General features: G+C 48.8%; 1 protein-coding gene across 1 annotated transcript; it reads right to left on the bottom strand.

Moving 5' to 3' along the window:
* Positions 1–14,500: 14,500 nt before the first annotated feature.
* On the bottom strand, positions 14,501–36,329 carry Lmna (lamin A/C). Its single transcript, XM_013015275.1, has 12 exons — positions 35,732–36,329; positions 21,681–21,837; positions 20,062–20,187; positions 19,618–19,788; positions 19,317–19,442; positions 18,607–18,827; positions 18,294–18,516; positions 17,503–17,610; positions 17,269–17,388; positions 16,794–16,883; positions 15,803–16,069; positions 14,501–15,495 (listed from the first exon to the last, which is right to left on the bottom strand). Exons 1-12 carry the CDS (start codon positions 36,085–36,087, stop codon positions 15,469–15,471), a joined length of 1,992 nt encoding a protein of 663 aa, XP_012870729.1. The 5' UTR covers positions 36,088–36,329; the 3' UTR covers positions 14,501–15,468.
* Between the last annotated feature and the right edge of the window lie 16,323 nt (positions 36,330–52,652).

The following is a 52,652-nucleotide window of genomic DNA, read 5'->3' as shown; positions in this document are numbered from 1 at the left end:
GGCTGTAGTGAGAAACTCACTGGGGTGGTCTGGACATTGTGGTCACTTGTTCTTGGGGAAGTCAAGGAGAGAGCCCTCCCCCAGCCTACGCTCCAGCTTCCCTGCTGCAGTGTGTGTCAGTTCCATTGCTTCTAGTTTGTCTAGCCTCAGTTTCCCTACAGGTGAGAAGATGGCATGTCAGCTCTACGTCTTTGATTGTGAGAGGAGCAGAGAAGGGCTGAAGGAGTTTAGCAAATGTTAGTCCCAGGGGGAAATGAGATGGGGGGGGGAGTGAGGAGACACGGGCATCCTGCCCCTCAGTATTTGCCCCTCCAGGTCCCTGGAGCTGCCCCTCCCCCACTCTGAGTCCAGAAGACCACCCCTTGCCATTATCATTTGAAACTGGTACACAGACACTCCATGTATATGGCCCCAGAATTGGGGCCATACATACCCCTCCAAACCCCACCCCAGGGACCATGGCCCCCTTCCCCACCACTTTCAAGCCTTACCCCTGGGCCCGGCAGTGGAGACCCTAACCCCGGCTTCAAGACTTCCAACAGAGTCTGTTCGGAGCAGGGGTGGAGCTGGAGCTGGGTTGAGCATGGGAGGGGTGGGGGTGCCTGCCAGCCCCCTCCAGTGTCCCAGTTCCCAGGCGGCTCTTAAAGAGACCAAGAAGAATTAGTCAGGGCAGCTTAAGGGGTGAGGGTAGAGGAAAGGAGGTGGTGGGGAGAGGATTGGATTTGCCAGGGATGGGAGCAGCCAGGGGGCTGGCACCTCCCCACCTCCACTGGAAGACCGGAGACTGTGCTGCCTAGTTTTTGCCTGGCGCATGGCACTGCCATGCCAGCCACCCAGCTCTGACCACCCAGCTCTGACTACCACCTCTCACATCCTTGGGTCCCTGCCCACTTCCTCCCCCTCCCCCATATTCTTGCCACCTCAGTCTCCGGTGAAGCCTGCCAGCTGGCACCGCCTGGTACGAGACACAATCGACACAAGAAGTGGAAGGGCCTGAGGCCTGGCCCCAGTTGGGAGGAGGTCCAACCACTCAGAGTCAAAGAGGAGGGCTAGGAGCAAGAGGCACCTGCTTCTCAGTGGCCGCCCTAAGAGGGAGGTAGAGTCAGGGGATACTGAGGCTCTGGAGAAGCTGAGAGGTAGAGGACCCTGGTTCATTTCCTCCCTCTTTCTTGTGGGCTACTGGACCACATGGAAAAGAAAGTGACCTGGACTAGTCATGGCGTACTAGTCATGGAGGGGCTTAGTACAGCTAAAACACACAGACAAGGAGAAAACAGAGCCAAATGTGGTAGTATATACCTGTAATCCCAGCTACTCAAAAGACAGAAGAGGAGCTCATTTTAACTCAGACCAGGGCAAAAGGTAGTGTCTTTTTTTTTCTTCTTCACATAATATGTTTATTTGAAGGTCAAATCTTTGTTACAATTTTTGAGAGTATTATATGTAGATTATTATCTAGAAATGATATATTCTAATTAAGTTTCAAAGTTCATAATGATATATTCCAACACTGAAAGTGTGAATCACACTGAGCATTTTATTAGCTAATTAAATTTGTATTGATCTGATTTGTGTATTTATCTGTTTGCCACCCTATTTTAAATATTTTTAGTGTTTTCTTTTTAACTATTATTATTATTATTATCTTTAAATAGTTGCAAAGAAGTTCCATTCTACAAAACAGTATATGAATACAAGGTGTCTGACAACATTATTACCCATAGCTCCTAACCCATCCCTTCTCTCACTTTTCTTTTCTTTTTTAAAATTGAGATTAGGTGGTTACATAAATTTCACATATTTCACAGTATTGTGGAATAGTGATAGTTAAAGTCACAAACAGCTGGGCACCGGTGGCTCAAGCCTGTAATCCTAGCTATTCAGGAGGCTGAAATTTGAGGATTGCAGTTCAAAGCCAGCAGGAAAGTCTGTGAGACTCTTATCTCCAATAAACCACTAGAAAACCAGAAGTGGCACTGTGGCTCAAGTTGTAGAGTGCCAGCCTTGAGCTGAAGAGCACGGGGACAGCACCCAGCCCAGAGTTCAAGTCCCATGACCAACATGGGAGGGAGGGGGGGAGGGAAGGAGGGAGGGAGGGAGGGAGGGAGGGAAGGAAGGAAGGGAAGGAAAGAAGGAAGGAAGGAAGGAAGGAAGGAAGGAAGGAAGGAAGGAAGGAAGGAAGGAAGGAAGGAAGGAAGGAAGGAAGGAAGGAAACAACATAACAAAAACACTAAAGCAAAAATAGCTGGGGGTTACTGAATTGTTCGAGCACTCACCTAAGTGAATGAAATGCCTTGAGTTTAAACTCAAAGAAAGAAAGGGAAGGAAGGGAAAAAAATGACAGAAAGGAGGTGAAAGCAAAAACTTCAAACTTTACATTCTGTTCTCGCTCCTCTGCTGCTCAAGGAGCTAATTTCCACAAAACTTGCTTCAAACTCCCTGCCGGGCACCAGAGGCCACGTGAGCCAATAGCACAGGAAGGCCCTATGCAGACCCACCTGGACCCTGCCTTTCTCCAAGTGTCTGTTCCATTTGTCTCCCACCTGGAATGATTCTCTTCCTACATCAAGCCCTTTAGGAGGCCTCCCCCAAAGGACTTGAGTTGCCACCGTGTTTTCTGGGGGCCAAGGTCTTGAGGGATTTCCATAAACCTCTCCCTTTACTAGGTTCAGTTGCCTCACTTAAAATGGGACCATAACTACTGCTCCTCTAGTGTTAACAGCGCAAATTGGTTCCATCCTTTTAGAAATAATTTAACAATCAGTTACTGCAAAAGCACTGGCATTGAGCAAGTCCATTTTTGTGACTCTATGCAATTTTCCTTAAATATTTACAAAGGGCCTACTATGTAGTCAAGCTCTTCACTACGCACTGAGGGGAAATCTGCCCCTTGGCTACATATATTTTGGAAGACAGAAAATGAATAAATGCACAAGTAGAATGTGTCCACTAGTAGGAAGTACCTTGGAGAATGACTTGGATATGCTAAGATCTCAGATATGGGGGACAGTGTTACTTTATAATATTTAATTAAGGAAAGTTTTACTGGCCGGTATCATTTGAATAGAGGCTTGAAGAAAGCAAGGGAATGAAGCATGTAAATATGTGATATGAGCCGAGCGCTGGTGGCTCAGGCCTGTAATCCTAGTTGCTCAGGAGGCTGAGATCTGAGGATCACAGTTCAAAGCCAGCCCGGGCAGGAAAGTCCATGATACTCTTATCTCCAATAAACCACTAGAAAACCAGAAGTGGCCCAGAGGCTCAAGTGGCAGAGCACTTGCCTTGAGCGGAAGAGCATAGGGACAGTACCCAGACCCAGAGTTCAAGCCCCATGACCGACAAAAAAAAAAGTGAGATACAGAAGACCTTGGGGGGATGAGGGGAGTTGGAAGGGGGGCTGATGCAAGAATCCTGTGGCAAACATGTGCATGATAAGAATGAGGGGGATGGTGACCACTGGTAGTGGGTTTCTCATGTCTGGCTTTGCATGCCATTATGAAGACTTCGGCTCTGAGGTTATTGAGCAGAGCAACAGCCAAACTTAGAGGATCATTTTGCTGCTGTGTGGAGGGTGAACTGGGCAGGTGAGGCATAGGAGATCAGTGAGGAAATTCATACCTGGATTGTGGGATCCAGGACCCCACATGATGGGGGCAGAGTGGTGGTGAGAATAGACTAGATTCCACACGTACTTTAAAGATTTAAATAAATCTTTGGAACTGGGCATAGGGGTGTGAGTCTGTAGTTCCTGCTAATCAAATGATTGAGATGAAAGGATCTATTGAATCCTGGACTTTTGATTCCATCTTGGACAATATAGAGAGACAAAATCTCAAAAAGTAAAAAGTTGAGAAGAATAATGCAGAAGATAGCACTGATCAAGATGAACTGTATTCATAAATGTACATGTTGAGCTGGAATCCTTTTGTACAACTACTTGAAGATAATTTTTTTAAGGTAAGTTTTGTGGGTTGGGAATGTGGCTTAGTGATAGAGTCTTGCCTAGCATGTATGAAGCCCTTGGTTTGATTCCTCAGTACCACATGGTGCTGTGGCTCAAGTGGTAGAGTGTTAGCCTTGAGCAAAAGAAGCTCAGGGACAGTGCCCAGGCCCTGAGTACAAGCCCCAGGACTGGCACACACACACACACACACACACACAAAAAAAAGATGTTTTGTTTTGTGCCAGTCCTGAGAGTTGAACTCAGGGCCTGGGCTCTGTCTCTGAGCTGTTTTCTCAAGGCTAGTACTCTACCACTTGAGCTATAACTCTACTTGTACCTTTTTGGTTGTTAAGTGGAGATTAAAGTCCCAAGGACTTTCTTGTCCTGGCTGGCTTCAAACTATGACCCCCAGATCTCAGCCTCCTGACTAGCTAGTATTACAGGCATGAGCCACCAACACCCACCTACTTCTGGCAATTTTTTAAAATAAAAATAAATAAAAATGATGTGTTTGCTTCGGCAACACATACACTAAAATAAATAAAAATGAGGAAAGAGTTTTAAAAAGTATAAATAAATAAGTCATTTTTGATGCAATTAATGCGCAGTTAAAAAAAAACAAAGAATGACTAGAAAACAAAACAGACTTACAATGGAGAGTGGACTTCAGTGTGGGGGAGGGCTAACAAAGAGAGTAGATGAGGATCAGTGAAACCTGTTGAAATTGTTTTTAGAAGAGAGAATAGGAGAGAATAATATAGTGGTAAGTTTCATAAGAATACATTCGTATACATCTGTGGACTAATTACAATTAAACACCCCACCCCACTCCAAACTGGGTTCCAGTGGCTCATGCCTGTAATCTTAGCTACTCAGGCAGCTGAGATCTGAGGATTATAGTTCGAAGCCAGCCCAAGCAGGAAAGTCCGTAAGAGACACATCTCCAATTAATCACAGAAAAAGCTCAAAGTGGTAGAGTACTAGACCCGAGCAAAAGGAATGCAGGGACAGTAACCAGACCCAGAGTTCAAGCCCCAGGACTGGTTAAAAACAAAATAAAACAACAGAAAACATGTATACCCTGACAGAATGCAATGTATAAAAGATTTGATTTACAAAAGATTTTTTCAGCTGGGCACTGGTGATTCATGCCTGTAATCCTACTGTAAAGCTACTTGGGAAGCTGAGATCTGAGGACCACAATTCAGACCAGAAAGGAAACTCTGTGAGATTCTTATCTCCAATTAACCTCCAGAAAACCAGGAGTCGAGCTATGGCTCAAAGTGGTTGAGCCTTCAGCAAAAGAGCTCAGCAACAGCATCCAGGCCCTGCATTCAAGTCCTACAACAATTTTTTTTAAAAATATTCAAATCATTCTTTATTTTTTTATATAGCACTGGGATTTGAACTCAGTAGTTCCTGCTTGCTAAGAGATGCTGTACAACTTGAGTCACGCTTGGGTTTTTTTTTTTTTTTTTTTTGTCTGTTGTGGGCTTGAACTCTGGGCCTGGGCACTGTCCCTGAGCTCTTCAACTCAAGGTAAAGTGCTCTACCACTTGAGCTACAGCACCACTTCTGGGTTTTTTTCTGGTGGTTAATTGGAGATGAAGTCTCATGGACTTTCCTCCCTGAACTGGCTGTGAACTGTGATGCTTAGATCTCAGCCTCCGGAGTAGCTAGGATTACAGGCATAAGCCATCAGCACCAGCTTTTTTTTTGTTTTGAGAACCTGTCTCCCTATATATCCTAAGATGGCCTGAAACTCCAGCTCTTCCTGCCTTAGCCTCCAGAGTGCTGAGATTATAGATAAATATCACCATGCCAAACCCTAACAATAATCTATATAAACTTATATAAAAATTATAAAATTGAAATCCAGACAGGATTTGTGAATGGATTGAATGAGAGGATGGGCAAAGTTGCCTCCAGGATTCAGGACTAAGCACCTTGGAGAAAGGATAATGTCATCAGCTGGGATGGGAAGATTATAAGCAGAGAAGGAGGCCATTAAATCTGTAGGTCTGACATTCAGGGCAGAGGAACTAGCTGAAGGTATAAAGTCACCACCAAAGCACTCATAGTATTTAAAGCCAGGAGACCAGAGGAAGCTTCTTAGGACTCAAGTGTCCTGTCCACAGAGAACTGAGCCTGGAGTGTTACTTCAATCTTGGACAGAGGGAGAAGAAGAATCAGCAATATTGGCTGAGAAGAACTAGTCATCTGTGAGAAAGAGGTCAAGTGAGTTGAGGACTGGGAAGTGGCCAATGGGTTAGAAATGTGCAGGGCAGTGGGCTCTTGTGGCTCAGGTCTGTAATCCTAGCTGCTCAGGAGGCTGAGATCTGCAGATTAGGGTTTGAAGCCAGTTCAGGCAAGAAAGTACGTGAGACTCTTATATCCAATAATCTCCTGAAAAGCCAGAGGTGTAGCTATGGCTCAAGTGGTAGAGTTCCATGAGCAAAAAAGCCCAGGCCCTGGGTTCAAGCAAGCCCCAGTGAGCAGAGTCTGTGGGAGGTAGGAAATACTTCCACAGCTCGAAGAAGGGGAGGCTGGAAGACAGAAAGGTGTGCAGTCATCCTCTGGGGACAGGAATGACCAGATCAGGGACAACAGTTAACACTGCAAAATATACAATCAGTCAGTCAGCAGGGGAATAGTCAGAATTTCATCCCAAAAATTGCCTGGAAAAAAATGTATTTTTATTAGCTTTCATTAGTTATACAGAGGGGTATTTTATTATAAAATATTTTAACTACTTACTGTAGTATTATTTACCAAAAAAATAGCCTGAAAAATAATCTGAATGCTCAGAGAAAATTGGCTACATGAGTTGTTTATACACTCAGCCATTAAAAGTATATTGAAGGCCAGGTGCTCGTAGCTCATACCTGTAATCCTACCTACACAGGAAACTGAGATCTGAGGATCAGGGTTTGAAGCCAGCCCTGGCAGAAAAGTCTGAGATTTTTATCTCAAACTAACCACCAAAAAACCAGACGAGGAGCTGTGGCTCAAAGTGGCAGAGCACTAGCTTTGAACACAAAAGCTCAGGGACAGAGCCCAGGCCAGGGCTCTTAAACCCCATGACTGACAAAAAAAAAATTAAAAAAAAAGAATTTGAAGCCTGGTGCCAGCGGCTCATACCTATAATCCTAGCTACTCAGGAGGTTGAGATCTGAGGATCAAGGTTTGAAGTCAGCCCAGCCAGGAAAGCTCATGAGAATCTTATCTCCAAAAGACCAGAAGTGGAACACAATACCTGCCCAGTCCCTGAGAGTATAAGCCATAGCAGCATATTCACACGTGCACCTGCAGGTGCATGCACACACACAGAGTATATTGGAAGGAACTAGATGTGGAGGAGGTTAGTTAGTTAAAACCGGGAAGTATAGTTCAAGTATTAGGGTGCCAGCTCAGCAAGTGCCAGGCCCTGGGTTAATCTTTCTCTCTGTCTCTCTCTGTCTCTCTATCTGTCTCTGTCTCTCTGTCTGTCTCTGTCTCTCTGTCTGTCTCTGTCTCTCTCTTGCTTACTCTCTCGCTCTCACACACACACATACACGAATATATTGGGGGACTGCATATGGTGGCACACATCTTTGACTCAGGAAAGAGTCAGGTCTTCTTTTGGGAGAAAGTTTTTTTTATAACTTTTGGGCAAAAGTTAGAAAGACACTAAACAAAGAACTAGGTGTGGCAAGTGATAGGCACTTGCCTAGTGAACCCCAAAGTCTGGAGGATGGTGTGGTCCTTAGTCCCAGGAACACTGGAGACAAGAGGATGGCGTGTGCCCAGGAATTCCAGGTTAACCCTGACAACACAATGACAGAAAAAGTAAGTTGTTGGGAGGGTAAAGGATATAATTCTCAGTCTACAGCAGGTGACTGCAATTAATAGTGATGTATATTGGAAAATTGTGTGTGGGGGGGGGAAACGGTTGTTGGTTTGTTTGTTTTGGTCAGTCGTGGAGCTTGAACTCTGGGCCTGGGCACTGTCTCTGAACTCTTCAGCTCAAGGCTAGCACTGTACAACTTGAGTCATAGGGCCACTTCCAGTTTGCTGGTGGTTAGTTGGAGATAAGAGTCTCAGGGACTTTCCTGCCCAGGCTGGCTTTAAACTGTGATCTTCAAATCTCAGCCTCCTGAGTAGCTAGGCTTATAGGGTGAGCCACCAGTGCCCAGCTTGTGTATTTTTTTAATTATAGAATCCTAAATGGGGGCCAGGAAGGTAGCTCAGTGGTAGAGTGTTTGCCTTGCATACATGAGGCCCTGAGTTTGATTCCTCAGCACCACATAAGCAGAAAAAGCCGGAAGTGGCACTGTGGCTCAAGTGGTAGAGTGCTAGCCTTGAGCTGAAGAGCTGAGGGACAACACTCAGGCCCAAAGTTCAGGCCCCACGACTGAAAAAAAAAAAAGAATCCTAAATGTTTTCCATAAAAAATGTGCTAGGTACATTAATTAGCTGATGAACAACATATATAAATATCAAAACATCACATTATACACTCTAAATGTATATGCCATTATTATGTTTGTCAGCTATACTTTAATGAAACTGGGGGGAGTATACTAAACATCTTTTATCAAATATTCATAAAACATATGGTTTAATAGCTACAAATAGAAATTTTAAATTAAAAAATTTAAAAACTATAAATAAAACATAAATTAATAAGTAAGGAAAAGATAGCCTTTCCCTCCTCAAGAGAAAACAAAGCCAGGCACCCATGGCTCACGCCTATAATCCTAACTACTCAGGAAGCTGAGATGTGAGAATCACAGTTCAAAGCTAGCTTGGGCAGAAATGTCCCTGTGAGATTCTTATGTCCAACTAACCACTTAAGAACCAGAAATGGAAGTGTGGCTCAAAGCAGTAGAGCACTAGCCTTAAGCTCAGGGACAGCACTCAGGACCTGAGTTCAAGCCCCATGACCACCACCACCAACAACAACAAAATTAAAAAGAATAGAAATGGGGGCTAGGAATGTGACTTAGTGGTAAAGTGCTTGCCTAGCATGCATGAAGCCCTGGGTTTGATTCCTTAGTACCACATACACAGAAAAGCCAGAAATGGTGCTGTGACTCAGGCAGAGTGCTAGCCTTGACCATCAAAGAGCTCAGGGACAGTGGTCAGGCCCACAGTTCAAGCCCCAGGACTGGCAAAAAAAAAAAGGGGGGTCCTATAGAATATACCTGTAGAATAACACTCTATATACATGAACTTTTTTTTAACAAAAACACTTTCAAAATTCTCTTTTAAAAATGTAGATTAAGGGGCTGGGAAGGTGGCTCAGTGGTAGAGCGCTTGCCTTGCATGCATGAGGCCCTGGGTTCGATGCCTCAGCACCACATAAGCAAAAAAAAGCTGGAAGTGGCGCTGTGGCTCAAGTGGTAGAGCACTAGCCTTGAGCTGAAGAGCTGAGGGACAGCGCCCAGGCTCAGAGTTCAGGCCCCATGACCGGACCCAAAAAATAAAATAAAATAAAAATAAAATAAATAAAAATAAAAATGTAGATTAAAACATTAAAAATAGGGGCTGGGAAGGTGGCTCAGTGGTAGAGTGCTTGCCTTGCATGCATGAGGCCCTGGGTTCGATTCCTCAGCACCACATAAGCAAAAAGAAAAAAGCCGGAAGTGACGCTGTGGCTCAAGTGGTAGAGTGCTTGAAGAGCTGAGGGATAGCGCCCAGGCCCAGAGTTCAGGCCCCACTACCGGACCCCCCCCCAAAAAAACATTAAAAATAATAATTTGGTGGGGCTGGGAAGGTGGCTCAGTGGTAGAGCGCTTGCCTCACATGCATGAGGCCCTGGGTTCAATTCCTCAGCACCACATAAACAGAAAAAGCTGGAAGTGGCACTGTGGCTCAAGTGGTAGAGTGCTAGCCTTGAGAGCTGAAGAGCTGAGGGACAGCGCAGGCCCAGAGTGGACAGCCCAGGCCTAGAGTTCAAGCCCCATGACTGGCTAAAATAAATAAGAAGAATAAGAATTTGGTGTTGAGGAATTAAGGGAATATGTGACCCCTGCTGGTGAAAATGATAAGGGTCTAGTTTCTGCAGAACACTGGCAATGTTATCAACATCCTTTTTGATGTGTATATCTTCCACTCTGTTCTTTCTTTTCTTGGAACTCACTCTGTTCTTTCTTTTCTTGGAACTCTCTTCCTCTTCTTCCTCCTCCTCTTCTTCCTCCTCCTCCTCCTTCTCTTCCTCCTTCTTCTCCTTCTTCCTTCTCTTCCTCCTCTTTTGCCAGTCCTGGGGCTTGAACCTGGGCACTGTCTCTGAGCTTGTTTTGTTCAAGGCTAGCACTCTACCACTTGAGCTACAGCCCCACTTCTGGCTTTTTCTGTTTATATGGTACTGAGGAATTGAACCCAGAGCTTTATGGATGCTAGGCAATTATTCTACCACTAAGCCACATTCTTAGCCCCTTTTCTTGGAATTCATTTCATGGAAATACTCAAGAGATGTGTACAAAGAAATATATTCCAGGAAGCATTATTTTTTATTCATTTTTGTAGTACTGGAGATTGAACCCAACTACTCATAAATGCTAGGCAAATGCTCTGTGTCCTAACCCACAAAACATTATATATAACAGCCAGCAGAAATATGCTTATTTGAATACATACATATGTATCATTTACATATACATGTATGAGGTATTTGAAAATTGAAAAATAATTTATAGCTTGATTGATTGCTGAGGGTCCAGGTACAGTGGTTCACACATGTAATCCCAGCCACAGGGGAGACAGAGACTAGAAGAATTATGGTTCAAGACCAGCCTGGGCAAAAAACTTAGCAAGGCCAGAATTGTAACCAGCAGGCCAGATGTAGTATTTCAACCTTGTAATCCCAGCTATAAGGGAGGGATGGGTAAGATGATCTTGTCTGGGACTGGCCCTGGAAATAGGACCTTATCTGAAAATAATCAAAGGAAAAAAAAAAGGAGTGAGGCTGGGAGTGTAGTTCAAGTAGTAGAAAGCTCTGAGTTCAAAGCCTCAACCTGGGAATATGAGGCTGAGCACTGGTGGCTTATGCTTGTAAGACTAGCTACTCCGGAGGCTGAGATAGAACAGGTTTAGAGCCAGGCCAGGCAGGAAAGTCCCTGATTCTATCTTTAAAACAGCCCTCAAAAACTCAGGTTGAAAGCATGACTCAAGTAGTAAAGCACCAGTTGAGTAAGTAAGCCGAGTGAGCACAAGGCCCAGAGTTCATACCCCAATCTCACCATAAAAGAAAAAGTGAGAGGGGCTGGGAAGATGGCTCAGTGGTAGAGTGCTTGCCTTGCATGCATGAGGCCCTGGGTTCAATTCCTCAGTACCACTTAAGCAGAAAAAGCTGTAAGTGGTACTGTGGCTCAAGTGCTAGAGCACTAGCATTGAGCTAAAGAGCTGAGAGACAGCATCCAGGCCCAGAGTTCAGGCCCCACAACCAACAACAACAACAAAAGGGGGGGGGCAATCATTGTGAAGTTTGTGGAATTTTATTTTCTTTTTTTCTACACTCTGTAATGGCCAAATATTACAAAAACAGAAAAAATAATGTTATTTTTAAATAACATTAACAAACTTTGAAGTGACATTGGAAAATGCTTTATAAGTGTTAACTGAGAAAATCAGACTCAAATTTAAACCACAGTGAAATTAGGCTTGTTGGTACATACCTATAATGTCTGCATTTGAGATTTCAACTTGAAGGCCAGTCTGTGTTACATAGGAGACCCTGCCCAACAAAAATAACAGGGAAGCCGGGCACCAGTGGCTCACTACTCAAGAGGCTGAGATCTAAGGATCAAGGTTCAAAGCCAGCCGAGACAGGAAAGTCCATGACACTCTTATCTCCAAAAAACCACCAGAAAACCGAATGTGGCACTGTGGCTCAAGTGGTAGAGTGCTAGCCTTGAACTGAAGAGATCAGAGACAGCGGCAAGGCCCAGAGTCCAAGCCCCATAAGCAACAAAATAATAACAACAACAGGGAAGGGAAGAAAGAAAGGGCAGAAGAGGAGAAAGGGAGGAAGAGAAGAAAATAGGGGAAAAAAGAGAAAGAACAGAGGGAGAGAGGGAGAGCAAGAGAAAGAAGGAAGGGAAAGAAAAGAGGAAGGGAGATAGGAAGGGAAGGACAGAGGGAAAGAGGGAGGGAGGCCCGCCATGAGATCTTAACTAAGTAAACTACAAGCTGAGTTGGAAAATCTGATTGAAAAGTCATTTTGAAAGGTCGTATCTGGGCTTTCAGCTTTTCCTACAGAGGATGGGCTACATTGTAACAATTAAAAAATAGATTCAAAGTAATCCCAGGAGGACGGCTGATTAGAGTGGGGGCCGAGCACCCCCTGGGAGAGCCACGTGCGCCTATGTAACTGCAGCTTCTCCCGCGGGGTGGGATTTCGGCAATGTTTGCTGACTTGCCTTTCTGGCCCTAGGCATTCCTTGCCAAGGGGCCACGGGCTCCCCAGCCCCAGCGCCCCACGCAGCCTCGCGGTTCTCAGCCTGCGCTCGGGCTCAGGGCTCTGCAGTGCCGCAGCAGATCCTTGCCCGCGGTGCGCCGGGGGCCTCTCCAGTCGCAAGGGGAGTTCTGGCGCCCCCAGGTGTTGGTCTTAGACGGTGTGTGTGCACATCCTCAAATGACCCAGTGCCTACTGGGATTTCTGTTCTTAAAGCTGCCCATCCAGTCAACTTTTTATTTTATTCTTTTTGTCAGTTGTGGGGTTTGAACTTAGGGCCTGAACACTGTCCCTGAGCCTGTTTGTGCTCAAGGCTAGCACTTTACCACTTGAGCCAAATCTCACAAGGACTTCTGCTAGGGCTGGCTTCGAACTGTGATGCTCAGATCTCAGCCTCCTGAGTAGCTAGGATTACTGGCGTGAGTCATGGGCTCCGGGCCCTGTCAACTTTTTAGATCTCTTTTGATCCCTTCACTCCCTTCCTTAGTACCCATGGGTTCTCAGCTTAGAGGACACCAGAGTTTCCAGCATGACTTCAAAGGCTTTTCTCTTTTCATTAATTTTAATTTTCCCCATTATCCTAGCTAGAAATGCCCCACCTGTGTTCTCTGGACCAAAGTCCTGGCATGTTAGGAAAGGCTCACCACCAGTGAGCTACAATCCTGGCTTTGACTACAGCCTCATTTCATCTGCCCAGAGGACATAAACTTACAGTTTACACCCATTTTCTTTTTCTTTTTTTTTTTTTTTTGGGGGGGGGGTCCGGTCATGGGGCCTGAACTCTGGGCCTGGGCGCTGTCCCTCAGCTCTTCAGCTCAAGGCTAGCACTTTACCACTTGAGTCACAGCACCACTTCTGGCTTTTTTCTTTTTATTGCTTATGTGGTGCTGAGGAATCGAACCCAGGGCCTCAGGCATGCAAGGCAAGTGCTCTACCACTAAGCCAACTTCCCAGCCCTTTATTTTTTCTTTTTTAAGACAGCCTTGTTATGCATGTAACCTAGGCTAGGCTTTCAATCAAGATCCTCCTACCTCTGCCTCCAGAGTGCTAGGATTACTGGTATACACCATGATGCCTGGCATCAGCTACCTTTTTGTTCAGAAGGGAGTATGTCACAAGAGCATAATGTCACAATGCTGCCAGACCCTAGGATCTCTGCCACCTGCTATGTGACCTTAGGTACATTTACTGAGACTCCATTTTCTGGGTCAAAGGGGACAATTAACTACCTCTCAAGACAGTATAAGGGTTAAATAAGATAGTGTCCAAACCTGGACAAGAAAGTCCTTGAGATTCTTATCTCCAATTAACCACCAAAAAAGCTGGAAGTGGAGCTATGGCTCAAGTGGCAGAGCACTCGCCTTGAGCAAAAAAGCTCAGGGATAGCACTCAGGTCCTGAGTTCAAGCCTCAGGACACACACACACACACACACACACACACACACAAACGTGTAACTAGAAAGGATGAAGAAAAGTGACTAATACAGCTCATTTTCCCTGTTGGGGGCTAGTAGGAAGCTTCCCTTGGGTCGGTTCCTCATACCAGGAGGCCATAAGCCATCTGCTCCAGAGGCTTCTACTTTTCCTGGCTCATCCCTTTGTCCCAGCAGTGAGTCTTCCGACTCCCACTGGAACTTCCCTGAGGACACGCAATGTGTTGTCTTGCTCATTTCCCTTTCCCTCAAGCCAAGCATAAGTTGGTGCAAAGGGACATTAACTGCCTTTGCAAAGTAAGCTCTACTTTCTGCCTGCCCCCTTTGCTGTCTTCTTCATCCATCCTTGCCTAGGTTCTGAATGACGCCATTCTCAGATTGGGTCCATATCATGTCTTTATATTCATGCTCAGGCAGGGACTCCCATTTTGAAAGTGCTCCCTGGTTGGAGGTTAGGAAGGACATGTTCTCCTCAACTCTGCCTCCAGTGTATGGGAAATTCACATGGCAGTCCTCCCCCTGTCAGCCCAGAGAGTATCAAACATGCATTGTGAAGCAGGGGAGCAGCTAGTCAGCAATGAGCATGAAGATGAGGTGACCATGCGGCACTTGTGTATGTGTGTCTACCCCCCCCCTCGGGACACATGGAGACGCCCATCAACAAACAGACACCACAGAGCCGGGAATAGAAACAACTAGTGTATTGATTTGGGGAGGGGAAAAGGAGTGCAGATGGGAAGCGGGGAGGCAGGAGGCTCCTTAGTGTTTGCCAGGTTAACTACTGCCATAGCCCTCTACTTCTCTCACCTTCCTCCTCTTCCTTCAGTGGGGCTCTAGCATGGTCTCGCACTTTCCAATAGTCTTCCTCTTTCTCCTCTCCGCACCCCACTTGACTTTGACCTCCAGTGCCTGGACAGAGCCACTGGGACTCTAAAGCTGGGAGAAGGCAGGCTTCCCTCCTTCTTTCATTCCCCTTTTTTTCTACCTCCCATCTCAATTCCCATCTCTTGTCTAAATAAAATACAGAAAAAGCAAGTGCAGCTTGTACCTGGGAGAATGGACTTGCCCCGGGGGTCAGGGGAAAGGGTGGGGACTGGGGACAGGGCAGGGGGAGGAGCCTCAGCCTGGTAAAGCAGAACCTGGAGGAGACCAGGCCCTTGGGCCTAGCTCAGCGGTTCTTCCTTTGGAGGCTGGTCTGGCAGTGAGCCAGCTGTCTGCAGGAGGCTGGTGGAGACAATTCCATCCTGCCTCTTAGGCACCATGTCTCAGGGTCCCCGGGGCGGGGGGCAGCAGCCAGGGCAATAAAGCAGAAACTAAGCTCTGTAAAAGCACCCCTTTCCCTTGGCTCCTAGAGGAAGCCCTCTTTGGTTTTAAGGCAGATGTAGTAGAGTTTCCCCAGAATCAGGGAAAGGAAGGGGGAGAAATTAGCATTGAGATAAAGGCGCTTTTTTTGTTTTGCTGTGTTTTTCCTTCAGTATAAAACCACTGTAGAAAATAACTTCTCTTAGAAAAAAAAAATATATAGAAGAAAACCAAAGGGGATATTTTTCTTTGGCTTCAAGCCTGCTCCCATGAGGCGTTGGGCAGGGGGTAGGCATGAGGTAAAGAGGAAACAAGTAGCTTCCATCCCTACCCCTGCCTAGCAGGTCCCAGATTACATGATGCTGCAGTTCTGGGGGTTCTAAGAGAGAAAAGAGGGGAGAGGCATGAGCTTCAGCACCTGGGTCCATCCTCTCCCTCCCTCATCCCAGGAGGGGGGGTGTCCTCTCCTCATCCCTCACACTCTAGCCCTGCGCTCCAGTCTGGGGGCTCAGACAGGAGAGACAGGACTCAAGAGTGAGATGCCCCGGACTCTGGCTGCAGGGGTGGGGGCTCCTACTCCTCCGGGCTGCGGAAGAGAAGGCACTCCCCACCAGAGGGCCACTTGTCCTAATGTTCAATGACCAAGATTCTGCCTAGAGGAGGTGGAGGCAACTGAGATGACTCACCTGGGTTCGGGGGCTGGAGTTGCCCAGGAGGTAGGAGCGGGTGACCAAGTTGTCCCCGAAGCTGCCACCCCCACTGCCCCCCACACTGCGGTAGCTGCGAGTGACTGTGACACTGGAGGCTGAAGAGCCAGAGGAGATGGATCCGCCCACCTGGGCTCCTGAGCCGCTGGCAGATGCCTTGTCGGCTGGCTGCCCACAAGTCCCGCACAGCACGGTGCGTGAGCGCAGGTTGTACTCGGCAGGATCCCCCGAGCTGCAGTGAGAGCCCTGGGGAGGAAGACAAGGCTCAGGCGGAACAACTGACTCCCAGGGACTAGGCTGTGGAGGCTCCCAGCCACTGGGCAGGAAGTTGGGGTTCTGCACCCAGGGAAACCATTGGGCAATGGAGACTGGGGGGAGGGAGGGTGGGCAGAGGCTGGGAGGAAGGACATGGAAGGCAAGAATGGTCAGGAAGACTTAGGGACAAAAAGATGTCGCTTTGATTCAATTTTAAATCCTCTAAGCTTAAGAGGAAAGTGGGGGAGAGCAAGCTTACAGGACAGCAGACATGCAAAATTAACTTGAGAAGGGAAAGGGAATGAAAGAAGACATTGTCCCAGGTGCAAGGAGTGAAATGAAGAGATTGGCATGCAACAGGACTCTGGGAGGGGCCAAGGAAATGCATGCAACAGGACTGGGGGAGAGAGGCGGGGCTTGGGTGCCCCACCTCTGTCCTCCCGTCCGCCCCTTCCCAGGAGACAAATCTAAACCCTTGTTCATTGCTCCTGTGGGAATAGTTCCACTCCCCTCCTTACCAGAGAAGGGAACCCAGACACCTGGGTTCCCTGTTCAAGGTATAGGGAGGAGAGAGAAGAAAGGCCAAGGCAGCAAGTGAAGTTCCAAAACATTCTTTAATAATGAAAAGACTTTGGCATGGAAGGCAGGGAAGGCTAGCTCAGGCCTGGCTGGGTTTCCCGCTGCAGGCTGAGCCTCAGCGGCGGCTGCCACTCACATGGTGATGATGGAGCAGGTCATCTCCATCCTCATCCTCGTCATCCTCAACCACAGTCACTGAGCGCACCAGCTTGCGCATGGCCACCTCCTGCAGGGACAATGGACAATTAGGCCTGAGGGTTGGGGGTGAGGTCTGGGAAGGGATGTGCCGCATGTTCCTCCATCTTGTTCACCTGGTACCTTTCTGTGTGGCCTGTCTTGGGGAGCCTGCTGCTCATTCTGTCCTCTGTGGTACTAAAGCTATGAAACTTGCTTGCATGGCTCTATCTCTTAACAACCCTCACTGGCTAACTTACTCCTGGGAGAGTTTGGGGGGGGACGGATTTTGGTTTTGGTTTTGGTTAGCTCACTGGAGATGAATCCCACCTACACAGAGAGCTCAGGGAAAATGACACTTGCGTTGGTAGCTTGCTCCAGTTTTTGGCCACGAAAGGGAGCTTTGCCCAACAAGAGGCCAGGGACAACATACTCACTTCCCCAGTGGAGTTGATGAGAGCTGTGCGTAGACTGTTCCCACAGCCCCAGGTATTCTGCGCCTTCCATACCAGGTCAGAAGGAGGGCTATGAGTGGCCCCAGCTCCTGAAGCCCAGACCTGAAGAAAGACGATTAGAGAAGGTTGCTCATTTCAGTGTCTCTGTCCTAACCCAATCCATCCCTAAGTCCACTCCAAAGGTCACCCCAGAATCCTGAGCATCCTACCACTCACCGTCACCACCTGCCCAGCTTTCAGAATGAACTTTGGTGGAAAGCGGTAAGTCAGCAAAGGATCATCTCCATTCTGGCGCTTTATCTGCCAGCTGCCCATAGACTGGTCCTGCCAGGAAGTTGGAGGAAAGAAAAAGAGGGTGGATCAAATCAGCTCTTAAGTTCATCTCAATTGCCAAGGTAGGCTGAGTATTGTGATTTACGCCTGTAGTCCCAGATGCTTGGAAAGCTGAGGAGTTCAGAATCAGCCTGGGCCTCTTGGTGCTACCCCCATCACAAAGTAATAATAATAGTGGACTAGGAAGGTGGCTCAGTGGTAAAGCGCTTGCCTTGCATGCTTGAGGCCCTGGGTTCGATTCCTCAGCACCACATAAGCAAAAAAAAGCTGGAAGTGGCGCTGTAGCTCAAGTGGTAGAGCGCTCGCCTTGAGCTGAAGAGCTGAGGGACAGCGCCCAGGCCCAGAGTTCAAGCCCCACAACCGACAAAAAAAAAAAAGAATCTTACAGACTTTGCTATCCTGGCTAGATTTCAACCATGATGCTCAGACCTCAGTCTCTTGAGTAGCTAGGATTACAGGTGTGAGCCACCAGCACCCCACTACCCTGATACTTTCGTATTTCATCTTCCTAACATCTCAGATACTTAGGGACGGCTAGTCATCCTCATTTTACAGATGAGGAGAATAATGCTCGCTGAGGCTAAATTACTTGGCCGATGTCTCACAGCCAACCAGTTCAGGAGCTAGAAGTGAAACTCAGCTGTGTTCCATTAGACCCTGACCTAGGAGCCTACCTCATTGGACTTGTTGCGCAGCCGCACGAACTTGCCCTCTTCATCCACCTCCTCCACAGCCACACGCCCACTGGTACGAGCATGCTGGGAGAAGCTGCTGCGGCTCTCGGTGGACTCCAGTTTGCGTTTTTTGGTGACGCTGCCCCCACCCTGAGTCTGGGATGAGTGGGAGGAGGTGCGGCCACGGCTGCGCTGCGAAGTAGGGCTGGGGGACAGGCGTAGCCTGGGGAGGGGAGACAGGACAGGGGGCTTAGTCAAGGTCAGTCAGAGGCCAAAGGCCACTGTCAGAACCTCCTAGCTCCTCCAGGCTCACCTTTCCTCCTCGCCCTCCAGGAGCTTGCGGTAAGCATGGATCTCCATGTCCAGAGCCAGCTTGATGTCTAGCAACTCCTGGTACTCATCCAGCTGCTGCTGCATTCTGGCCCGCATTTCAGCCATCTCCCGCTCCTTCTCCGCCAACAGCCGTCGGCTAGTGTCCCGCTCCCGGGCCAGGGAGTCCTCCAGGTCTCGAAGCTTAGCCTCCTTGGCTGCCAGCTGGGTGGGGGGAAGAGGGAAGTGAAGGTCTAATGAGCACCCAAGGGCCCAGAGTATGGAGGATTGTGGGTAAGGTATAGGAGCACCTGGACCCCTCCAAGATCTTCGTGCCCATAGCAGGTTCTAATGTGGCTGTGGCCAGTGAACAGGAAGCCCTTGCCAATATCTAACTGAAATCTCATTCTGCGGCTAGACCCCATCTCCTGTCACACAAGACACAGCCAGCTAGAATAATAAAATAGGAATAACACAAAGCTCTTAATACCTCACAGTGCACAGTGTTATGGTAGGTCTGTGAGTTAGGGAGGATGTGAATAATCTCCATTTCAAACAAAATCAAAGCTCTAAATCCCCGGCCCTCTCTCCCATCTGTGGTCCTTTGAGCCTGTTCTGTCCCTCCATTTCCCCTTTCCTCTTCAGGAGGCTTCCATGTCCATCCATATCCACCCAGAGGAGCGGCCCTTGGTGGGAGGAGTGAGCTGGGCTTACCTGCTTCTGCAGCTGGCTGAGCTGGGCCGAAAGGCTGTCGATGCGAATGCGGGACTGCTGCAGCTCCTCATGGGCAGCTCCGACGAGATTACTGTTCCTCTCTGCAGACTGCCTGGCATTATCCAGCTGCAGGGAGCACACAAAGTTAAGACTACATGGAAAGAAAGGGGGTCTGTCTGAGGACAGCATCAGTGCTGCACCTCAGAGCCTCAGCCACGATGAGCTCACTGCCTGGTACCATCTGACTGGTAGTAAGGCATATTCCAGTGTGGCAGGGAGGAAAATGGGGACGAGCAAACACCTTGGCAGAATAAGTCTTCTCCAACTCCTTCTTGTACTGTTCCACCTGGTCCTCATGCTGGGCCCGCAGCTCCTGCAGGGCATCTGCCAGCCGGCTCTCAAACTCACGCTGCTTCCCATTATCAATCTCCACCAGCCGGGTCTCATGGCGGCGCTTGGTCTCCCGCAGCTCCTGGAAGTGGAGAAGCAAGGAACACAAAGACCAAAGTCAGAACTGGTTCCTTAACAGCTGAGATCCAGAAAGCCAAGCTTCCTCCCCTGACCTTACCCATAAGACCCTGTCAGCCCTACTTTAACCTGGGTGATGGCCATTCCTCACTCCATTCACACAGGTTCAGGGGTTCAGGCAGATGAGTTCTGATCCCCAGCTAGCTGATCCCTACCCCTACAACAGATGTCAATCACCACCTATCCCAGCCTTTGGCCTACACAGCACACTCCTCACCTCACTGTAGATGTTCTTCTGGAAGTCTAGTTCCTCCTTCAGGGTCTGCAATCTGTTCTCAGCATCTACCCGCCGCAGCATCTCATCCTGAAGTTGCTTCTTGGCCTCACCAAGGGCTGCCTCAAGCTGAGAGGAAGTAGATAGAGGTTAAGGAGAGGGTTTCCAAGAATGAGCTGGAAGGAAGCTGAGCAGGGGCTGTTCCCAGGAATCCTTTCTACCTGACTAACAGGTCCAGGGGTAGTGATGGCTATGGGTGCCCATGGAAATAAGGCTATCCACTCATTCACATTAAGTAGTCTGGGGCAGTACTGTGCTGCAGAACCAAAAATAAACCCTCACCATCATAAGGCTTCCCTGCCCTGGCATAATACAATAGTTTCCATAGAGCCAGTGCCGGTGGCTCACGCCTGTAATCCTACTACTCAGGAGGCTGAGATCTGAGGATCACGGTTCAAAGCCAGCCCAGGCAAGGAAAGTCCATGAGACTCTTATCTCCAATAAACCACTAGAAAACCGGAAGTGGCGCTGTGGCTCAAGCGGTAGAGCGCGCTCACCTTGAGCTGAAGAGCTGAGGGATAGCACCCAAGCCCACAGTTCAAGCCCCATGACCTACCAAAAAAAAAAAAAGTTGCCATGAAGAAAATCTGCACAAATGGGAACATGAGGAAAGGAACCAAAATGTACCTGTTGGGGTAGGGGATCTGGGAAGACCTTCAATAGGCTGAGGTTTCAGGGACCAGGGGAGGGGCCCTGTCCTGACTGCAGGGACAGAGACATGTGCAAAAGAAAAGTAAGAGCTATGAAAAAAAGGCACATGTGTGGTCTGGGACTTCAGGAAGATTGGCACTGCTAAAGCCTAAAGTACAGGTGACTGGAAGATGGAGCTATACCATCAGGTGTGGCTGGGGCCAAACCATGAAGAGATGGCCTATCTTCACTGACAAGAAGCTCTGAAGAAGTCTGAGTAGGGGAGCATCCGTTGAAATTGACGTTCACTTTGGAAAGTGCAGGCTGGTCAGTATAGCCAGGAGGGCTAGGAAGGGCAGAACTGGAGAAGGATCCAGCCTTGGTTGAAGGATCAGCCTGATGGGTTTTTCTGGGATCTTCATGATATACTATGGGAGCAGGGCATGGGAGGTAGAGGCTTAGCTTGCCAGTTCCCTCTAAGCAGACCAGAAACTGGGAATAAGCCAACTTCTTCAGCTGCCCTCGCTTGCAGCATGAGGAATGAGAGAACAGTGTTTTGAAAGTGAAGGCTGTCATACATATGCAAAGCATTATTAACATACACCCCATCCGTAGCCATTATCTCCCTTCATAGCCAGACTTCCCCGCTGTGGACTTGTACTGCACTCTTCCTTTCCTTTCAGAGGTGAAAACTGTCATAGGAAGGCCCGGAGGGGAGGGGAAGCCAGGCACAGTTCACTGCAAGGTTAAATGGAAATTACTCTGTACTAGATTCTGTAAGTGGCCCAAGAGGGAGAGATGGTCAGGATGAGCAAAGTGATATAGTATGGTTCTGGGACTATGTGACAGGTTCAGACCAGGTACGTCCACCGGAGGCTGTCGGGGTAATTCATCAGGTTGGGACCATGGGAATGCCGGACAGGATAGCCTACCTTGGCCACCTGTCCCCGCAGATCATGCAGCTCGCCCTCCAATGTGCGTTTCTCACTGAGAGCAGTGCTCAGTGCTGCCTCCTTGGAGTTGAGCAGAGCTTCCAGATCCTTGAGCCGGGCCTGGGCCGCCAGCAAGTCACCTTCCTTCTTGGTGTTGCTAAGGAAAAGAGGGAAGAATGGGTTTCAGAGATGTGCATGTTCCCGAGGTTCAATGGAGGATGACTGCCGTTCTCCTAACTGCCAGGAGAGGGCATCCATGCACTACATTCTTCGCATCTGCTTGACTGGGGTTTAGCTCCCAGGATCCCCCAAAAGCCCCTTCTTAGCTTTCCACCCTTCCCATGACTCAGAACTCAGGAACGTGCCTGGGGCCAAGGGCAAAGCTAGATCCCATGATAAGAATGTCTCCCTCTCTGGCCTCCCATTCCCTCCAAAAGAGACAGGGGCACCTTTGTCTCCAGTCCCCTTCCCACACAGGGCCTTAACTTTCTCCTCCCTGGACTCCACCCATTTTCCATTCAGCTAAGCTTCCCACCCTCTCAGAAGACGGACAACAGAGTACTAGGTTCTCAGTCCTGAGAGCCACGAAGTCCCTAACATTTGAGTCCCAAAGGTACTGGTCCCTGTCCTTGTCCTATAGAAAGGGGATTGGAGCGTAGGAAGACCTAGGACATGAGGTATGGTACTGAACTTTCTTTCTTAGGACCCAGTCTGGATCCTATGATCAGGGCAGAGCAGAGAGGTTCCAGCCTCCATTAGGGCCCTGAGAAAAGTCTAAACTTGAGCCATCACCCTTAAGCCTTGCAACTGGCTCCAGGTGTGGCTATTGGGCCTCCAGATCCTGCCTTAGGCCTCCTCAGACCTCCAGGTCCGTGGGCCTCCTTGTTCCTCTAAGTAGGCAAAACTTTAGCGGGACCCCACCACAAAGACTGCCTTTGCCTCCCTCGCCTTCTGGATTGTTTTTGCTGGTGAACTGAAAAAGAAAAATAGAGAGAGAGAGAGAGAAGGAGACACTCTATTCTCTAAAAAACAAAAACCTCAGAGGACCCCAGGAACTTCCCCAACATTACAATCGCTTCACAAATATATAGTGAACGAGTCCGTAGACACAGAGAAAGATCCAAGGGCCGGGTTCCAGCTGCCATCTCTAGCACATCCAGTCCTCCTCAAGTACAAGCCCCCCAGGGCAGGCAGGAAAAAGGAAAACCCAATGTGGGCAGGCCGGAAAGATCCACGCCTAGAAAGAGAAGCCTGGTCCTACCAATGTTTTGCTATCACAAAAGCCTTAAGCTCCACGAGGTCCTGCTGTTCACCGTGAAGCTAGAGAGAGAAGGTTAGACTCTTACACAGCGATTTTACACAGAGCCAACTGGACTGCACTGGTTTGGAGAGGTGTAGAGGGACACCCAGAGGAACAGGGGAAGGGAGCTCCCCAGCCTATGTGCCTGTCCACCCCTCCGGACAATTTGCTTAAGGTGACTGTGTCTGTCACTGTGGCTTCTCCTGCAGAAAAAGAAGCCCTTCCAGAACCAGATGTCTCCCCTCCTCCGTCTCAGCCTGAAAAGCTAAAAATAAAGTCAAAAACCCAGCTCAGGTTTTGGCTGCCATCCGGCCCAGCCCCTGGCTGGGAGCACAGCCCCAACTTTCCATGACTTCAGAACTTTTCCGAAGCTCAGGCAGCAGCAGGGGGAGGAGGCAAAATGAAGAAAAACTGCTGGTAAAGTGAAGCGACCCTGCAGACACAGACTCTTAGCTTCCTGGACTGACTCCAAGACTGGCTTCCCAAAACAGGCCTCTCCACCCTCAAGGCCAATGGACTGCAGATGGCTGTGTGTAGACTCAGAATTTAGAGATCTAGAGTCCCTTCTCTAGACCTCCTCCATTTACAGATAAGGAAACCGAAGCACAGAGGGTAGATGGCCCTGTGTCAAGGGCTGCAAACCCATGCAGGCAGTGTTCCCAGTCTATTCTGGTCACTGATCTAGGACTCCTCTGCATTTACCTCACTACCTTCCTAAGTCACAATGTCTACACAGAATGCAGAAGTCAGGAGGTTGAAGAGAACAGACCCTGTGCAGCACATTCCCTGGCCCAGCCAGACATAGAGGCAGGAAGGAAGAACCAAGTCTTATGGGGATCTCCTCCCTAACCTGCCTTCCCATCCACCAGTGAAGGAAATTCTAGGATTCTCTTTGGTGATAGTTTCCTCAATAAAATCCAGTAGATCCTAAAATGTACAGTATCTGTCCTCTGGGATCTTATGGTCCAGCATATGTACATATATTTTTTATATTTTTTTGCTGGTATCAGGATTTGAACTTGGAGCCTCAAATTCTCTTGGTTCAGCTCTCCCACTATCACTTGAGCCATGCCTCCAACCTGGCTCTTTGATGGTTATTTTTGGAGCTAATCTATTTAGAGACTTCTCTGGCTTTGAACTGTGATCCTCCAGATCTCAGCCTCCTAAGTAGCTAGGATTACATGTGTAAGACACAAGCACTTGGCTACAGGGTTGTCTCATTACATTCTGCCACTCCCAAAGTTGGTGGTATTTGTAATTGTAATAATATACAGTTGTGTGTTGCTTAACAATGAAGTTATCTTCTAAGAGGTGTCATTAGTTGATTGTGTCATCATGTGATCATAGTGTGCTTACACAAACAGACAGCTGTCACTAGACAACAGATAGAATCTATGGGACAATGCAGAACCACTCTTTATAATCTATATGGTGAGTTGTTAACTAAAACACCATTATGTGGTGCATGATTGTCAGAACAAACACTTATTAGAGCTTATCATGTACCAGGTATTGCTCTAAATATTATAGCGCCAACTCAGTTAATCTTTACAGCCACCCTCGGAGGGTATAATTACTATGTAACTGTGGAAACTAAGGCAGAAAATGAGCTTCACCCAAGGACTGCAGCAGGTCGATAACAGAACTGGAGTTCCATGCTGTGTCAGTGCCACACATGCTATATTAGTCGCCAACTAAATTAAGGGGTCTGTTTCTCTTTCCATCTTGGACGTTTGGTTAGCTTTGGAGAGAGACTAAGAGGACTAAGATACAGCCTGCAGATGAGAGCCATCATGTGCAAAGGGAGGTGAGCAAGAGCTTTTGTGGTTTCCTTAGTCAGAAATGGGGAGCTCCCCCCCCACACAATCTGTGGGGAAGAAGCCACTATCACCCATGGGCTCATGACTCAGACTTCTGAAACTGTGGCAAGGGAGCCACTGGGCTAAGCAGAACCTAGCCTCTCCTATCTCCTCCCTAGTCCTGCCACTACCAAACACCATTTCCTTCTTAAGAGAGGTGCTCATACCTAGCAGGGCCAAAACAGGTACTGGCTGGCACTCAGCCCCTGAGTAGTGGGGCTGCCCAGGCAGCACTGAGGGTGGCATGGGGGAAAGCTGGACACATGCTCAGCACGGTGGCCCTGGTGCTGGTTTGGCAGGGCTGACAGGGTGGGGCAGGCCAGAGGAGGTAGGAAGGGGTGGGGGCCTGGGGATCCTCAGGTGACTCATGTTCAGACAGACAATACCAGGGCAGGGGTAGGGAAATCCTCTAGTGCTCACAAGGGAGACCCTGCTTTGCTGAGTCCTGCTCCAGGCCTGGTGCCATGCTACAGAGGGCCAGCTCTTCCTGCTCACACATCCTCCATGTACCCCAAGCACAGGAGAGGTTGAATCCCAGATGCTTTTGGAAGCAAGAAGGGCAGGGCATCCTGTTTAGCCCATCCCAAACCTGGCAAGTCCTATAGCTGAAAGGGGGTGGTGGGGAGTAGAAGGGGGAAAAAATAACGCAGCTGGGCATGGCAGTATGTGCCCAAGCCGGTAGTCCCAACATTCAAAGAAGGCTGAGGCAGGAGGAGAGCAAATTCCAAGCCAGCCTGGGCTGCCTAGCAAAACCAGATCTCAACAAAGAAAAAGATAAAGGTCGAGTGTGGCAGTCAAAGAAGAGCAAGGCTGAGATCTGCTGGGCTGAGTCTGGCAAGTAGGGAGTCCGGCTTCTTTCAAGGCTGCTTTGGGGAAGAAAGGCACCAGTGCCCACAAAGACGCTGGGTGGGCACCCTGCCAGGCCTGGGCTCTGACCCGCCCACTGAGTCATCCTCCTTAACCCAGCACAGATGCCAGATATGGAAGGCAGGCGGCCGCAGGCCTGTTTGGGCCTGGTTGCCAGGAGCAACGTGCTAGGCCTGGCGGGAGAGGCCTGTATTTCCTCCCCTGGCCTGGGAGAGGGAAGGCGCCACAGCCTCCAGACCAGCTAAAAATAACAAGTGGGAGGGGAAGATGGACGAGGGGCGGGGAAAGAGCCAGCCCGCCCGGCACAGGCTCCTTTTGCACCCGTTTCGCCGGGCCGGCCAGACCGCCCATCCCGCAGTAGCCCGGCCTCACCAGCTCGGAGTGTTCCCCATGGCTGGGCACGCAGTCACCTGGGGAGGGCAAAGGTCTCAGAGCCCCTGGGTATTTCCTGCCTCACGCGCGGAAGGGCGCCCCCTGTGGCTGGGCAGAGCTGGGGGGCTCCCAAATTCCCAAATAGACCGGATAGACCTCGACCATCACCCTAAGCGCCAGAATTTTTGTTGTGGTGGTGGTTGTTTTCTGTTTGGGTTGTTGCTGTTGTTGGTATTTTAGCACTAGGGAGACTGAGGCAAGAGAATCCTGTTTAAAGAGAGAGGCTGGGTTGTATGTAGTTCTGTGGTAAAACGCCTAACCAAAAGGAGGTCCTGGATTCAGTCTCCAGGAGAAAAAATAAAAGGGGGGAAAAAAGTTTGAGAATACTTGGGCTTGGCTACATAGGAAGACCATGTATTTAAAAAAAAAAAGGCCAGACACCAGGGGCCCTTGCTTGTTATTCTTGCTACTTAACAGGTTAAGATCAAAGGCCTCCCAGGCAGGAAAGTCCTTGAGACCCTTGTCACCAATTAACCAGCCAAAAGCTAAAAGTGGCTCAAGTGGTAAAGGGCTTGCCTTGAAAACAAAAGATCAGGGACGGCACCCAAGCCTTGAGTTCAAACCCCAGGACCAGCACCCAAGAAAAAAATATAGTAATTTCCTTTTACTTAAAATTGTATGTGCTGAGAATTCCAGCTTGAAGCCAGCCCAGCAGACTCTTACCTCTAACAATATCAAAAAGCTGAAAATGGAGACATAGCTCAAGTTGTAGAGCTCTTGCCATGAACAAGCAAGAGCTCAAAATCCAGAGTTCAAATGCCAGTACATATATGTGTGTGTATATGTGACCTTTATAATGCATATTCACTATAGATAACTATACATTTGATTCATCCCTTCATTTTTTTGTTCAGCAACTCCCCCCTCTACTTTTTCCCTCCCTCCTTCCTTATATACCCATTCTCCATACCTCAGAACTCAGGCTTTCCCTGATTCTTTTAGCTAGTGTGTTACCTATGGGGTCTGAGGCTTTTTCCATATTTCCTCTGAATACCTTCAAGGTGATAGTTCATATGCTCAGGGCTGCTATAGAGACCTCCTCCGGGGCCAATTTCTGTAATTTTACAGATAAAGAAACCAAGGCCTGGAGAAAGAGCAGACTCAGATACTAAAAACCTGCTGACCCGGTTACCTGAAAATATTCATAGCAGGCTGAACATAAAAGGCAGAGGTGGTGGTATATCTCAGTGATAGAATACACACTTAGAATGTATTAGGTCCAAGGGCTGGGAAGTTGGCTCAGTGGTAGAGTGCTTGCCTTGCATGCCTGAGGCACTGGGTTCGATTCCTCAGCACCACATAAACAAAAAGAAAAAAGCCAGAAGTGGCACTGTGGCTCAAGTGGTAGAGCACTAGCCTTGAGCTGAAGAGCTGAGGGACAGCGCTCAGGCCCAGAGTTCAGGCCCCACGACCGGACCCCCCCCAAAAAATTTTTTTAAAAAACACAAAAGAATGTATGAGGCCCTGTGTTCAATCTTCAGCAAGAGAAAAGAAAGGGAGGGGAGGAATGGAAAAGGGAAGGGGAAAGGAAAGAGGAAAGGGAAAAAAATGGTTGGGTGTGATGGCACACATCTGCAATCTCAGCACTCAAAAAGGTGAAGTGGGAGAATCTGAGTTCCAGGTCAGCTCCGGCGACATAGCAAGATCGCGTGTTAAAAAAAAAAAAAAAAAAAAGAGGCACAAAACAGGCAAGCTCAGCCAAGAATAACAGCCAGACCTAGTTAGAAGCCTCGCTTTCTGCCTTGCTGGGAGACTCCAAAGTAAAAAGGCCTAGTGAATTCAACACTTCTGTCCACCCTCAAATATCACACACATCCACAACTGTGTGCTATCACTGTGTGCTTGGTTTCTTGGCTGGTCTGTGGGTCTGTGACCACTTTCAGGTAAGGGCAGAATGTGGGTAACCAGCTTCCCCTCTCTGATATTCAAGGCACTGGCTCTGGAAAGGAGACTTTGAAAACAGGAACAGAGAGGAGCAAGCATTCCAGAGACTTAGAAACCTCTGGAGACTTCCCCAAACCTCACTCTGTGAAGTTCTGAATGTTTTCCACTTGGAGAGCCCATGGCAGGTGCCCTGTATGGATACTCCTGAGTTCCCCACACAGGCACATGGGCCTACAGCTGGCAAGACTCTGTTTCCACATGCCTCCTGAGCATGACACCCGCCAACCATGCCTGGGGTCTGAAGGCTCTCAGATCACCTTCCAGAGCAGCCAGACTCGCAGCTGTCCTCCCTAAAACAAAGCCAGTCTTAATTCCTGCAGAGGGAGAGACTGTGGAAGGGGGCAATGGTGCCCAGAGGGGGCTAGGAGGCTTGCTGACATGTTCAGACAACTCCAGCAGAAGCCCTGGATCTGGCAGGGGGCCAGGCCTGAGTCACAGCTGCTGGGTGTATCAACGTGGCATTGTACAGTGGAGAAGTCTAGAGCCAGAGGCTAGGGCCCAGGGGTCCTGGAGGATATAGGCAGCGGGCCTCTTCACCAACTCCATTCTGCAGAGTCCCCAGCCAAAGTCTACTTCTCATTTTACTAGTCCAGTTCTCTAAAAATCATTCCTGTGTTGTCACAAAAATGCAAGGGTGGGCCAAGAGAAATGAGCAGGAAGGTGGAGCTGGATAGCCTAAGAAGTCCTAACTGGGGAGAAAGGAATGCCCCTGGCCAAAGGGTAGGGTATCCTCACCAGAGGCTCACTCAGCAATCCCTTCTGGGGACTTATTAGCCTCCCATCTGGTGGCACGTAGTTATTAGCTTCAACAGCTCCAGGAGAGAATGGGAGCCACACCCCAAGCTCAGGACAGGAAGTGAGGGAGGGCCTAGAAGTTCTGGTCTCGCTGCATTCCAGCTAAGCCTGGGGAGATGTAGCCACCTCATCCAGCCAGCAGGGGTGGCAGTGGAAGAGCTTATGGAAGAAGTCTTTTCTATCCCGATAACCTCCTGGCCACGCCCCAGAGCATGGACCCCTCTCCCACCCCACCCCCAGAATAGTCTCTAGCTCCCCTATGCCAGCCCTAAAGGAAAAACAATTGTCCTCCACCAAAAACACTCTATGGTCTCTCTTGCTGTAACCTGAATGGATTATCAAGGAAAGCCCACCCTTCAGTCAACTCTTCCCGATTGGACAAGCTTTGAGTCTGTGGTCACTCTGCACTCTGCCCTCTACCGTGACTCAGCTCCCATGCTGGGCCTGGGATCCTAGCCAGAATTATTCCTGGCTACAGCATGCAGGATTCTGGCTTTCTCTCTCACAGCTAGACTCTCCACCAAGTAGGGGAGACCCTCATTCCCCCAAACTGCCCTCTTTCTTAAGGGACTGGTAGGGGACAAGACCTCCTCATAGCCTAGCCTCAGGTTAGGGAAAATGGGCAAGTCAAGGTCGCTGTGCACCTCCCTCTGGCTCCAGGCTTGTGGTCTCTAGTCACATATGCTCTTAGCTGGCCAGCTCAAGATACTGTTTTCCTCTAGGGCCTCTCTTCCAGCCCCCAACTCAAGGGAATCTCTGCCAGTCAGTTGTTCCAGGGCTGATACTCCCTGTCCTGCTACATGATACAGCCCTTTGCACTGTCCGGAAAGGAGAGGCAACTGAAAGAGAATTGTCCTTTCTTACCAGCCACAAAAACAAAGCATATGCCAAGAGAGCAATGTCCCAATACTTAACCATTTCTGTCTTTGGAAAATTGAGCACTAGTGGTTTTAATTCCACCACTGTGGGAAATAATTCTAGTGAGAATTCTAGTGGCTACTATATTCGCATTGATTATATTAGGTTTACTACTAATACCTTAGTATTTTGAAGGTCTGTTTTCTTGCTCTGTACTACTTTGTACTATTGTACCACTTTGGAAACTAAGGAATCTCTGGAGATCTTCTGCTTTAACTCACTTTTCTTATTATTTATTTATGTATTTATTTTTGAGATAGGGTCTTTGATATTCAGCCTAGGTTGTCTTTTTTTCCTTTTTCTTTTTTTTTTTTGTGTGCCATCTGGCTTGAACTCAGGGCCTTGGTGCTGTCCCTTAGCTTTTGTGCTCAAGGGTAATGCTCTACCACAGTGTCATTTCGACATTTTTGGTAGTTTCTTGGAGATAAGAGTTTCATGGACTAAAAAAAAAAAAGAGTTTCATGGACTTTCCTGACTAGGCTGGCTTTGAACTCAGGTTTCAGCTTCAGAAATAGTTAGAATTACAGCATGAGCCACCAAGGCCCAGGAAATCCAGACAGGGGAGGCTATTAGCTCAAGGCCATATAGCAATTTAGTGACAGAGCTAAGCCTGGAACTAGGGACACGGACTCACACAATCTAGTTTTGTTGGTGAATCATGCTTACTCTTACTAAGGGACAAAAGATCCTGCGACTTTCACAATGTCTCCAAAGAATGTTAGAGCTTGGTCCATGTCACCTTTCAGTATACTTCTGGGAGCCTAGGAAGAAAGGATGAAAAGAAGTCTCTTGTGTCCTGGCCTCTGAGACCTCAGGTTTGGCTTCTGCAGCTGCTAAGTAGTGAGAGGCTACAAAAGAGGAGGGAGGAGAAGGGAGCAAAGGGCACAGTTGGTGGATGAAGGCACTCCTAGCAGTTGGCATCCCAGCTGTCCCAGGCTTTAGCCTTTACACTGTGCTGTTAAATCACCGGAGGCAAGACTAGCACAGGCAATGGTCTCACCCAAGCAGTACTCCTGAAGGGCAGGGACAGACACTAGGGGGCCCTAGTGAGGCTTGACTCTGACTTCCCTTGGATTCCTTAAGACTTCCCGGCCTAAGCTTTTTTCTTTTTTCTTTTTTTTTTTTTCCGTTCAGTGACAAGATGGATTGGTGTGAAGGAGGCAGGAGAGTTAATACCAGGAGGCATCCTCAAAAAGCCCCACTGCCTGGGGCTGGGAAGGTGGCTCAGCGGTAGAGTGCTTGCCTTGCATGCATGAGGCCCTGGGCTTGATTCCTCAGCACCACATAAGCAAAAAGAAAAAAGCTGGACGTGGCGCTGTGGCTCAAGTGGTAGAGCGCTAGCCTTGAGCTGAAGAGCTGAGGGACAGCGCCCAGGCCCAGAATTCAGGCCCCAAAACCGGACCCCCCCCCCAAAAAAAAAGCCCCACTGCCATTAACCTAAGGAGCACAGGCTACTTCCAATCTAGGTAATTCTCATGACAGTTTTGTTTTGTTTAACTGGTAATGGAACTTGAACTCAGGGCGTGGGCACTATCCTTTCACTTTTTTTTGGTCAGTAGTGGGGCTTGAACTCTGAGCCTGGGCATTGTCCTGAGACCTTCGGCTCAAGGCAAGCACTCTACCATGCAAGCCACAGTACCACTTCCAGTTTTCTGGTGGTTAATTGGAGATGAGAGTCTCACAGACTTTCCTTGCCTGGGCTGGCTTTGAACCTTGATCCTCAGATCTGAGCCTCCTGAGTCGCTAGGATTACAGGCATAAGCCAAGGGCGCCTGGCTTGTACCTTAGTTTTTGTTTGTTGGGCTTTGAGCTCTGGGCCTGGGCGCTGTCCCTCAGCTCTTCAGCTCAAAGCGAGCACTCTACCACTTGAGCCACAGCACCACTTCCGGTTTTCTTAGTGGTTTATTGAAGATAAGAGTCTCACAGAGTTTCTTGCCCCAGCTGCCTTTGAACTGTGATCCTCAGATCTCAGCCTCCTGAGTAGCTAGGATTACACGCATGAGCCACCGGCACCCCTGCTCCTTAGCTTTTTTTGCTCAGAGCGAGCACTCTATCACTTGAGCTACACATCCACTTCCAGCTTTTTGGTGATTAATTAAAGATAAAGGGTTTTAGGGGGACATTGGTGGCTCAAACCCATAATCTTAGCTAATTCGAAAGGTAAGATCTGAGGATAGCAATTCGAAGCCAGTCTAGGCAAGAAAGTCCAGGAGACTCTTATCTCCAATTAACTACCAAAAAAGCCAGAAGTGGAGCTGTGGCTCAAATGGTGGACTAAGAGTCTTGACAAACTTGGAACAACACTCAGTCCCTGAATTCAAGCCCTAGGATTTAGACAAACAGACAGATAGACAGACAGACACACACACACAGAAAGTTTCAGAGACCTTCTTGCCCAGGCTGTCTTCAAACCTCAATCCTTAGCTTTCAACCTCCTAAGTAGCTAGAATTATAGGAATGAGCCACAGGTGCCTGGTTGTGTGTGTGTGTGTGTGTGTGTGTGTGTGTGTGTGTGTGTGTGTGTGTGTGTGTGTGTGTGTGTGTGTGTGTTTAATGGTATTCGAGTTTGATTGAACAGGGCATCCCCACAAACCCCCTAACCCCTACTTGCTAGACAGGCATTCTACTGCTGGGCTATGTCCTTAACCAAGACAATCTTAAGACCTGAATCCCAGTCTCCCACAGTTCTTATCTCATGACCTATGGCCTAGTAGAATAGGTACAGACTAGGGCAAAGGCTATTGATCAGTGTTAATAGGACATTGACATTAGAAGTGTCATTAAGGCACCAGAGCCCCAAAGCCTCAGCCACCCCTCCTTACCTTACCCCCAGGGGCTTAATGAAAGTCAGAAAGCTCAAGTCCTTACTTATCACCCCTTGTATGTCATGGGACAAGCTTTGCTATTCCTGCTGTGATCAGAGCCTCCATGAATCTGCACCTGCATTTTCTTGCCTGTCTACATGAGGGCTGAATAAGGCGGGCAATCCAGGAAGTTGTCCAGCATAAGGGCCTCCTGAGGGGAAGAGATGCTTCTGCTTTGAGGGCATGGGATCTCCCCATTTCGGACTCAGCTTTCCTCCAGTGGTTCTGTTTGTAAAGGCATAGACCCTGGCACCATTCTGCAGCCCAAGCCATTACTCTAGAATCAAATTGGTATTCTTTTACTTGTGCACAATGCCTGTCCAGCCCTGGTTCCAGACTACACCCGAGATTCTACAGAAGGAAGCAGGGAACAGAGCTTCGGACTGCAGTGAGAAGAGGGACAGAAGATACAGACATTCAGGCCTCCATGCCTCCCTTTTAAGGTATCTGTGGTCTCCACCCTGTCTCTTTGGTCTCTTGTAAAGCCACCAGGATAAAAGGAAGGAGGAGACCGCATGAGTCACTCACACAGCTGTCCGGCCTGTGGTGAGGCCCAGCTCCAAACCTGAACCCCAGGTGGGACTTCCCTCATGCTTTCAACCTTCCCATTCTCCCCACACTGAAGTGTCTAAATCCCTTGGGTTCCAGAAGAAAGGAAAGAGAAGGGGAAGAGAAAGATAGGGGAAGGGAAGGGAAGGGAAGAAAAGAGGAAGGAAGGGAAGGGAAAGGAAAGGAAGGGAAGGGAAGAGATAGGAAAAGGGAGCGAAAGGGAGGGAGGGAGGATTTTTTAAATAATTTTTTATTTTCTCTAAGTAGTTGTACAAAACAGTATATGAATACAAAGTGTCTGATAATATTGTCAGGAAGTGGGGTTTTTTGGGGTTACATTATAACTAGACAAGAAGGGACCCCAAATTCCTGGGTGTGGTTGAGGTACCCAGGCTGAGCCAAGGATTGTCACAAAATCTCACAGATAGCTCTGCATCCCAACTCCAAGTCTGACCCTGACCTCTGAGTTCTAATTAAACATTAAACTAGAGACCTTCTTTCCAGGCTTTCGTGGGAGGAGTTGGGACAATGTCTTTTTCCCTTCCCCAAACTGTTCATTCTAGCCATTTCTCCACATCAATCTGAGCACCACAAATACTAAAACAAACAAGAATCCTGGCTTCTCTTACTGTGGACCTAGGAGGACAGACACCCCAACCTGAGTCTTCTCTATCCCTCCTCCACCAGCCTTCAAGATCCAGGTGTTCAAACCCACCCCCTTTTCCGGAAGCACAGCCTCTCCAGTTAAGATCGTTGGGGAAGAATAGAAGCAGGTGGCTAAATATAACAAGCACACACATCACCCCCACTTCTACCCCATGTGCTCATGCACACATACACACATGCCTGGTGTCCCAGGCCTGGACAGCTGCACCAGGAGGCCCAGAAAACTGACTGGCATGGCTGGTCAACCAAGAGGCTATAGACTCCACAGACCTCCATCCCACATTGTTTTCCCAGCTCTTTTATGAATATCCTTTGTAGAGATGGGGAGCAGGGAGCAGTTGATAGTTGAGAAGAATAGTTTAGAACACTAATTAACTCACTGGGACTTCCTTACCTTTCTTGCTAACTTGTTTATACCGCTAATGGAAAGAGCAGGTGATCCCCTTTCAGAAGAAATAAAGGTTGACCCCATCTCCCCATACAACTATCATCCATCCTTCAGGAGGCTGATGAATCTGCCATTGATCACCTGGGGCTATTAAGGGTAGAATGACCATTGTTACCTAGAGGGGCTCCAGGAACAGCATGAGTTTAAAGGTAATTCAAAGAAAGAGAGAAGGAGGAGATGTTAAAGCCATCCAGTCTGTTAAGGATCTCCAAGATCCCTCAGGACTCTTTGGCCTGGATCTACAAAGAAAGGGGCGCAAGGAGAAGGAAGCCAAATTATTAAGGGCTGAAAGAAGAAGGCCTAAACTTCCAGGCTTCCAAAGGCTTTTTTAGAAAAGAAGGTGGAGTCAAGTAGGGTGGGGTAGGGTGGGGCAGGGATGGGTGAAGTAGGAGTGGCCTAAAGCTTCCAACGGCTGGATTTCAAAAATGTCACTGTATTCCAGCAGTTTAATAAGACAAAGATCAAGACGTCAGAGGTTGAGGATGAGCCAAAGCAAAGACTGCTCTAGCTTGGTTGGAAAAAAATAAAAGTGGCTCACCCCAAAGAGGGAGGGAAAGACAGAGCCCCCAGCCTTCGAAAGACACCAGGCAATGGGCCAAGTGAGGGGGATGCCCCAGACCAGGGCATAACACAACTTCCTGAGCTGGGAGCCTCTGCCCTCAGTCTCCCTCCCTCCTTTGCATTCCTGGGTCAGGCAGGCCAAGGGCTGTGGGAGCTGCGGGGGAGCTGATCTCCTGGTGATCTTCTGGTGGGCCTGACAGAGCCCCAGCGAGGTCCCAGGCATTCACGGGGGAGGGAAAGCTGCCCGCCCCTTAGAAAGAACCAAGGAAAGGTCATGCCAAAGGGGCCATCACCATGCTCCTGGCAGAGGACAAGGGGGCTGTCCTGCCTTGGTGACTCTTCTCCAGCACCACTGGACAGATGCCAGCCTGGAACTCAGTCCTAGTGGGCATCATATGTTCAGAGCCAGCTTGGATAAAGTTGGCACAGTGCCAAGCAAGTTATAACAGAACCCTTTCACCCATTCCACTGGGCCGCTGGGTGCCCAGAGTTCCAAGACCTGGCAGGGCCAGTTTTGCCCTGCTTCTAGCCCTTACCCCAGGCTGGGAATGGCTGTTAAATTCTCATCCTGATAGAATGGCGCCTAGTCACCAGCCTTTACTTGCCCGGGATGCCCCCAACCGGCCCCTCCCAGAGACCCCTCCCCTCTCGGTCCCGGCTTGACAATTCCCCTTGGCCGTGCCAGTCACAGGCTTGGGGGCAGTTCTGGAGAGGGAGGAGACTATACAGCTAAGTTATCAGCTACCGGGGGCCCTCCGGCTCCCTTGCTGGAACCGGCCCTGGGCGCCCGGCGGCCCGCCCGCCCTCTCCACCCCGCGCCAGGCACACCGCCACCTGGCCCCACTCACCGCGCCTTGAGCTCCTTAAACTCCTCGCGTACTTTGCTCAGCTCCAGCTGCAGGCGGGCTCGCTCCTTGGCCACCGAGTCGAGGGTCTTGCGGGCGTCCCCCAGCTCGGCCTCGTAGGCCGCCTTGATGCCGGACACCTCGCGGCTGACCACCTCTTCAGACTCGGTGATGCGAAGGCGCAGCCCGGCATTCTCCGTCTCCAGCGAGCGCACGCGATCGATGTAGACCGCCAGCCGGTCGTTGAGCTCTTGCAGGTCCTCCTTCTCCTGCAGCCGGGTGATGCGGGTGGGCGACAGCGGGGTAGAGCTGGCCTGCGCCCCGCTGCGGGTGGCGCGCCGCTGGGACGGGGTCTCCATGGCCGGCAGGTTGGCAGTGCTGCCCTCGGGGCAGGGGTCCCGGGAAGGGCACGGGGTTCACACCGAAGGACAGAGACTGCTCAGGGGCGGAGCGCGCCGGGCGGCTGGCTCCTGGCAGGCGTGGAGATCGGGGCCGGGCGCTGTCAGACCTCGGGACCTGGGTTGGCTGGGGTAGCTGCGGCGATCCCGCGAACACTGAGTCACCGGCGCCGGGGCAGCGGCTCTAATAGGTCCTCCTCTACTGGGGGGGAGGATCCACTGCTCTTAAAGGGGCAGTCACAGGCCGGTAGGGGCAGGGGCAGTGGCATGGGCAGGGACAGGGGCACGGGCGGAGGCGGAGCAGTAGCAATGGGGAGGGGCCAGGACCGCTGTGCGGTGGCAGTCCGGTCCCGCCCCCTCCTGATCACCCCTGTCTGCCTGGCGTTCGCCCGTCTTGATTCTCCGTGTTCTCAGCTCCAAGCTAGCTCCCACTGCCTCAGGCCTTCTGGAATAGAGTGCAGAGCCAAGGGATGAGAGTGGGTGCGCCAAGGGCAGGGCTGAGTGGAGAGGGGAAGTGGGTGCAAAGCAAGAAAGAGGACCAGGCAGGACCAGGGAGCTGGTCAGGAATGGGGGGAAGGGCTGAGGCTGGTGCCCATCCGAGTGACTCACCCTCTTCCAACGCTGGCTCCCCCTTCCCTCCCAGTAGTAATAGTGAGTCACCTTTCCCCCAACCCCCACACGTGGGCTGCCCATTCAAAGCTGCAGCTCAATATGCCAGGAGTTGGGTGGGGAAGGAATGTCTGAGTTCCTTGCAGGGCTGTGAAGTTTTAGAACCTAAATTCCTTTGTACCCTCAGTTTTGGAGCACGGACCAAAAATCTTCAATTCTTTCTCAATTCATCTTCCTTCAATAACAAATATTAGGTCTTAGACCCAGCAGCAAATCTCAGTCCCCCAAAGAAAGCCAAGAATAGGTCCTAGGAACTGTCTCCTACCTCCAGCCTCCTTCCTTTGAACTCAGGCAGTTGGCAAAAAAATGATGCCTAGGTTCCTCCCCTCAATTTCTTCCTACTGCTTGCCCCACCCAATGCGCTCCAACACTGTACTTATTTTTTTTTCCAGAACTGTACTTATTTTAGTGGATAATTTAAAACAGATACCAGAGCTGTGTGTGTGTTCGTCACATTGCCAGGACACCAAGTCCCAGATATTTGTGGTTCTAAGAAGGGCCTGAAAGGGGGAGCAGAGCCCAGGCTGGCCAGTTAACATAGGGGCTCCATCTTGGTTCCAGCCAGAAAGGGAGTAGTAGAGTAGTAGCAAAGATGGGAATGTGGCTTAGTGGTACAGTGCTTGCCTCGCATGAATGAAGCCCTGGGCTCAATTCCTCAGTACCACAGCAGCAGAAAAAACTGGAAGGGGCACTGTGGCTCAAGTGGTAGAGTGCCAGCCTTGAGCAAAAGAAGCTCAGGGACAGTGCCCAGGCCCTGAGTTCAAACCCCAAGACTAGCAAAAAAAAAAAAAAAGGAGAAGATGAAGAAGAAGACGAAGAAGACGAAGAAGAAGAAGAGGAGGAGGAGGAGGAGGAGGAGGAGCAGCAGCAGCAGCAGCAGCAGCAGCAAAAATCTCTCAGCCTTGATTGATAGCTGGAAAGCCAGCACCGTAGGTCTGATTTGCAGTGTTGTGGAGGGGGTTGGGCCAGGTCATCTCACAAAGTAGTATCACTATGGCCCCCTAGGCTTTCTTCCAGGCTCTGGAACCTCCATACTCGGTTCTCATCAAAGACCCCCCCCTTAATCCACCCTCTGCTAATCCTGGTTGAGACCCCAACAGCCACTGCATCATCTCTAAGAGGTGACAGTACAGAGGTTAGAGAGTCCATCTATGTACAACTGCCCCAGGGCCTCCTACAGTTCATTCTTTTGATGAGGAACCTGGGGAATTGGATATACTGGTAATTCCTATAGTTCCAAAATATACAAGGTCCTATGCTCAGGAAAGCAGGGATGAACAGGTCCAGAGTTCCTCAGTTCTGGGTTCTGGGCCAGGCCTCCAAGTGGACCACTGATTTGAGTAGAATGAAGGCAAGGCCTCTGGATCCCTTAAGGAGACATTCTATAAAGAAGATGCTTAGGTACTCACTTCTGGGAAGGTGATTGGTTAGCTAGATGAGAACCCAGGGTACACCTAAGTAAGAGGACCCACGACATGGCTTCATTCCCCCCTTCCCAACAGCCCTTTCTCCCAGGGTGTGGCATTAACATAGCTTTCCAGACAAAACATTTTTTTAAGTCTTGTTCTGCTTCTCCCCCTTCTGTTCCTCAAACCAGAAGCAGAGGCGGAGCGAGTGAGGCAGTGAAAACGTGAGGGGCTGGGCTCGTGCTGTTCCTGCTGTCTCAGCCCCTTCCCTGGCACTAAGTCTTAACCACCCCTTCCCCACCCCCACCCCCCTGCCTGGCCTGGCCTTCCCTCCTGCTAAGGAAACAAAACCACATTTAACCCTTCCTATCGGAGACCTCTCCATCTTTGGGGGGAAGAAGGAGTAGGGAAAAAAAGAATAGCTTTCACTATCTTTAACTCTGAGCTCTTTTTTTTTTTTTTTTTTTTGTCAATCGTAGGGCTTGAACTCTGGGCCTGGGCGCTGTCCCTCAGCTCTTCAGCTCAAGGCTAGCGCTCTACCACTTGAGCCACAGCACCACTTTCAGTTTTCTGGCGGTTAATTGGAGATGAAAGTCTCATGGACTTTCTTGCCCAGGCTGGCTTTGAACTGCAACCCTCAGATCTCCTGAGTAGCTAGGATTACAGGTATGAGTCACTGATGCCCAGCTACTCTGAGCTTTTTCTAAAGAGCCTCTGCCACCACCACCACCATCATGATCACATAGCCACCACTATCATGGTAACCTAAATCCTTAATCTATACCTCAGAGGGGATTTTTTTATTCTAAGCACTCCATTGTAACTCTGGACTCTAAATGGAGTCCTTCATAGGACCTTCACAGAACCACAGTCTGACACCTGGTATCCTGGCAATTCAGTATGCTCTTCCCATGCCAGTACATAGATCACCAATTCCAGAAGAAGCAGAAGAGAAGAATGGGGAGGCCAGAGAAGCTGGGCCTTCTGGGCCTGGAAGTATAGGAGTTCTGACAAGGTAGAGACCAGGTTTCAATCCTGCCTCTCATTGGACGTATGACACTACAGCTACTACTGAATTTTACCCAATTTGCCCATCTCACATGGGCAGAGTCGCTACCAAGATCTGGAGGTTGGGCTCTTGAGTATGCAAAGTTTTTCTGTAGTCTATGCTTACTCTCAAGGGAGCCTCCCATTGGTGAAGACAAAGGGAGGGGTAAAACCAAAAAATACAAAATGGTTAAAGAGCAGCATGGAGCTCCAAATTGGATAATGAATTCCAAATGAATTCCAGAAGTCTGGGAGCTGGATCATTAGTGAGTAAAACCAGAAGATAGTGCTGAGTCTAAGGGATGGTTTGGGTACCTATAAAAACCAATGCCAGGGGCTGGGAAGGTGGCTCAGTGGTAGAGTGCTTGCCTTGCATGCATGAGGCCCTAGGTTCGATTCCTCAGCACCACATAAGCAAAAAGAAAAAAGCTGGAAGTGGTGCTGTGGCTCAAGTGGTAGAGCGCTAGCCTTGAGCTGAAGAGCTGAGGGACAGTGACCGGGTCCAAAACAAACAAACAAACAAACAAAAGCAATGCTAGCTTGGCACCAATGACTCATGCCTGTAACCCTAGCTACTCAGGAGGCTGAGAGCTGAGGACAAGGTTCAAAGCCAGTCTGGGCAGAAACATCCATGAGACACTTATCTCCAATTAACCACCAGAAAACCAAAAGTGGCACGGTGGTGCAAGTGGTAGAGCTCTAGCCTTGAGCTGAAGAGCTCAGGGACAATGCCCAGGCCCACGACCTACAAAAGGAAAAAACAAAACAAAAACAATGCCAGGGCTGAGAATGTGGCTTAGTGGTAGAGTGCTTGCCTAGCATGCATGAAGCCCTGGGTTTGATCCCTCAGTACCACATAAACAGAAAAAGCTGGAAGTGGGGCTGTGGTTCAAGTTGGATAGTATTAGCTTTGAGCAAAAAGAAGGTCAGCGACAGTGCCCAGACCCTCAGTTCAAGCCCCAGGACTGGCAAAAAATAAAAATAAATAATACCATTGAGGGGTCCTCATAGTACTTTGGGCTTCCTTCAGTATCTCCACCTCCTACAAGTACTGTTAGGGACATGAAGGACCAAGTCTTGCTCAGCTGTGTCCTAATACTGGACTCAGTATCTGGCACACAAATAGTGGTCCTTAGAAGAGCAAACGCATCTAGCCTCACTGTGTTTCAGATGAATGACTATAGCTGGGTAAGTTATTTTATTTCTATTAGCCTCAGTTTCTTCATATGTAAAATGGAGGCATTCTTCTAGGTAGTAGCATTTGAAGGAAGAATTCTTGCATAAGATAGGTTTATAAATTTACAAAAACACATTATGCATAGATGGAGAATTCACTCATTCAAAAAGTATTTATTAGCTGGTCATGATGGCTCATGCCTTTAACCTAAGCTACTTGAGAACAGAGACAGGAGAATTGAGAGTTCCCAGCCAGCCTGGACAAAGTCTGTGAGACCCTGACTCAAAAAAAAAAAAAAAGGATAGCTGGATAACAATGTGTGATGCCTATAATCCCAACTAAGTAGGAGTCTGAGACCTTAGCATTATAGTTCAAAGCCAGCCTTGGCAGGAAAATCCATGAGACTCTTACCTTCAATTAACCACCAAAAAGCTGGAAGCAGAGCTGTGCCTCAAGTAGTAGAGTGTTAACGTTAAGCACAAAATCTCAGGGACAGCACCCAGGTCTTGAGTTCAACTCCCAGGACCAACACAAAGAAAAATATTTTTTTAAAGGGATGCTGGAAGTGTGGCTCAGACGGTACAGCACTTGCCTAGCATGACTGAAGCTCCGGGTTCAATCTTTAGTACTGTAAAAAAAATTTTAACACCCACTGTCATAGCACCTTATGAAACACTAGGGATACAGCAGTGACTAAAAGGAATGAAAATTGGGGCGAAGGATGTGGCTCAGTGGTATAGCACAAGAGCAAGGCCCTGAGATCCATCCCCGGCACTACGAAGAAACAAAACCCAAAGAAGATAGACACAGATCCTTATCTTCATGGAACTGACATTCCACTAGAGAGAGAGAGAGAGAGAGCAATTAAGAGATAAAACTATTGTTTGTTAGAAGGTGATAATGCTATGAGACTAAAACTGGGCAAATATCAGTGAATAATTTACCCTGTTATAACCTTAATAGTTGTGCATTTTTACATACATTCCTACCTTGGTCTACAAAACAGTTTCATGGGTTTGAAATAGTTTCCCTACTTTACAGGTGAGGCTAACGTTCCCAAAACTAGATAGTAAGTCTCAGATCTTGGACTGGACAGCCTAGTCCAAATCAGACACATTTCACTATCTTCTGCTACTTTGGCTGGACATGTGGGAGGTGCACGTCATGGACTGGTGCCAGGAGGAAGTCTGTGTAGAGGTGCCAAGTAGGAAAGGGCTGAATGTGCAGCCTTACATGCTGGAGGAGAATGAAAAGCCACAAGATAGACAGGGGTGGGATGGGAAGGTGGCTCAGTGGTAGAGCGCTTGCCTTGCATGCATGAGGCCCTGGGTTCAATTCCCCAGCACCACATAAGCAAAAAGAAAAAAGCCAGAAGTAGCACTGTGGCTCAAGTGGTAGAGCGCTAGCCTTGAGCTGAAGAGCTGAGGGACAGCGCCCAGGCCCAGAGTTCAGGCCCCATGACCGTACCCAAAAAATAAAAAGATAGACAGGGGTAGATAAACAGGAGGAGAGAAATGGGTGGTGGAGGTAAGGATCTGTTGTTAGACTAGAGTCTGAGGGAGAAGGTTCTAGCTTCTTGATAGGATTGGGGAAAGAAGGGAAAGACTGAGCCGAGAAAGTCTAAGAAAATTGTGAAGGTTAAAATGTGGTTGTGACTTTAACTAAGTATCACTACTCCACAATACTGTGAAATATATGAAATGTATGTAATCACCTAATCTCAATTTAAAAAAAGAATAATAAAAAAGACTAAGAAAGACTGAAGAAAGTAGAGGCAGAAACAGAACATAGTGGCACATACCAGTTGTCTCTGCTGCTCAGTATGGGGGGGGGGGCAACTGGCTTTGGCAAGAAAGCCAAAAGTGGGGTGAGCTCCACAGAGAGATGCAACTTAAAGGCATCCAGAGGCATAATAATGATTCAGATAGAAAATATTTGTGGGGCACCTACTAGTTCTAGACACTAAGTATTTGCACTATCTTGCCAAATGTGTAAGGTACTGTTATTAGACTTATTTTACAAATGAAGAAATTAAACCCCAGGGAGGTTAAATTATTCATGGAAGGCAGGGTTTCCTAACCTCGGTACAATGGACATTTCAGGCCAGATAATGCTTTGCTGTAGGGGAAGACTCTGCACTGTGAGATGTTTTTCAGCATCCCTGGTTTCTATTCATATAATGCCAGTTACCCTTGTCCCCAGTTGTGACAATCAAGAAAGTATTCAGCCAGGCACCAGTTCATACCTATAATCCTAGCTACTCAGGAGGCTAAGATCTATAGAGGATTGAAGTTTGAAGACAGCCCAAGCAGAAAAGTCCTCAGGACTCCATCTCCAGTTAACTAGCATAAATACCAGACTGGAAGTCTGGCTCAAATGGTAGAGAACCAGCTGTGAGCTAGCAAGCAAAGGGAGAAAATGAGGACCTGAGATTAAGCCCAAGAGAGGGCAAAACATCACTTTCATCTGAGAACCAGTTGTCTAAAGTCATATTGTTAGTAACAGAAGTGGAATTTTAGCACAGATTGGGCTGATTCCAGAAGCGAAGCCTTACCATCAGGTTATATAATCCTGGGCAGGAAGAAGTCAGAGAGAAGAGTGGTCAGGGCTGGGAATGTGGCTCAGTGTTAGAATGCTTGCCTAGCATGCATTCAGCCCTGGGTTCAATTCCTCAGTACCACATTAACAGAAAAAGCCAAAAGTGGAGCTGTGGCTCTAGTGGTAAAGTGTTAGCCTTGAACAAAAAGACTGGACTCAAGACCAGTGTCTAGGCCCTGAGTTCAAGCCCCAGGATGGCCAAAAAAAAAAAAAAAAAAAGTAGTCAGATGTGATCCTAGGCCACTGGGGAGGTAGTTAGGCTCCTTCATAGGGATGAGAAGGGATGACTCTCCAGAGGAGGGCCTAAAGAAGAGGAGGAGAATTAAAAAATCTAAGACCATGGCTTGGGAACCACTTTATAGTGAGGTCTGGAGGATTGGTCCTTGTCTTATTCTTTCTTTGATCACAGAGTCTAGGCCTAAACAATGTTAAATGGCTGAGTCATCTGTGCACAGGTGATAGTTTTAACCTTAACAGGGAGACCTCGCCCATTCTTTAAGTGGCTGCCCATGTGCCAGACACCAGGCTAGGGCCCTTACAGAGGTGAATTCTATTTATTTAATCTTCACTTTGATATTATGAGGTAGGTATGGTTATCCATACTTTATATGCCAGAAGCTCTTAACTCTGAGAGGTTGAGTAATTGGTCTGAGATAGTACTTTCTAATGCCAGGCCCTCTTCCCACTGGGACTCAGCAAGCAGAAATGATGTAGACTTATAGCTGATTGGGAAATGGGGCAGTGGAAGCCTTTAGAAGACACAAGTGGTTGACAACTATATGTAAAGTCTGAGAACCCCTCATTCTTCACTTAAACAAAAATCTCACAAAAAGGAAAAGCTAAAGCTGGGTGCAGTTGGCTCACGCCTGTAATCTTAGCTATTCAGGAGGCTGAGATCTGAGGATCACAGTTCAAAGCCAGCCAGGGCAGGAAAGTCAATGAGACTCGTATCTCCAATAAACCATCAGAAAACCGGAAGTGGCGCTGTGGCTTAAGCAGTAGAGTCCTTGCCTTGAGCTGAAGAGCGCAGGGACAGCATCCAAGCCCAGAGTTCAAGCCCCATGGCCAAGAAAAAAGAAAAGCTAAAAACTAATCAGAAGCAGAGCCTCTCCAGTTTTATTGTTTGGGGTCCCTTCCTGGTAATCTCTTGCCATTCCCAGGAAGCCCTTAGGGATCTGAGGAATAAGGTCTTTTCTTTGTAAGTGAGGTTCTGAAGCCAGAAGAGGAAAGATTTGTCCAAGGTCACCCCAGATAGGGCTCTGATCACATGCCCTGATATCTCAGGAGACAGGGCTGTGGCTACACAGTCCTCCTAGGGACTGGCATTGCTGTTCTTGTGGTGTGGGAAACAGCTAAGCTCACCTCTCCAGCCAGGCAGGAAGGATAGCACACCTCACCCCTGCGCAGGTCTTCCAGATGACAACTCTTTCACAATTAAAGCTGCTACCTTTTTCTTCCTTCCTTCCTTCCTTCCTTCCTTTCTTTCTTTCTTTCTTCCTTCCTTTCTTTCTTTCTTTCTTTCTTTCTTTTCCTTCTTTCTTTCGTCAGTCATGGGGCTTGAACTCTGGACCTAGGCACTGTCCATAAGCTCTTCAGCTCAAGGTTACCCCTCTACCACTTGAGCCACAGCACCACTTCTGCCTTTTTCTGCTTATGTGGTGCTGAGGAATCGAACCCAGGGGCTCATGCATGCAACGCAAGCACTCTACCACTGAGCACCTTCCCAACCCAACACTTCTGGTTTTCTGAGTGGTTTATTGGAGATAAGAGTCTCATGGACTTTCCTGCCCTAGCTGGCTTTGAACCTCGATCCTCACATCTCAGCCTCCTGAGTAGCTAGGATTACAGGCATGAGCCACCATTCCCAGCTCAATTCTTTTTATTGAAGTGGTAATGGGAATGAACTCAGGGATTTGTACTTGTAAGGCAGCTGCTATACCATTTGAACTGAGCCTCCAGCCTTTTTTTTTTTTTTTTTTGGTTGGTCGTGGGGCTTGAAATCTGGGCTTGGGCGTTGTCCCTGCGCTCTTCGGCTCAAAGCAAGTGCTTTACCGCTTGAGCCACAGCACCACTTCCTTTTTTTTTTTTAAACCTTAACATTTCTAACTTTTTCTTTGAGGAGCACAAGCAAATACCATTAACCATATTACAAATAAGAGTCTCTAGGTTTGGACAGGTTAACTGATTTGCTCAAGACCACATAGTTGACAGGTAACAGCAGCAGGCCTCAACCCCCAGGTTTCTGCCGCTTTGAAAGTCTGTCCAGATCACAAGGAACAGCAAATTCTAGAGTAGAAAGTCTTGCCCAGGATCTCTGTCCCAGCATTCCAACCACCTTCCCCACCCTACCTGGCAGACAGAGGAACCCTACCTGGTGGAGTCACCCCACCTGTGTGCGGGGCTTCCTGAACTGTCACAGCATTCACTGCACAACTTGACACTACACACCATAACTACAGCCAACAGAAATCAGACATTCAGCAGTGCCCATAGCCTTCCTCTCTCCAGCCCCAGCTCTGGCCCCTCACCACCTGGAGGTTTGGGGGCGGGGCTTGTGGCGATCCCTGTCCAAGGGCCAGCCCATTGGGGTGGGTAGTCTGGCGGCGCTGGGGCGGGGCCCCCTTTCCTCCACACCCGGTGGCGTCTGCGCTGAAGGCCGGTGCTGACGCAGGCGGCTGTGTGTGTGGGCGGTAGCATGTGTCTGTGTGTATCTGTGTGTGTGGTTGCTGGGGCCTCCCCGGCCTCCTAAATGGGGGTTTCCTTTCCCTGTTGTCAGGGAAACAAACAAGCACCACAACTCCTGGGCAAGCTGGAGAAAAGGGTCCCCTCCCCCTGCTCCCACTTCCAGGAAATGAGGCAGAACAGGATTCCATTTTAACTTCACACACACACCCCCAACCCCAGTCCAAATGTTTGTGGGGCCTGAAACTAGGGTGCAAAATTGCCCTGGTCTGCTTGTAATCGAGGGATTTCCTAGGACAGGGGACATTAAGTGTTAAATTTGGGATGGTTGTTCATCATCCTACCTAACGCACGCAGTTTTATGGGGAGGCCCTCTTTAAGAAATACAACCATATGGTTTACAAATGTCACACTGACATATGACTATGTCTCAATTCCTTCCAAGGCCCCAAGGCTTTGCTTTCTTATCTCTGGGGTACATTTGCTGTCCCCAGTCCCTATACCCTCTAAACTCCTCAGGGTTCCCTTTAAAGACTCTCCTGGTACTCAGCAAAGAGGAGGGTGATGGAGGTTTCCTGACCCATTGAGTGGAGCAAGGGTCGCTTTCTGGAGAAGCGGGCAGGCACACTGCCAAGCAGGTTCAGTAGATGGGTAGGATCTCTTCAAGATGAACAGGACCATGGGCATGAGGATGCCTGCACTTGAGCCAGTGTGGAAACATTCCCTGCCTAGAAGTTAAAAGGAACTTCAGAGCCGGGAGGAGTCAGGGGAGTATGAAGCCCAGCCCCTCCCCCCTTTCTAGATTCCCTATTAGTCCAACTCCCCAGATTTCCCTATCCACTGTCCTTCAGCCAGCCCACAGGCCTGCCCCCTTAGACACACCCCACTAGCACATTGTCCAGTAAGCTCAAAGCTTACAGAGCACCCCAAGAATACATTTCATCCTGGTCTTGATCCCTGAGGAGTTCTTCTTCACTGTAACAGGTAATGAGAAGGTCACTGAGGAAGGAGAGAGGTGATGGGCCTGACTGGGAGGGGTAGAATGAAAGTCGTGGCTCACTAGCTCTTACTCTGGCCTTAAGACTGTTCAGAGCAAGGTGAGGGGCTGTTTCCTCTTGACCATGGTCCCCTCCCAGAGAAGGTAATGGTGCTAGATTTCTAATGGGGAGTTTCCTGGCCTGGGGATGGAAGATGGGGTCTAGCAACATATTCTTCTATACTCTCTCTTCTTTCTCCTGGAGCTTCATGGAGAGGAGCTGAGTTATAGAGGAGGGAATATGTACCCTATTGGAGAAAATGGGTGAGGTTCTGGGGGCTCAGTGAGCACTGACAATGTATTAGGCACCATAGCCAGGCTGTGCTTCCAGCCTGGCTTGGGGGTAGATGCCCACTCTGGTGCCTTGGTGGATGGATCAGGGGATAGACCAGAAGGTTGAATACCAGAAGAGTCAAGAGTGGGAATGAGAAGTATAAGTAGGGGAAGGCTGGGGAAGAAATCTCTTGTGAGGGATGGACCTCCATCTGGCTTCCAGGTGGGAGTGAGGATGGCAGAGAGGCACCAAAGAGAGGAGAGGGGCAACTACCCTGGCTGGCGCCAAAGCTTCAGCCCCAGATCTTTGTGGGGCAAATATTTACCCGATGACAACGGTTGCTAAGCAGGAAGGAAGGAGGAGCAAGGCCAGTAGCTGGAGGCCCTTCCAGGATCCTCCCCATCTCTCATAAAAGAGCTTAGAGAGGCTGTGCCACCCGCTCTTCTAGGCCCCACACCCCCACCTTGCAAGCTCCACTGTATCCTTCCATGTACATATATCTTAGAGGGTTACCTCTGCTACCTGCCCCCTCCCAAGCTGGCAACTGGCCAGAGGGCTAGGCTAGGGGGAATTGAAGTACCTAACCCATCCCTAGAGCCAGGACAGTTCTGGGGACTTGGAGCTTGCAAAATACTGTCTTCCCAATCCATTGCTCAGTGGGGACTGGGAAGGGATTGCCAGAAAGGCAGCATCAACATATAGTGAGGGAGGGGCTGCTGATGGGTGGAGCCAAGATGTCTGAGGGATGAGGCTGGGTGGGAGAAAACATGGTGCTCCACTAGAGTTTCAAAGGAGCAGGGAGAAGCTGGAGAAGCTAGAGAAAGAGTCACGTCGGGCACTTCCCTGCTCTGGCCCCTGGGCAGAAGAGGGGGGAAGAACAAGGGAGGGGAGGGCAGGATGTGCTCAACTGGAGCCAGATGTGGCCCATGTGATGTGGGCTGTCGTTGGCTTGGGCACAACATGGGCAGGATGTGCCACAGCAGCTGGAAAGGATTAGTCAGAAGCTGGGAGGAGGCATCCCCCAGAATGGACAATGAAGAGAGGGACAGCTAGTCTAGGACCTTCCCCAAAGAAGATGAAGGGATGGGCAAAGGGCTCAGGGCCTCAAGGAGGGATTGGGTCGTGGGCATAGGCCTCCTCCTGCTACCTTCTGATTCTACTGTTTCCCTGGCTGAGCCTGTGGGAAGAGTCCCTGGCACAAAATGTGCCATGATGTGCTAAAGAACTGGCTCAGTGTCCAGCACCCAAGGGGGCCATAAGATAGGTTCTCTTCCTTGCCTAACTCCTTCCTCAGAGTGAGACCTCTGCTCTGCAGGGCTACTCCCTAGAGGTTGGAAGGCTCTCAACCACAGCTACAGGCCTGTGGGCATTGGGAAGCAGAGGAAAGAATTAGGAAGAACACAGAGAAGGAAGAAATTTCTGGGAGAACAAGCCCCAGCAGCTCAGGGCTCCTGGTGCCAATGGAGGTTCTTAGGCCCCAGAGGGTTGGCCAGAGTGACTAGAAGAACAAGTTATCCTCCACTGTAGCCTCCATGGTCCACCAGAAGCAGGAATAGATGAAGGGCTATTACTTTGAAATGATTCGAGGAGACATGAAAACTAGACCCAGGAGGGACTTCCCCAACAACTGAACATCAGCACATGCCCAGAGAGAAAAAAAGTAAGGGAGGATCCCAGGAAGAAACAAGGCCAAGCTATTGCAGATGTAGGACCTATAGAAAAAGAATGTAGGGCTGGCTCTGTTGGGAAAGGCAGGTCTAAGCTGGCAACCAAAAGGCTGTTGTTTTTCAAACTCTCATTGGAAAGTTTGAAAAATACACATGGAGATGTGACTCACTGCTTTCCCCCTCCCCCCCCCCGCCTGCCACCCCCAGGGCCCTGCTTTCCTGCTTTCTGTGATTTTTCTCCCAGAGTTAATTCAAGGCACATTCTCACAGAAACCAGAGCTTGATGAGGGAGGGCAAAGATCTGGCCAAAGGAGGCTGAGAGACGCCTAGAAAGGCTGGAAATAGAGGTGCCTGCTGGGCGGTACATAAATGTGGTGACTTGCCTACCAACTTCACTTAGCCACTCAAGAGCAGAAGTAAAAGGTTTCAGTCACATGACCACCACCTAAATCAAACCACCTTGAAGACCCAGTGGGAAGACAAGAATGGACACCATGGAGCTCAGTCTCCTAACCAGAGGCTCAGGAACAGGAGTGAACCCTCGATTTCTACCTGCAATTCTACAGTATATCCATGACACCCTATTTTCCTGTGTGCCCCAAGTGCAGAGAGTTTGCTTTTTTTGCCCTCCACCTTGGACCTCATTCCCCAAGCTACAATTGAGGCCAGAGACTCCAGAAGTTGACGTCAGGAAGTTTCTCTGAACTTGCTCACCTCTCCACTGCCCCCCAACATGTGTCATGGAATGGGCACACAGGTGGTCTGTCCTTGTGGATTAGAAAAGAACCAGACAAGCCTGCTTCAACAAGGTGTCTCTGAGCCAGGAATTCCCAACTGCTGAGAGACAGGCTGGGAAGGCTGGCACTGGGCCAAGGCTGAATGTCTTTCCACTTGAGAATTCGGAGAGGATACCCTAAACATTCCCAAGCCAAGAGTGATTCCTACCCTTGCCATCCCTCCTTGTTGCCTCATACGCAAGTTTTTTTTTTTTTAATTTTTTTTCTCCAGTGCTGAAGTTGGAACTCAGTGTCTCATCCATGCTAGGCAAGTATTCTACTAATGCATTAACCCTCCAGCCCCAGATAGTTCTTCATGTCTCCTCAACACTATGCTGCTCCCTCGGCCCCATCCCCTCCATCTCTCTCAGCCAAGGAACCCCCACATCCTATGGTTCTTCAGACATTAACTTCCTCTGTGCCCTGCCTTCATCTTTCTGGTTCTGCTCACCATTGGCTTACCTGGGTGCCCACAGGTGCCTCCTACCATCTCCTGCTTCCTTCCAGCCAAGCCTCTGCCCATCCTTTATCCCCCCCCCAAACCTCAGTGATGATCTGTCCAGAAGAGAAAACCTCTTCATGTTTCCACAAGACTTCAAACCAACAATGGATCCCTGCTACATTTGGGATGAAGCCCAAATTCCTTGCCCTGGCTTGCAAAACCCTGTGTGACCTGGGCTCTGCCTGCATCGGCAGCCTCGCCATTTGCCAGCTATCTCAGCCTCTTGTTTCTTTCTAGCCAACTTTCTTGGACTTGGCACATACTTTCTCTTTGATCAACTCCCACTCATCCTCCAGGCTCAGCTAAATGCCACAAAATCTGGGTTAGCCATGTGACAGTGATACTACCTGTATACTCCTGTCATTTGGGGACCTCTTTGAGAGTTGAGATTTAATGGGTCTGGCCTACTCCTGTATTCGCAGTACCTGGAACAGTCCTTACTCAGTACATGAATTGTTGTTTTGTTGGTTGTGGGGCTTTAAACCAAGATTCTCAGATCTCAGCCTCCTGAGTAGCTAGGTTTATAGGTGTGAACCACCAATGTCTGGCTTTTGTTTGGTTGGTTTTCAGTACTGAGGATCAAACCCAGGGCCTGGCACTTGCTAGGTACATGCACTACTGCATGGTCCATGTCTTTAGCCATTCTTTACACATTTGAGCTAGCATCTTCCCCTATGACCCTGATGAACAAGTACCCTCAAAATGCTCAGCTTCTCCCTTCTCTACAGTTTTCCATGTACCCTACACTTCACTACTTTCTGCCCATGTACCCCACCTCACCTCCTCTGCCTTCCCCCACCTGAATTTGGGTGTACTGCAACTAGGCCCCAGTCCACACCCAGCCTGGGGCATAGTCACAGTAGCAATAGTAACAAACGCTACTTCTATGTCAGGGCTTGTTCTAGGCTTCTCATTCATTGGCTCATTTGATTCCTGACAGGAGCTTAAAGGGGGGAAAAATAAGGTTGGCCCAAGGCCCTAATTTCTCTGATGGTTCAGATAGGTGCTCCAAGTTATAATTCCATAATCACTGTGGGTAAAGGAGATGGGGGTATATGCTAGGCCTTCAATAAATGTTTATCGAGGGGAGGAACAATATAATTGCTTGCTTTTATAGCAGGTTCTATAAAACATAATTTCCGGGCAGCCCTGGGAGGTAAAAATGACAAGGTGATTACTCTCATTTTATAGAGGAGGATGCCATGCCATCCAGGGGTGTGGGGAGAACCCAGCTCTAGTGCACTGGTGGTAATGGGCTCTTTTCCAAACTGCAGACCTTCAGGGACTAGAGAGAAAGGACCTGTGTGGCCTAGGGCAGGGAAGACTGTGCCAGGATGGAGGGAATTCTTCAAGACCATATATTCAGGGTCCTTAATCTTTTTTGGGCATCAAAATTGCTTGGGGGAGGTAGATTTCAAGACTACCAAAGGGGGGACTAGAGTATAGCTCAGAGCAGGAATTGTCATTAGTTTCATGATTCAGATGAGAAAACAAAGCAAGATAGGTCCAGAATCACAACAATAAATGGTGGGTGGGTCTGAAGTTCAAACCCTAGACACTTGGCTTCAAAGCCAACTTTGACTCCATACCTATCAAATCTAAGTTGCAACTGGGAAAGTGATGGAGCTAGGCCTGGATACTAGGTTTTCTCTGGGAAGAAAAGCCAGAGAACAGGTGAAATCAGGTTAACCACAATCAGAGAGACCACAGTCCACTGAAGGCCTAGAGGTTCCAATGGCTGGGCAGAAGGGTGGCCTCTCCCTGTGGCTATCCTTCTTCTACCTCCCTCCCCTCCCACACAGTCCTGACCAGCCCTAGCTGAGCTGTCACTTCCCTGTTGGAAATGATGCAGCTTCCTAATTGCCTATCACAAGGAGGTGATTAAGTCCAATTAGGGAGACAGTGCTAATTACTACTCAGCTTCCCACAGCCTCTGGGCACCCCTGGGGTCTGCAGGCACCTGCTGCCCACCTTCCCTATGCCCCAGAGAGAATTGCTGAGTATATGGAACATGTTGAAAGTTTATTTGCATATTCCTTTCTGGATCTTCCAAGAACCACAAGATGAGCAACTTGATTTCTCCCCAACCTTTGTAACACATGGCAGATGTCTCCCAGGTCCAGTATCAAAGATTGGTTCCCTGTGACAACTGACAACATTTATGTCACTTCAGAGATCACAAGATATAGGGGTTGGGGGTTTGCCCAGTGGAAGGGCGCCTGCCCAGCATGCTCAAGGCCCTGGGTTCAGTCCTCAGCCCTGGAAAAAAAAAAAAAAAAGTAGAGATCACAAGGTATTTGCCTCCATACCATTCAGCCTCCATGTAAGCCTGGAGGTGGGGTACTGGAAGGAGATAAATAATTTGAATGAGATCAGACAGCCCACTTTGCTCCCAAATGTACATACATGATAAGTTTTCCAATGATCTCACCTCTATGAGTCCAGACAGAACAGGATAGACAGGTAGGTGTGAATGGTATACCTTTCCACATGCTGCAGTATGCTAGGTTGTCCTATTTAATCTGCATTCTCTCACTCTGGTAATCTGTCTGCTTCTGTTTCCAAGAATCCATCACCAAATTTCCTTCTGGGTTCTCAGAACTTGGGGTTCTACAGACAGGAAATCTAGTTCACTCTTCTACTAACTTGTTCTGTGATCTCAGAAAAAATCTTTTACTTCCTACAGACCTCA

The sequence above is a fragment of the Dipodomys ordii genome, unplaced genomic scaffold (assembly GCF_000151885.1).
Source record: "Dipodomys ordii isolate 6190 unplaced genomic scaffold, Dord_2.0 Scaffold26, whole genome shotgun sequence".
Taxonomy (NCBI): Eukaryota; Metazoa; Chordata; class Mammalia; order Rodentia; family Heteromyidae; genus Dipodomys; species Dipodomys ordii.
This window is presented reverse-complemented; position numbering and strand designations above follow the sequence as displayed.

Coding starts and splice junctions, on each gene's coding strand:
- Lmna (XM_013015275.1), bottom strand. CDS start 36,087: ATGGAGACCCCGTCCCAGCGGCGCGCCACCCGCAGCGGGGCGCAGGCC. Junction 18,828..19,316: donor TCAGCCAGCTGCAGAAGCAG/GTAAGCCCAGCT, acceptor CCCCCCACCCAG/CTGGCAGCCAAGGAGGCTAA. Junction 16,884..17,268: donor TCATCAACTCCACTGGGGAA/GTGAGTATGTTG, acceptor TTGTCCCTGCAG/GAGGTGGCCATGCGCAAGCT.